General features: G+C 42.4%; 5 protein-coding genes across 7 annotated transcripts; all 5 read left to right on the top strand.

Moving 5' to 3' along the window:
- The first annotated feature begins 457 nt into the window (after positions 1 to 457).
- On the top strand, positions 458 to 2,933 carry LOC306788094 (histone H3.3A). 2 transcript variants are annotated; one of them, XM_079283438.1, is made up of 4 exons: positions 458 to 620; positions 1,868 to 2,011; positions 2,413 to 2,566; positions 2,649 to 2,932. In XM_079283438.1, exons 2-4 carry the CDS (start codon positions 1,884 to 1,886, stop codon positions 2,775 to 2,777), a joined length of 411 nt encoding a protein of 136 aa, XP_079139564.1. In that variant the 5' UTR covers positions 458 to 620; positions 1,868 to 1,883; the 3' UTR covers positions 2,778 to 2,932. The 2 variants fall into 2 exon arrangements, with proteins under 2 accessions (XP_079139564.1, XP_079139565.1); XM_079283439.1 differs by lacking the exon at positions 458 to 620 and having other exon boundaries at positions 718 to 2,011; positions 2,649 to 2,933.
- A 2,175-nt stretch (positions 2,934 to 5,108) lies between these two features.
- Positions 5,109 to 7,404, top strand: LOC306788629 (histone H3.3A). The gene is made up of 3 exons (XM_079284216.1): positions 5,109 to 6,479; positions 6,881 to 7,034; positions 7,117 to 7,404. Exons 1-3 carry the CDS (start codon positions 6,352 to 6,354, stop codon positions 7,243 to 7,245), a joined length of 411 nt encoding a protein of 136 aa, XP_079140342.1. The 5' UTR covers positions 5,109 to 6,351; the 3' UTR covers positions 7,246 to 7,404.
- Positions 7,405 to 37,418: 30,014 nt separating this feature from the next.
- LOC306788328 (histone H3.3A) lies at positions 37,419 to 40,897 on the top strand. Of its 2 annotated transcripts, XM_079283809.1 has the most exons (4): positions 37,419 to 37,569; positions 38,814 to 38,957; positions 39,359 to 39,512; positions 39,597 to 40,897. In XM_079283809.1, exons 2-4 carry the CDS (start codon positions 38,830 to 38,832, stop codon positions 39,723 to 39,725), a joined length of 411 nt encoding a protein of 136 aa, XP_079139935.1. In that variant the 5' UTR covers positions 37,419 to 37,569; positions 38,814 to 38,829; the 3' UTR covers positions 39,726 to 40,897. The 2 variants fall into 2 exon arrangements, with proteins under 2 accessions (XP_079139935.1, XP_079139936.1); XM_079283810.1 differs by lacking the exon at positions 37,419 to 37,569 and having other exon boundaries at positions 37,683 to 38,957.
- Positions 40,898 to 43,108: 2,211 nt separating this feature from the next.
- On the top strand, positions 43,109 to 50,847 carry acat1 (acetyl-CoA acetyltransferase 1). Its single transcript, XM_079283216.1, has 12 exons — positions 43,109 to 43,228; positions 43,831 to 43,878; positions 43,966 to 44,083; positions 44,309 to 44,404; positions 45,107 to 45,207; positions 45,480 to 45,623; positions 46,812 to 46,962; positions 47,048 to 47,143; positions 47,406 to 47,519; positions 47,708 to 47,772; positions 49,842 to 49,999; positions 50,449 to 50,847. Exons 1-12 carry the CDS (start codon positions 43,178 to 43,180, stop codon positions 50,567 to 50,569), a joined length of 1,263 nt encoding a protein of 420 aa, XP_079139342.1. The 5' UTR covers positions 43,109 to 43,177; the 3' UTR covers positions 50,570 to 50,847.
- Positions 50,848 to 52,935: 2,088 nt separating this feature from the next.
- Positions 52,936 to 58,496, top strand: tmprss2 (transmembrane serine protease 2; the record flags this gene model as incomplete). Its single annotated transcript, XM_079283386.1, has 13 exons — positions 52,936 to 52,950; positions 53,155 to 53,347; positions 54,739 to 54,831; positions 54,947 to 55,063; positions 55,158 to 55,287; positions 55,895 to 56,011; positions 56,160 to 56,200; positions 56,388 to 56,556; positions 56,695 to 56,867; positions 56,962 to 57,057; positions 57,239 to 57,381; positions 57,455 to 57,607; positions 58,395 to 58,496. 13 exons carry the CDS (start codon positions 52,936 to 52,938, stop codon positions 58,401 to 58,403), a joined length of 1,449 nt encoding a protein of 482 aa, XP_079139512.1. The 3' UTR covers positions 58,404 to 58,496.
- Between the last annotated feature and the right edge of the window lie 12,382 nt (positions 58,497 to 70,878).

Genomic DNA, 70,878 nt, shown 5'->3' with positions numbered 1-70,878 from the left:
AATATAATAAGTGTAAGTATAATAACGTATAATATGTTATGTATGGTTGCTGTTTTACATCAAAATAAGGTAAGAATCTTTCTAACTTGATCAACATTTGTCGAATTGATTATCAAATTGATATCGGCCATCAAACAAAAACATTATAAATCAGTGGTGGAAGAAGTACTCTAATTACTTAAGTACAAGATGCAATACCACAGTCTAGAAATAGTTACAAGGTAATGCATTCAAAATAATCGAAAAAGCCCAGTACCTGAGTATGGGCATAATTATGCTCATATATTGTGCCCGATTTCTGGACCCATTTTGTTCTGTGATTTGTATTGCGCAATATTGGGCTAAATACTTAGGTGAAAGAATAATAGTTGTTGCGTTTCTAGTATCATTGTATTAAAAACAACGTTTGGGACAAAAAGTTACTGTTGAGGACATTAAGTCGGCTACAATGTTTACAAATGTTGGCAGTTGCATTGTGGGAGACAGATGATTGACACGGCCGCCATTTTGCTCCTGCTCTCTCTGCTTCCATTGTGTGAGAGATAGTAAATATCTGACACTGCCAGACAACCACAACTCACTTGTGTTCTCGCGAAGAAAAATCGCTAAATTCAGCCTCGGTAAGTCACATTTCTGTCATACTTTTTAAATCGTAGAATAGTATTCACCTTTTTGTAAAGAAAATTAGACGGATAAAGTTGTTTTTGTGCTGAAATGGCGTGTTATTTCGACGCGGTAGAGAGGAGAAAAAGCAGCTACCCAGATGCCAGGCTGAGAGAAACACGGCTCAGTACTTCCACCGAGAGAGCAGCTCCACTTTCATGAGCGGTTTACACTTCGCTGTTCTGCTTTAATACACCATTGACTCTCACGCGGTGACGCTTATTTGATAGCTGCACTTGTCTCCTACGTTTTGTCGGTAGTCTCGTGTGCACACGTTGTTTGATTTTGAGGTAAAATATCAAAGTTTCCGTCCCGCTCATTGCCTGTGTATTGGTAGGTTAATTTGGGTCTGCGGCCATAATCTTGCGGCTTTATGGCTGCTCGTCCCGCCCTAAAACCCAGAGGACTGACACGCCATTGGTCCTAAATTGCGACACAGCTACGGCGGATTGGTGTATGTGAGAATATGACCAGTTTAGCAGTGTGATTGGTGTGGTCTTTATCCAAAACTGTTTGTATTGGCTCGGGACGGTGTGTCTGCAGCTGACAAACCGGTGAAAAGTTTTCCCAGGAGGTCAAATATGATTGACCATCAAAGTCCCAATCCTGTCCCCCTAAGCCTCAAACCCGGAACCCTCAGGGACTGGCTGACTCGACCAGCTAAATGGTTGAGTGTGAGAGAGATAGGGCTTGAAATGGTGTCAGCACTTTGCTGCAACATATCAAGTTACCATGATAACGTCAAACAACATGGCATACAGTTGTGGGTATTTATTTTATACTTTTTACTCCCGAATTCGTGAGATTGGGATCGGGACTCTGAGCTAGATCCTTTGCTACCTGGTACTGCAGGAAAACTAAAAAATAAGATTTTATGCAGATATTTGGGTGAAAATAGTGATGATATTAAAACAGCTCACAAAGTTCTCTAAATTCACGCTACACTAAAATGTTGATGATAATTATTTTATCCATATATTTTCGCAGCTTTTTGTGAGTTTTAGGGCTCCAAACATAAGCATTCACATTTAGGCTAAATATTCAGTACAGCGTTATCAGAGGCTGGCTTAGAAACCATCAGTGGACAACATGATTGTCAATAGGGTGTCCAAATAGCGGCTCTGAAACATGTCGGAGAGAAAAAGTATGAAGTATAGAGTGAACAACACTAATCATCCTGTTATATATTTGCGATTCCTTACAGGTGATACTTCGTCGTAATGGCTCGTACCAAGCAGACCGCTCGTAAATCCACTGGAGGAAAGGCTCCTCGCAAGCAGCTGGCCACCAAGGCTGCCCGCAAGAGTGCCCCCTCTACTGGAGGCGTCAAGAAGCCCCATCGTTACAGGTAATGCCACACACACACACACACACACACAGCCATTTCTGGGACAAATCTTAACATCACTGAGACCGTCTTTATCAAGATGAGATGGAGGGAAGAAGGATGTTGTAGTTTTATGTTTTAAAACTTTTTTTTAAACTGGATTTTTAACTGGAAAATCTTAAATCCAGCTTTATGTTTTTATACTTTTATTTACTAAAACCTCTTGGTTGCACAGAGTGACGACACTAGTACATTGGCAGCATTAAAACTTGATTTCACATTCACTGTACTGATCAGAAACTGAAATGGGGCTTTCTTTTTTTTCTTTAAGTGACAAAATGTCATTATTTGTACAGAAGATGAATCCTGATGAGCTTGTAGCGGGTTAAATTAACCTGCTCGAGCTTTGTTGTGTGTTTCAGGCCCGGCACCGTGGCTCTGAGAGAGATCCGTCGGTACCAGAAGTCCACCGAGCTGCTGATCCGCAAGCTGCCCTTCCAGCGCCTGGTGAGGGAGATCGCTCAGGACTTCAAGACCGACCTGCGTTTCCAGAGCGCCGCCATTGGAGCCCTGCAGGTGTGTGTTTGTGTGTGTGCACAAAATGTATTGATAAAGCTACATCAGTGTAATCTGTAAACCTCCCCCCCCCCCCCTGCAGGAGGCGAGCGAGGCGTATCTGGTGGGTCTGTTCGAGGACACCAACCTGTGTGCCATCCATGCCAAGCGTGTCACCATCATGCCCAAAGACATCCAGCTGGCACGCCGCATTCGTGGGGAGCGCGCTTAGACGGCCCTCCCTAATGTTTCACCTTACCAGTACTGTTCACTGTAACACTACAGGGAAATGTGTGACCATTACATTGTGTTTTCACTATCTAAAGCTACTTCCCCACTGACAGTCATGCGGTGACACTTGCCTATTTGACCATATTTATCTCCGCCACCACAGCATCCACTGTATCGGCTCGGGGGCCGAGGCTTCACCTCAAGACCAGCTTTTAGCTTGGCCTTGTTGTCGACGGTCAGTCTCCTCAGACTCGCCACAAGTTCGGGGTGGTCCCGCTTGAAGTTCGGGTGGTAGTAATAGCGATACTGCACGTCGTTGTATGTATTGGACACCTTGAAACCGTACAAATTGAGATTACGGAGAAAGCTCGAAAAGTTGGCCGTTTTGAAGGTGGCGGTGTTGTTCGAGGCGCTGCTGCTGTTTCTGGGAGACAGGACCTGTTGCTCGACGAGGGTCTGATCAATGACGACTACCAGTCCATCTTTGTCCCAGCAGATGGCTTCATTTAACGGGTTGTTCACCAGACGCCATAGCTTGGCAGGAAAGTTGTTAGTGTTGATGCTCTCGGTGACGCAATCTTCCACCACATCCATGCTTGTGCCTGTAGAATTGGATAAAAAGAGGTAAAGTTAGTGAAGCCTCGTCTGAATAACAGGCCAAGCGTCATCAGTTTACGTTAAATAGGTTGAGGTCAATCTTAGTTAGAAAGCTAAGTTGCTTCATGACAATATAATTAACTGATAACGTTAGTAAAGTAGCATTAAATTCCTAATTAAAAATGACATGTATTCAACACACAAATTAGTATATTTCAGTATGTTACAAGTATATTGTAGCTGAAAAAAGGAATCTACTCGTAAAGTGATGTAAATAGTGTGGTTTATAACTGTTCCACCCAAACTCCTAACAGGTTAACTCATGTCATGCTCACATGGAATGTTGTAGCCAGGTTGCATAGCGCTGGAGCTGGAGGCCGCTTCGGCGTAGTGCTGGCTCAAAGTCACGGGTATCCCTTTGTCTGTAGTGAAGACAGTAGGCAGTGGGACTGGGGTTCCATTGTGAGCCGTCACAGGTGGAGCTTTGTTTGGACAGTAAGGATCAGCCGACTTCCGATGAGGGGTGCTCGGCAGTGAATGATTGCCTGCAAGCAACAGGAAGAAGCAAAGCATGACAACAACCTGTTAGACGGCCACACGATGAAACGTGAAAAACACTGGATTGTGGAGTTAAAATGGCAATTTAGATGTTCGTATCATAGTTATTCATAGTGATTTTCAATGTTGGGGTTTATGGACCCTTTCCAATTAGATTTTTGCAGTACTGTTCACTGTAACACTACAGGGAAATGTGTGACCATTACATTGTGTTTTCACTATCTAAAGCTACTTCCCCACTGACAGTCATGCGGTGACACTTGCCTATTTGACCATATTTATCTCCGCCACCACAGCATCCACTGTATCGGCTCGGGGGCCGAGGCTTCACCTCAAGACCAGCTTTTAGCTTGGCCTTGTTGTCGACGGTCAGTCTCCTCAGACTCGCCACAAGTTCGGGGTGGTCCCGCTTGAAGTTCGGGTGGTAGTAATAGCGATACTGCACGTCGTTGTATGTATTGGACACCTTGAAACCGTACAAATTGAGATTACGGAGAAAGCTCGAAAAGTTGGCCGTTTTGAAGGTGGCGGTGTTGTTCGAGGCGCTGCTGCTGTTTCTGGGAGACAGGACCTGTTGCTCGACGAGGGTCTGATCAATGACGACTACCAGTCCATCTTTGTCCCAGCAGATGGCTTCATTTAACGGGTTGTTCACCAGACGCCATAGCTTGGCAGGAAAGTTGTTAGTGTTGATGCTCTCGGTGACGCAATCTTCGACCACATCCATGCTTGTGCCTGTAGAATTGGATAAAAAGAGGTAAAGTTAGTGAAGCCTCGTCTGAATAACAGGCCAAGCGTCATCAGTTTACGTTAAATAGGTTGAGGTCAATCTTAGTTAGAAAGCTAAGTTGCTTCATGACAATATAATTAACTGATAACGTTAGTAAAGTAGCATTAAATTCCTAATTAAAAATGACATGTATTCAACACACAAATTAGTATATTTCAGTATGTTACAAGTATATTGTAGCTGAAAAAAGGAATCTACTCGTAAAGTGATGTAAATAGTGTGGTTTATAACTGTTCCACCCAAACTCCTAACAGGTTAACTCATGTCATGCTCACATGGAATGTCGTAGCCAGGTTGATTTTCACCAGTGTTGATGCTCTCGGTGACGCAATCTTCCACCACATCCATGCTTGTGCCTGTAGAATTGGATAAAAAGAGGTAAAGTTAGTGAAGCCTCGTCTGAATAACAGGCCAAGCGTCATCAGTTTACGTTAAATAGGTTGAGGTCAATCTTAGTTAGAAAGCTAAGTTGCTTCATGACAATATAATTAACTGATAACGTTAGTAAAGTAGCATTAAAAGGAGCTTATGGTCTAACTAACAGAATGTCCCGGTTCCGACACTTTTCGTTAATGCTGACGATACATATGTCCCAGGTACGACCAGTTAAGCTAACGTTACACTTATGAAGTTAATTAACTTAACTTTAATTGGACTTTCGTAACATTCATGTTTCAAACTCCCCATACTGACACACTTAACTTTAAAATAACTTGGCTTCTAACGTCATTAATAATGTCAACTTTAAAAAAATACATAAAATGCTGTACACAAGACCTGAAAATGCTAACTTTTAGTGTTAACGTTACTGGTAAGCTAAGTTAGCATTAGCTAACGTTAGCTCCCCAACTAACAGTAATTGGTGTATGTGAGAATATGACCAGTTTAGCAGTGTGATTGGTGTGGTCTTTATCCAAAACTGTTTGTATTGGCTCGGGACGGTGTGTCTGCAGCTGACAAACCGGTGAAAAGTTTTCCCAGGAGGTCAAATATGATTGACCATCAAAGTCCCAATCCTGTCCCCCTAAGCCTCAAACCCGGAACCCTCAGGGACTGGCTGACTCGACCAGCTAAATGGTTGAGTGTGAGAGAGATAGGGCTTGAAATGGTGTCAGCACTTTGCTGCAACATATCAAGTTACCATGATAACGTCAAACAACATGGCATACAGTTGTGGGTATTTATTTTATACTTTTTACTCCCGAATTCGTGAGATTGGGATCGGGACTCTGAGCTAGATCCTTTGCTACCTGGTACTGCAGGAAAACTAAAAAATAAGATTTTATGCAGATATTTGGGTGAAAATAGTGATGATATTAAAACAGCTCACAAAGTTCTCTAAATTCACGCTACACTAAAATGTTGATGATAATTATTTTATCCATATATTTTCGCAGCTTTTTGTGAGTTTTAGGGCTCCAAACATAAGCATTCACATTTAGGCTAAATATTCAGTACAGCGTTATCAGAGGCTGGCTTAGAAACCATCAGTGGACAACATGATTGTCAATAGGGTGTCCAAATAGCGGCTCTGAAACATGTCGGAGAGAAAAAGTATGAAGTATAGAGTGAACAACACTAATCATCCTGTTATATATTTGCGATTCCTTACAGGTGATACTTCGTCGTAATGGCTCGTACCAAGCAGACCGCTCGTAAATCCACTGGAGGAAAGGCTCCTCGCAAGCAGCTGGCCACCAAGGCTGCCCGCAAGAGTGCCCCCTCTACTGGAGGCGTCAAGAAGCCCCATCGTTACAGGTAATGCCACACACACACACACACACACACAGCCATTTCTGGGACAAATCTTAACATCACTGAGACCGTCTTTATCAAGATGAGATGGAGGGAAGAAGGATGTTGTAGTTTTATGTTTTAAAACTTTTTTTTAAACTGGATTTTTAACTGGAAAATCTTAAATCCAGCTTTATGTTTTTATACTTTTATTTACTAAAACCTCTTGGTTGCACAGAGTGACGACACTAGTACATTGGCAGCATTAAAACTTGATTTCACATTCACTGTACTGATCAGAAACTGAAATGGGGCTTTCTTTTTTTTCTTTAAGTGACAAAATGTCATTATTTGTACAGAAGATGAATCCTGATGAGCTTGTAGCGGGTTAAATTAACCTGCTCGAGCTTTGTTGTGTGTTTCAGGCCCGGCACCGTGGCTCTGAGAGAGATCCGTCGGTACCAGAAGTCCACCGAGCTGCTGATCCGCAAGCTGCCCTTCCAGCGCCTGGTGAGGGAGATCGCTCAGGACTTCAAGACCGACCTGCGTTTCCAGAGCGCCGCCATTGGAGCCCTGCAGGTGTGTGTTTGTGTGTGTGCACAAAATGTATTGATAAAGCTACATCAGTGTAATCTGTAAACCTCCCCCCCCCCCCCTGCAGGAGGCGAGCGAGGCGTATCTGGTGGGTCTGTTCGAGGACACCAACCTGTGTGCCATCCATGCCAAGCGTGTCACCATCATGCCCAAAGACATCCAGCTGGCACGCCGCATTCGTGGGGAGCGCGCTTAGACGGCCCTCCCTAATGTTTCACCTTACCAGTACTGTTCACTGTAACACTACAGGGAAATGTGTGACCATTACATTGTGTTTTCACTATCTAAAGCTACTTCCCCACTGACAGTCATGCGGTGACACTTGCCTATTTGACCATATTTATCTCCGCCACCACAGCATCCACTGTATCGGCTCGGGGGCCGAGGCTTCACCTCAAGACCAGCTTTTAGCTTGGCCTTGTTGTCGACGGTCAGTCTCCTCAGACTCGCCACAAGTTCGGGGTGGTCCCGCTTGAAGTTCGGGTGGTAGTAATAGCGATACTGCACGTCGTTGTATGTATTGGACACCTTGAAACCGTACAAATTGAGATTACGGAGAAAGCTCGAAAAGTTGGCCGTTTTGAAGGTGGCGGTGTTGTTCGAGGCGCTGCTGCTGTTTCTGGGAGACAGGACCTGTTGCTCGACGAGGGTCTGATCAATGACGACTACCAGTCCATCTTTGTCCCAGCAGATGGCTTCATTTAACGGGTTGTTCACCAGACGCCATAGCTTGGCAGGAAAGTTGTTAGTGTTGATGCTCTCGGTGACGCAATCTTCCACCACATCCATGCTTGTGCCTGTAGAATTGGATAAAAAGAGGTAAAGTTAGTGAAGCCTCGTCTGAATAACAGGCCAAGCGTCATCAGTTTACGTTAAATAGGTTGAGGTCAATCTTAGTTAGAAAGCTAAGTTGCTTCATGACAATATAATTAACTGATAACGTTAGTAAAGTAGCATTAAATTCCTAATTAAAAATGACATGTATTCAACACACAAATTAGTATATTTCAGTATGTTACAAGTATATTGTAGCTGAAAAAAGGAATCTACTCGTAAAGTGATGTAAATAGTGTGGTTTATAACTGTTCCACCCAAACTCCTAACAGGTTAACTCATGTCATGCTCACATGGAATGTCGTAGCCAGGTTGATTTTCACCAGTGTTGATGCTCTCGGTGACGCAATCTTTTGACCCGTTTATTATGCTGCTAATACTTCTCAAAGTTCAAAGTTCAAAGTAGCTTTTATTGTCAATTCTTGCATGTCAGGACATATAAGGAATCGAAATAACGTTTCCCACTCTCCCACGGTGGAACATAAAGTGCAGCACAACACATAAAACATAAAACACTTCCTAGGCTAAGTGAAGACTGATATCCTAGTTAAAACATATACTATACTACAATAAAACATTCAATACACATAAAAACGGGAAAAGTGGGCAATTAATATAATAAATAATTAATAATGTAGGGGCAGGTGGGCAATTGATATAATAATGATGGGAAAATGGGCAATTAATATAATACTGTGTGTGTATGTGTGTGTGTGAAAAGTGGGCAATAAATATAATATAAATATAAATATGAGTACATATTTACAGTACTTCTGTACTTTCAGCTTCAGCTTCCCTCAGGCTGGAGGATATGATTGGGGGGAGTGAGGGGAGAGAGTTCAGTGTCCTGACAGCTTGGTGGGTAAAACTGTTCTTTAGTCTGGTGGTGCGGCAGCGGAGGCTCCTGTACCTTCTTCCAGAGGGTAGGAGGCTGAACAGACTATGTGCAGGGTGACTGGTGTCGCTTGCAATTTGAATGGCTTTCCGGGTGAGGCGGGTGGTGTATATTTCCTGTAACGAGGAGAGTGGGGCACCGATGATCTGTCCGGCTGTCTTTACAATGCGTTGGAGTGCTTTCCTGCTGTGTTGGGTGCAGCTACTGTACACCTAAGTAATATTCGGAATGCAGGACTTTAACTTATCCTGGAGTATTTTTAAATGGTAGCAGTGGACTTGAATACCTCCCCCCAAAAAGACGTGTATGTTTACCAGTACTGTTCACTGTAACACTACAGGGAAATGTGTGACCATTACATTGTGTTTTCACTATCTAAAGCTACTTCCCCACTGACAGTCATGCGGTGACACTTGCCTATTTGACCATATTTATCTCCGCCACCACAGCATCCACTGTATCGGCTCGGGGGCCGAGGCTTCACCTCAAGACCAGCTTTTAGCTTGGCCTTGTTGTCGACGGTCAGTCTCCTCAGACTCGCCACAAGTTCGGGGTGGTCCCGCTTGAAGTTCGGGTGGTAGTAATAGCGATACTGCACGTCGTTGTATGTATTGGACACCTTGAAACCGTACAAATTGAGATTACGGAGAAAGCTCGAAAAGTTGGCCGTTTTGAAGGTGGCGGTGTTGTTCGAGGCGCTGCTGCTGTTTCTGGGAGACAGGACCTGTTGCTCGACGAGGGTCTGATCAATGACGACTACCAGTCCATCTTTGTCCCAGCAGATGGCTTCATTTAACGGGTTGTTCACCAGACGCCATAGCTTGGCAGGAAAGTTGTTAGTGTTGATGCTCTCGGTGACGCAATCTTCCACCACATCCATGCTTGTGCCTGTAGAATTGGATAAAAAGAGGTAAAGTTAGTGAAGCCTCGTCTGAATAACAGGCCAAGCGTCATCAGTTTACGTTAAATAGGTTGAGGTCAATCTTAGTTAGAAAGCTAAGTTGCTTCATGACAATATAATTAACTGATAACGTTAGTAAAGTAGCATTAAATTCCTAATTAAAAATGACATGTATTCAACACACAAATTAGTATATTTCAGTATGTTACAAGTATATTGTAGCTGAAAAAAGGAATCTACTCGTAAAGTGATGTAAATAGTGTGGTTTATAACTGTTCCACCCAAACTCCTAACAGGTTAACTCATGTCATGCTCACATGGAATGTCGTAGCCAGGTTGATTTTCACCAGTGTTGATGCTCTCGGTGACGCAATCTTTTGACCCGTTTATTATGCTGCTAATACTTCTGTACACCTAAGTAATATTCGGAATGCAGGACTTTAACTTATCCTGGAGTATTTTTAAATGGTAGCAGTGGACTTGAATACCTCCCCCCAAAAAGACGTGTATGTTTACCAGTACTGTTCACTGTAACACTACAGGGAAATGTGTGACCATTACATTGTGTTTTCACTATCTAAAGCTACTTCCCCACTGACAGTCATGCGGTGACACTTGCCTATTTGACCATATTTATCTCCGCCACCACAGCATCCACTGTATCGGCTCGGGGGCCGAGGCTTCACCTCAAGACCAGCTTTTAGCTTGGCCTTGTTGTCGACGGTCAGTCTCCTCAGACTCGCCACAAGTTCGGGGTGGTCCCGCTTGAAGTTCGGGTGGTAGTAATAGCGATACTGCACGTCGTTGTATGTATTGGACACCTTGAAACCGTACAAATTGAGATTACGGAGAAAGCTCGAAAAGTTGGCCGTTTTGAAGGTGGCGGTGTTGTTCGAGGCGCTGCTGCTGTTTCTGGGAGACAGGACCTGTTGCTCGACGAGGGTCTGATCAATGACGACTACCAGTCCATCTTTGTCCCAGCAGATGGCTTCATTTAACGGGTTGTTCACCAGACGCCATAGCTTGGCAGGAAAGTTGTTAGTGTTGATGCTCTCGGTGACGCAATCTTCCACCACATCCATGCTTGTGCCTGTAGAATTGGATAAAAAGAGGTAAAGTTAGTGAAGCCTCGTCTGAATAACAGGCCAAGCGTCATCAGTTTACGTTAAATAGGTTGAGGTCAATCTTAGTTAGAAAGCTAAGTTGCTTCATGACAATATAATTAACTGATAACGTTAGTAAAGTAGCATTAAATTCCTAATTAAAAATGACATGTATTCAACACACAAATTAGTATATTTCAGTATGTTACAAGTATATTGTAGCTGAAAAAAGGAATCTACTCGTAAAGTGATGTAAATAGTGTGGTTTATAACTGTTCCACCCAAACTCCTAACAGGTTAACTCATGTCATGCTCACATGGAATGTCGTAGCCAGGTTGATTTTCACCAGTGTTGATGCTCTCGGTGACGCAATCTTTTGACCCGTTTATTATGCTGCTAATACTTCTCAAAGTTCAAAGTAGCTTTTATTGTCAATTCTTGCATGTCAGGACATATAAGGAATCGAAATAACGTTTCCCACTCTCCCACGGTGGAACATAAAGTGCAGCACAACACATAAAACATAAAACACTTCCTAGGCTAAGTGAAGACTGATATCCTAGTTAAAACATATACTATACTACAATAAAACATTCAATACACATAAAAACGGGAAAAGTGGGCAATTAATATAATAAATAATTAATAATGTAGGGGCAGGTGGGCAATTGATATAATAATGATGGGAAAATGGGCAATTAATATAATACTGTGTGTGTATGTGTGTGTGTGAAAAGTGGGCAATAAATATAATATAAATATAAATATGAGTACATATTTACAGTACTTCTGTACTTTCAGCTTCAGCTTCCCTCAGGCTGGAGGATATGATTGGGGGGAGTGAGGGGAGAGAGTTCAGTGTCCTGACAGCTTGGTGGGTAAAACTGTTCTTTAGTCTGGTGGTGCGGCAGCGGAGGCTCCTGTACCTTCTTCCAGAGGGTAGGAGGCTGAACAGACTATGTGCAGGGTGACTGGTGTCGCTTGCAATTTGAATGGCTTTCCGGGTGAGGCGGGTGGTGTATATTTCCTGTAACGAGGAGAGTGGGGCACCGATGATCTGTCCGGCTGTCTTTACAATGCGTTGGAGTGCTTTCCTGCTGTGTTGGGTGCAGCTACTGTACACCTAAGTAATATTCGGAATGCAGGACTTTAACTTATCCTGGAGTATTTTTAAATGGTAGCAGTGGACTTGAATACCTCCCCCCAAAAAGACGTGTATGTTTACCAGTACTGTTCACTGTAACACTACAGGGAAATGTGTGACCATTACATTGTGTTTTCACTATCTAAAGCTACTTCCCCACTGACAGTCATGCGGTGACACTTGCCTATTTGACCATATTTATCTCCGCCACCACAGCATCCACTGTATCGGCTCGGGGGCCGAGGCTTCACCTCAAGACCAGCTTTTAGCTTGGCCTTGTTGTCGACGGTCAGTCTCCTCAGACTCGCCACAAGTTCGGGGTGGTCCCGCTTGAAGTTCGGGTGGTAGTAATAGCGATACTGCACGTCGTTGTATGTATTGGACACCTTGAAACCGTACAAATTGAGATTACGGAGAAAGCTCGAAAAGTTGGCCGTTTTGAAGGTGGCGGTGTTGTTCGAGGCGCTGCTGCTGTTTCTGGGAGACAGGACCTGTTGCTCGACGAGGGTCTGATCAATGACGACTACCAGTCCATCTTTGTCCCAGCAGATGGCTTCATTTAACGGGTTGTTCACCAGACGCCATAGCTTGGCAGGAAAGTTGTTAGTGTTGATGCTCTCGGTGACGCAATCTTCCACCACATCCATGCTTGTGCCTGTAGAATTGGATAAAAAGAGGTAAAGTTAGTGAAGCCTCGTCTGAATAACAGGCCAAGCGTCATCAGTTTACGTTAAATAGGTTGAGGTCAATCTTAGTTAGAAAGCTAAGTTGCTTCATGACAATATAATTAACTGATAACGTTAGTAAAGTAGCATTAAATTCCTAATTAAAAATGACATGTATTCAACACACAAATTAGTATATTTCAGTATGTTACAAGTATATTGTAGCTGAAAAAAGGAATCTACTCGTAAAGTGATGTAAATAGTGTGGTTTATAACTGTTCCACCCAAACTCCTAACAGGTTAACTCATGTCATGCTCACATGGAATGTTGTAGCCAGGTTGCATAGCGCTGGAGCTGGAGGCCGCTTCGGCGTAGTGCTGGCTCAAAGTCACGGGTATCCCTTTGTCTGTAGTGAAGACAGTAGGCAGTGGGACTGGGGTTCCATTGTGAGCCGTCACAGGTGGAGCTTTGTTTGGACAGTAAGGATCAGCCGACTTCCGATGAGGGGTGCTCGGCAGTGAATGATTGCCTGCAAGCAACAGGAAGAAGCAAAGCATGACAACAACCTGTTAGACGGCCACACGATGAAACGTGAAAAACACTGGATTGTGGAGTTAAAATGGCAATTTAGATGTTCGTATCATAGTTATTCATAGTGATTTTCAATGTTGGGGTTTATGGACCCTTTCCAATTAGATTTTTGCAGTACTGTTCACTGTAACACTACAGGGAAATGTGTGACCATTACATTGTGTTTTCACTATCTAAAGCTACTTCCCCACTGACAGTCATGCGGTGACACTTGCCTATTTGACCATATTTATCTCCGCCACCACAGCATCCACTGTATCGGCTCGGGGGCCGAGGCTTCACCTCAAGACCAGCTTTTAGCTTGGCCTTGTTGTCGACGGTCAGTCTCCTCAGACTCGCCACAAGTTCGGGGTGGTCCCGCTTGAAGTTCGGGTGGTAGTAATAGCGATACTGCACGTCGTTGTATGTATTGGACACCTTGAAACCGTACAAATTGAGATTACGGAGAAAGCTCGAAAAGTTGGCCGTTTTGAAGGTGGCGGTGTTGTTCGAGGCGCTGCTGCTGTTTCTGGGAGACAGGACCTGTTGCTCGACGAGGGTCTGATCAATGACGACTACCAGTCCATCTTTGTCCCAGCAGATGGCTTCATTTAACGGGTTGTTCACCAGACGCCATAGCTTGGCAGGAAAGTTGTTAGTGTTGATGCTCTCGGTGACGCAATCTTCCACCACATCCATGCTTGTGCCTGTAGAATTGGATAAAAAGAGGTAAAGTTAGTGAAGCCTCGTCTGAATAACAGGCCAAGCGTCATCAGTTTACGTTAAATAGGTTGAGGTCAATCTTAGTTAGAAAGCTAAGTTGCTTCATGACAATATAATTAACTGATAACGTTAGTAAAGTAGCATTAAATTCCTAATTAAAAATGACATGTATTCAACACACAAATTAGTATATTTCAGTATGTTACAAGTATATTGTAGCTGAAAAAAGGAATCTACTCGTAAAGTGATGTAAATAGTGTGGTTTATAACTGTTCCACCCAAACTCCTAACAGGTTAACTCATGTCATGCTCACATGGAATGTCGTAGCCAGGTTGATTTTCACCAGTGTTGATGCTCTCGGTGACGCAATCTTTTGACCCGTTTATTATGCTGCTAATACTTCTCAAAGTTCAAAGTTCAAAGTAGCTTTTATTGTCAATTCTTGCATGTCAGGACATATAAGGAATCGAAATAACGTTTCCCACTCTCCCACGGTGGAACATAAAGTGCAGCACAACACATAAAACATAAAACACTTCCTAGGCTAAGTGAAGACTGATATCCTAGTTAAAACATATACTATACTACAATAAAACATTCAATACACATAAAAACGGGAAAAGTGGGCAATTAATATAATAAATAATTAATAATGTAGGGGCAGGTGGGCAATTGATATAATAATGATGGGAAAATGGGCAATTAATATAATACTGTGTGTGTATGTGTGTGTGTGAAAAGTGGGCAATAAATATAATATAAATATAAATATGAGTACATATTTACAGTACTTCTGTACTTTCAGCTTCAGCTTCCCTCAGGCTGGAGGATATGATTGGGGGGAGTGAGGGGAGAGAGTTCAGTGTCCTGACAGCTTGGTGGGTAAAACTGTTCTTTAGTCTGGTGGTGCGGCAGCGGAGGCTCCTGTACCTTCTTCCAGAGGGTAGGAGGCTGAACAGACTATGTGCAGGGTGACTGGTGTCGCTTGCAATTTGAATGGCTTTCCGGGTGAGGCGGGTGGTGTATATTTCCTGTAACGAGGAGAGTGGGGCACCGATGATCTGTCCGGCTGTCTTTACAATGCGTTGGAGTGCTTTCCTGCTGTGTTGGGTGCAGCTACTGTACACCTAAGTAATATTCGGAATGCAGGACTTTAACTTATCCTGGAGTATTTTTAAATGGTAGCAGTGGACTTGAATACCTCCCCCCAAAAAGACGTGTATGTTTACCAGTACTGTTCACTGTAACACTACAGGGAAATGTGTGACCATTACATTGTGTTTTCACTATCTAAAGCTACTTCCCCACTGACAGTCATGCGGTGACACTTGCCTATTTGACCATATTTATCTCCGCCACCACAGCATCCACTGTATCGGCTCGGGGGCCGAGGCTTCACCTCAAGACCAGCTTTTAGCTTGGCCTTGTTGTCGACGGTCAGTCTCCTCAGACTCGCCACAAGTTCGGGGTGGTCCCGCTTGAAGTTCGGGTGGTAGTAATAGCGATACTGCACGTCGTTGTATGTATTGGACACCTTGAAACCGTACAAATTGAGATTACGGAGAAAGCTCGAAAAGTTGGCCGTTTTGAAGGTGGCGGTGTTGTTCGAGGCGCTGCTGCTGTTTCTGGGAGACAGGACCTGTTGCTCGACGAGGGTCTGATCAATGACGACTACCAGTCCATCTTTGTCCCAGCAGATGGCTTCATTTAACGGGTTGTTCACCAGACGCCATAGCTTGGCAGGAAAGTTGTTAGTGTTGATGCTCTCGGTGACGCAATCTTCCACCACATCCATGCTTGTGCCTGTAGAATTGGATAAAAAGAGGTAAAGTTAGTGAAGCCTCGTCTGAATAACAGGCCAAGCGTCATCAGTTTACGTTAAATAGGTTGAGGTCAATCTTAGTTAGAAAGCTAAGTTGCTTCATGACAATATAATTAACTGATAACGTTAGTAAAGTAGCATTAAATTCCTAATTAAAAATGACATGTATTCAACACACAAATTAGTATATTTCAGTATGTTACAAGTATATTGTAGCTGAAAAAAGGAATCTACTCGTAAAGTGATGTAAATAGTGTGGTTTATAACTGTTCCACCCAAACTCCTAACAGGTTAACTCATGTCATGCTCACATGGAATGTCGTAGCCAGGTTGATTTTCACCAGTGTTGATGCTCTCGGTGACGCAATCTTTTGACCCGTTTATTATGCTGCTAATACTTCTGTACACCTAAGTAATATTCGGAATGCAGGACTTTAACTTATCCTGGAGTATTTTTAAATGGTAGCAGTGGACTTGAATACCTCCCCCCAAAAAGACGTGTATGTTTACCAGTACTGTTCACTGTAACACTACAGGGAAATGTGTGACCATTACATTGTGTTTTCACTATCTAAAGCTACTTCCCCACTGACAGTCATGCGGTGACACTTGCCTATTTGACCATATTTATCTCCGCCACCACAGCATCCACTGTATCGGCTCGGGGGCCGAGGCTTCACCTCAAGACCAGCTTTTAGCTTGGCCTTGTTGTCGACGGTCAGTCTCCTCAGACTCGCCACAAGTTCGGGGTGGTCCCGCTTGAAGTTCGGGTGGTAGTAATAGCGATACTGCACGTCGTTGTATGTATTGGACACCTTGAAACCGTACAAATTGAGATTACGGAGAAAGCTCGAAAAGTTGGCCGTTTTGAAGGTGGCGGTGTTGTTCGAGGCGCTGCTGCTGTTTCTGGGAGACAGGACCTGTTGCTCGACGAGGGTCTGATCAATGACGACTACCAGTCCATCTTTGTCCCAGCAGATGGCTTCATTTAACGGGTTGTTCACCAGACGCCATAGCTTGGCAGGAAAGTTGTTAGTGTTGATGCTCTCGGTGACGCAATCTTCCACCACATCCATGCTTGTGCCTGTAGAATTGGATAAAAAGAGGTAAAGTTAGTGAAGCCTCGTCTGAATAACAGGCCAAGCGTCATCAGTTTACGTTAAATAGGTTGAGGTCAATCTTAGTTAGAAAGCTAAGTTGCTTCATGACAATATAATTAACTGATAACGTTAGTAAAGTAGCATTAAATTCCTAATTAAAAATGACATGTATTCAACACACAAATTAGTATATTTCAGTATGTTACAAGTATATTGTAGCTGAAAAAAGGAATCTACTCGTAAAGTGATGTAAATAGTGTGGTTTATAACTGTTCCACCCAAACTCCTAACAGGTTAACTCATGTCATGCTCACATGGAATGTCGTAGCCAGGTTGATTTTCACCAGTGTTGATGCTCTCGGTGACGCAATCTTTTGACCCGTTTATTATGCTGCTAATACTTCTCAAAGTTCAAAGTAGCTTTTATTGTCAATTCTTGCATGTCAGGACATATAAGGAATCGAAATAACGTTTCCCACTCTCCCACGGTGGAACATAAAGTGCAGCACAACACATAAAACATAAAACACTTCCTAGGCTAAGTGAAGACTGATATCCTAGTTAAAACATATACTATACTACAATAAAACATTCAATACACATAAAAACGGGAAAAGTGGGCAATTAATATAATAAATAATTAATAATGTAGGGGCAGGTGGGCAATTGATATAATAATGATGGGAAAATGGGCAATTAATATAATACTGTGTGTGTATGTGTGTGTGTGAAAAGTGGGCAATAAATATAATATAAATATAAATATGAGTACATATTTACAGTACTTCTGTACTTTCAGCTTCAGCTTCCCTCAGGCTGGAGGATATGATTGGGGGGAGTGAGGGGAGAGAGTTCAGTGTCCTGACAGCTTGGTGGGTAAAACTGTTCTTTAGTCTGGTGGTGCGGCAGCGGAGGCTCCTGTACCTTCTTCCAGAGGGTAGGAGGCTGAACAGACTATGTGCAGGGTGACTGGTGTCGCTTGCAATTTGAATGGCTTTCCGGGTGAGGCGGGTGGTGTATATTTCCTGTAACGAGGAGAGTGGGGCACCGATGATCTGTCCGGCTGTCTTTACAATGCGTTGGAGTGCTTTCCTGCTGTGTTGGGTGCAGCTACTGTACACCTAAGTAATATTCGGAATGCAGGACTTTAACTTATCCTGGAGTATTTTTAAATGGTAGCAGTGGACTTGAATACCTCCCCCCAAAAAGACGTGTATGTTTACCAGTACTGTTCACTGTAACACTACAGGGAAATGTGTGACCATTACATTGTGTTTTCACTATCTAAAGCTACTTCCCCACTGACAGTCATGCGGTGACACTTGCCTATTTGACCATATTTATCTCCGCCACCACAGCATCCACTGTATCGGCTCGGGGGCCGAGGCTTCACCTCAAGACCAGCTTTTAGCTTGGCCTTGTTGTCGACGGTCAGTCTCCTCAGACTCGCCACAAGTTCGGGGTGGTCCCGCTTGAAGTTCGGGTGGTAGTAATAGCGATACTGCACGTCGTTGTATGTATTGGACACCTTGAAACCGTACAAATTGAGATTACGGAGAAAGCTCGAAAAGTTGGCCGTTTTGAAGGTGGCGGTGTTGTTCGAGGCGCTGCTGCTGTTTCTGGGAGACAGGACCTGTTGCTCGACGAGGGTCTGATCAATGACGACTACCAGTCCATCTTTGTCCCAGCAGATGGCTTCATTTAACGGGTTGTTCACCAGACGCCATAGCTTGGCAGGAAAGTTGTTAGTGTTGATGCTCTCGGTGACGCAATCTTCCACCACATCCATGCTTGTGCCTGTAGAATTGGATAAAAAGAGGTAAAGTTAGTGAAGCCTCGTCTGAATAACAGGCCAAGCGTCATCAGTTTACGTTAAATAGGTTGAGGTCAATCTTAGTTAGAAAGCTAAGTTGCTTCATGACAATATAATTAACTGATAACGTTAGTAAAGTAGCATTAAATTCCTAATTAAAAATGACATGTATTCAACACACAAATTAGTATATTTCAGTATGTTACAAGTATATTGTAGCTGAAAAAAGGAATCTACTCGTAAAGTGATGTAAATAGTGTGGTTTATAACTGTTCCACCCAAACTCCTAACAGGTTAACTCATGTCATGCTCACATGGAATGTTGTAGCCAGGTTGCATAGCGCTGGAGCTGGAGGCCGCTTCGGCGTAGTGCTGGCTCAAAGTCACGGGTATCCCTTTGTCTGTAGTGAAGACAGTAGGCAGTGGGACTGGGGTTCCATTGTGAGCCGTCACAGGTGGAGCTTTGTTTGGACAGTAAGGATCAGCCGACTTCCGATGAGGGGTGCTCGGCAGTGAATGATTGCCTGCAAGCAACAGGAAGAAGCAAAGCATGACAACAACCTGTTAGACGGCCACACGATGAAACGTGAAAAACACTGGATTGTGGAGTTAAAATGGCAATTTAGATGTTCGTATCATAGTTATTCATAGTGATTTTCAATGTTGGGGTTTATGGACCCTTTCCAATTAGATTTTTGCAGTACTGTTCACTGTAACACTACAGGGAAATGTGTGACCATTACATTGTGTTTTCACTATCTAAAGCTACTTCCCCACTGACAGTCATGCGGTGACACTTGCCTATTTGACCATATTTATCTCCGCCACCACAGCATCCACTGTATCGGCTCGGGGGCCGAGGCTTCACCTCAAGACCAGCTTTTAGCTTGGCCTTGTTGTCGACGGTCAGTCTCCTCAGACTCGCCACAAGTTCGGGGTGGTCCCGCTTGAAGTTCGGGTGGTAGTAATAGCGATACTGCACGTCGTTGTATGTATTGGACACCTTGAAACCGTACAAATTGAGATTACGGAGAAAGCTCGAAAAGTTGGCCGTTTTGAAGGTGGCGGTGTTGTTCGAGGCGCTGCTGCTGTTTCTGGGAGACAGGACCTGTTGCTCGACGAGGGTCTGATCAATGACGACTACCAGTCCATCTTTGTCCCAGCAGATGGCTTCATTTAACGGGTTGTTCACCAGACGCCATAGCTTGGCAGGAAAGTTGTTAGTGTTGATGCTCTCGGTGACGCAATCTTCCACCACATCCATGCTTGTGCCTGTAGAATTGGATAAAAAGAGGTAAAGTTAGTGAAGCCTCGTCTGAATAACAGGCCAAGCGTCATCAGTTTACGTTAAATAGGTTGAGGTCAATCTTAGTTAGAAAGCTAAGTTGCTTCATGACAATATAATTAACTGATAACGTTAGTAAAGTAGCATTCAATTCCTAATTAAAAATGACATGTATTCAACACACAAATTAGTATATTTCAGTATGTTACAAGTATATTGTAGCTGAAAAAAGGAATCTACTCGTAAAGTGATGTAAATAGTGTGGTTTATAACTGTTCCACCCAAACTCCTAACAGGTTAACTCATGTCATGCTCACATGGAATGTCGTAGCCAGGTTGATTTTCACCAGTGTTGATGCTCTCGGTGACGCAATCTTTTGACCCGTTTATTATGCTGCTAATACTTCTCAAAGTTCAAAGTTCAAAGTAGCTTTTATTGTCAATTCTTGCATGTCAGGACATATAAGGAATCGAAATAACGTTTCCCACTCTCCCACGGTGGAACATAAAGTGCAGCACAACACATAAAACATAAAACACTTCCTAGGCTAAGTGAAGACTGATATCCTAGTTAAAACATATACTATACTACAATAAAACATTCAATACACATAAAAACGGGAAAAGTGGGCAATTAATATAATAAATAATTAATAATGTAGGGGCAGGTGGGCAATTGATATAATAATGATGGGAAAATGGGCAATTAATATAATACTGTGTGTGTATGTGTGTGTGTGAAAAGTGGGCAATAAATATAATATAAATATAAATATGAGTACATATTTACAGTACTTCTGTACTTTCAGCTTCAGCTTCCCTCAGGCTGGAGGATATGATTGGGGGGAGTGAGGGGAGAGAGTTCAGTGTCCTGACAGCTTGGTGGGTAAAACTGTTCTTTAGTCTGGTGGTGCGGCAGCGGAGGCTCCTGTACCTTCTTCCAGAGGGTAGGAGGCTGAACAGACTATGTGCAGGGTGACTGGTGTCGCTTGCAATTTGAATGGCTTTCCGGGTGAGGCGGGTGGTGTATATTTCCTGTAACGAGGAGAGTGGGGCACCGATGATCTGTCCGGCTGTCTTTACAATGCGTTGGAGTGCTTTCCTGCTGTGTTGGGTGCAGCTACTGTACACCTAAGTAATATTCGGAATGCAGGACTTTAACTTATCCTGGAGTATTTTTAAATGGTAGCAGTGGACTTGAATACCTCCCCCCAAAAAGACGTGTATGTTTACCAGTACTGTTCACTGTAACACTACAGGGAAATGTGTGACCATTACATTGTGTTTTCACTATCTAAAGCTACTTCCCCACTGACAGTCATGCGGTGACACTTGCCTATTTGACCATATTTATCTCCGCCACCACAGCATCCACTGTATCGGCTCGGGGGCCGAGGCTTCACCTCAAGACCAGCTTTTAGCTTGGCCTTGTTGTCGACGGTCAGTCTCCTCAGACTCGCCACAAGTTCGGGGTGGTCCCGCTTGAAGTTCGGGTGGTAGTAATAGCGATACTGCACGTCGTTGTATGTATTGGACACCTTGAAACCGTACAAATTGAGATTACGGAGAAAGCTCGAAAAGTTGGCCGTTTTGAAGGTGGCGGTGTTGTTCGAGGCGCTGCTGCTGTTTCTGGGAGACAGGACCTGTTGCTCGACGAGGGTCTGATCAATGACGACTACCAGTCCATCTTTGTCCCAGCAGATGGCTTCATTTAACGGGTTGTTCACCAGACGCCATAGCTTGGCAGGAAAGTTGTTAGTGTTGATGCTCTCGGTGACGCAATCTTCCACCACATCCATGCTTGTGCCTGTAGAATTGGATAAAAAGAGGTAAAGTTAGTGAAGCCTCGTCTGAATAACAGGCCAAGCGTCATCAGTTTACGTTAAATAGGTTGAGGTCAATCTTAGTTAGAAAGCTAAGTTGCTTCATGACAATATAATTAACTGATAACGTTAGTAAAGTAGCATTAAATTCCTAATTAAAAATGACATGTATTCAACACACAAATTAGTATATTTCAGTATGTTACAAGTATATTGTAGCTGAAAAAAGGAATCTACTCGTAAAGTGATGTAAATAGTGTGGTTTATAACTGTTCCACCCAAACTCCTAACAGGTTAACTCATGTCATGCTCACATGGAATGTCGTAGCCAGGTTGATTTTCACCAGTGTTGATGCTCTCGGTGACGCAATCTTTTGACCCGTTTATTATGCTGCTAATACTTCTGTACACCTAAGTAATATTCGGAATGCAGGACTTTAACTTATCCTGGAGTATTTTTAAATGGTAGCAGTGGACTTGAATACCTCCCCCCAAAAAGACGTGTATGTTTACCAGTACTGTTCACTGTAACACTACAGGGAAATGTGTGACCATTACATTGTGTTTTCACTATCTAAAGCTACTTCCCCACTGACAGTCATGCGGTGACACTTGCCTATTTGACCATATTTATCTCCGCCACCACAGCATCCACTGTATCGGCTCGGGGGCCGAGGCTTCACCTCAAGACCAGCTTTTAGCTTGGCCTTGTTGTCGACGGTCAGTCTCCTCAGACTCGCCACAAGTTCGGGGTGGTCCCGCTTGAAGTTCGGGTGGTAGTAATAGCGATACTGCACGTCGTTGTATGTATTGGACACCTTGAAACCGTACAAATTGAGATTACGGAGAAAGCTCGAAAAGTTGGCCGTTTTGAAGGTGGCGGTGTTGTTCGAGGCGCTGCTGCTGTTTCTGGGAGACAGGACCTGTTGCTCGACGAGGGTCTGATCAATGACGACTACCAGTCCATCTTTGTCCCAGCAGATGGCTTCATTTAACGGGTTGTTCACCAGACGCCATAGCTTGGCAGGAAAGTTGTTAGTGTTGATGCTCTCGGTGACGCAATCTTCCACCACATCCATGCTTGTGCCTGTAGAATTGGATAAAAAGAGGTAAAGTTAGTGAAGCCTCGTCTGAATAACAGGCCAAGCGTCATCAGTTTACGTTAAATAGGTTGAGGTCAATCTTAGTTAGAAAGCTAAGTTGCTTCATGACAATATAATTAACTGATAACGTTAGTAAAGTAGCATTAAATTCCTAATTAAAAATGACATGTATTCAACACACAAATTAGTATATTTCAGTATGTTACAAGTATATTGTAGCTGAAAAAAGGAATCTACTCGTAAAGTGATGTAAATAGTGTGGTTTATAACTGTTCCACCCAAACTCCTAACAGGTTAACTCATGTCATGCTCACATGGAATGTTGTAGCCAGGTTGCATAGCGCTGGAGCTGGAGGCCGCTTCGGCGTAGTGCTGGCTCAAAGTCACGGGTATCCCTTTGTCTGTAGTGAAGACAGTAGGCAGTGGGACTGGGGTTCCATTGTGAGCCGTCACAGGTGGAGCTTTGTTTGGACAGTAAGGATCAGCCGACTTCCGATGAGGGGTGCTCGGCAGTGAATGATTGCCTGCAAGCAACAGGAAGAAGCAAAGCATGACAACAACCTGTTAGACGGCCACACGATGAAACGTGAAAAACACTGGATTGTGGAGTTAAAATGGCAATTTAGATGTTCGTATCATAGTTATTCATAGTGATTTTCAATGTTGGGGTTTATGGACCCTTTCCAATTAGATTTTTGCAGTACTGTTCACTGTAACACTACAGGGAAATGTGTGACCATTACATTGTGTTTTCACTATCTAAAGCTACTTCCCCACTGACAGTCATGCGGTGACACTTGCCTATTTGACCATATTTATCTCCGCCACCACAGCATCCACTGTATCGGCTCGGGGGCCGAGGCTTCACCTCAAGACCAGCTTTTAGCTTGGCCTTGTTGTCGACGGTCAGTCTCCTCAGACTCGCCACAAGTTCGGGGTGGTCCCGCTTGAAGTTCGGGTGGTAGTAATAGCGATACTGCACGTCGTTGTATGTATTGGACACCTTGAAACCGTACAAATTGAGATTACGGAGAAAGCTCGAAAAGTTGGCCGTTTTGAAGGTGGCGGTGTTGTTCGAGGCGCTGCTGCTGTTTCTGGGAGACAGGACCTGTTGCTCGACGAGGGTCTGATCAATGACGACTACCAGTCCATCTTTGTCCCAGCAGATGGCTTCATTTAACGGGTTGTTCACCAGACGCCATAGCTTGGCAGGAAAGTTGTTAGTGTTGATGCTCTCGGTGACGCAATCTTCCACCACATCCATGCTTGTGCCTGTAGAATTGGATAAAAAGAGGTAAAGTTAGTGAAGCCTCGTCTGAATAACAGGCCAAGCGTCATCAGTTTACGTTAAATAGGTTGAGGTCAATCTTAGTTAGAAAGCTAAGTTGCTTCATGACAATATAATTAACTGATAACGTTAGTAAAGTAGCATTCAATTCCTAATTAAAAATGACATGTATTCAACACACAAATTAGTATATTTCAGTATGTTACAAGTATATTGTAGCTGAAAAAAGGAATCTACTCGTAAAGTGATGTAAATAGTGTGGTTTATAACTGTTCCACCCAAACTCCTAACAGGTTAACTCATGTCATGCTCACATGGAATGTCGTAGCCAGGTTGATTTTCACCAGTGTTGATGCTCTCGGTGACGCAATCTTTTGACCCGTTTATTATGCTGCTAATACTTCTCAAAGTTCAAAGTTCAAAGTAGCTTTTATTGTCAATTCTTGCATGTCAGGACATATAAGGAATCGAAATAACGTTTCCCACTCTCCCACGGTGGAACATAAAGTGCAGCACAACACATAAAACATAAAACACTTCCTAGGCTAAGTGAAGACTGATATCCTAGTTAAAACATATACTATACTACAATAAAACATTCAATACACATAAAAACGGGAAAAGTGGGCAATTAATATAATAAATAATTAATAATGTAGGGGCAGGTGGGCAATTGATATAATAATGATGGGAAAATGGGCAATTAATATAATACTGTGTGTGTATGTGTGTGTGTGAAAAGTGGGCAATAAATATAATATAAATATAAATATGAGTACATATTTACAGTACTTCTGTACTTTCAGCTTCAGCTTCCCTCAGGCTGGAGGATATGATTGGGGGGAGTGAGGGGAGAGAGTTCAGTGTCCTGACAGCTTGGTGGGTAAAACTGTTCTTTAGTCTGGTGGTGCGGCAGCGGAGGCTCCTGTACCTTCTTCCAGAGGGTAGGAGGCTGAACAGACTATGTGCAGGGTGACTGGTGTCGCTTGCAATTTGAATGGCTTTCCGGGTGAGGCGGGTGGTGTATATTTCCTGTAACGAGGAGAGTGGGGCACCGATGATCTGTCCGGCTGTCTTTACAATGCGTTGGAGTGCTTTCCTGCTGTGTTGGGTGCAGCTACTGTACACCTAAGTAATATTCGGAATGCAGGACTTTAACTTATCCTGGAGTATTTTTAAATGGTAGCAGTGGACTTGAATACCTCCCCCCAAAAAGACGTGTATGTTTACCAGTACTGTTCACTGTAACACTACAGGGAAATGTGTGACCATTACATTGTGTTTTCACTATCTAAAGCTACTTCCCCACTGACAGTCATGCGGTGACACTTGCCTATTTGACCATATTTATCTCCGCCACCACAGCATCCACTGTATCGGCTCGGGGGCCGAGGCTTCACCTCAAGACCAGCTTTTAGCTTGGCCTTGTTGTCGACGGTCAGTCTCCTCAGACTCGCCACAAGTTCGGGGTGGTCCCGCTTGAAGTTCGGGTGGTAGTAATAGCGATACTGCACGTCGTTGTATGTATTGGACACCTTGAAACCGTACAAATTGAGATTACGGAGAAAGCTCGAAAAGTTGGCCGTTTTGAAGGTGGCGGTGTTGTTCGAGGCGCTGCTGCTGTTTCTGGGAGACAGGACCTGTTGCTCGACGAGGGTCTGATCAATGACGACTACCAGTCCATCTTTGTCCCAGCAGATGGCTTCATTTAACGGGTTGTTCACCAGACGCCATAGCTTGGCAGGAAAGTTGTTAGTGTTGATGCTCTCGGTGACGCAATCTTCCACCACATCCATGCTTGTGCCTGTAGAATTGGATAAAAAGAGGTAAAGTTAGTGAAGCCTCGTCTGAATAACAGGCCAAGCGTCATCAGTTTACGTTAAATAGGTTGAGGTCAATCTTAGTTAGAAAGCTAAGTTGCTTCATGACAATATAATTAACTGATAACGTTAGTAAAGTAGCATTAAATTCCTAATTAAAAATGACATGTATTCAACACACAAATTAGTATATTTCAGTATGTTACAAGTATATTGTAGCTGAAAAAAGGAATCTACTCGTAAAGTGATGTAAATAGTGTGGTTTATAACTGTTCCACCCAAACTCCTAACAGGTTAACTCATGTCATGCTCACATGGAATGTCGTAGCCAGGTTGATTTTCACCAGTGTTGATGCTCTCGGTGACGCAATCTTTTGACCCGTTTATTATGCTGCTAATACTTCTGTACACCTAAGTAATATTCGGAATGCAGGACTTTAACTTATCCTGGAGTATTTTTAAATGGTAGCAGTGGACTTGAATACCTCCCCCCAAAAAGACGTGTATGTTTACCAGTACTGTTCACTGTAACACTACAGGGAAATGTGTGACCATTACATTGTGTTTTCACTATCTAAAGCTACTTCCCCACTGACAGTCATGCGGTGACACTTGCCTATTTGACCATATTTATCTCCGCCACCACAGCATCCACTGTATCGGCTCGGGGGCCGAGGCTTCACCTCAAGACCAGCTTTTAGCTTGGCCTTGTTGTCGACGGTCAGTCTCCTCAGACTCGCCACAAGTTCGGGGTGGTCCCGCTTGAAGTTCGGGTGGTAGTAATAGCGATACTGCACGTCGTTGTATGTATTGGACACCTTGAAACCGTACAAATTGAGATTACGGAGAAAGCTCGAAAAGTTGGCCGTTTTGAAGGTGGCGGTGTTGTTCGAGGCGCTGCTGCTGTTTCTGGGAGACAGGACCTGTTGCTCGACGAGGGTCTGATCAATGACGACTACCAGTCCATCTTTGTCCCAGCAGATGGCTTCATTTAACGGGTTGTTCACCAGACGCCATAGCTTGGCAGGAAAGTTGTTAGTGTTGATGCTCTCGGTGACGCAATCTTCCACCACATCCATGCTTGTGCCTGTAGAATTGGATAAAAAGAGGTAAAGTTAGTGAAGCCTCGTCTGAATAACAGGCCAAGCGTCATCAGTTTACGTTAAATAGGTTGAGGTCAATCTTAGTTAGAAAGCTAAGTTGCTTCATGACAATATAATTAACTGATAACGTTAGTAAAGTAGCATTAAATTCCTAATTAAAAATGACATGTATTCAACACACAAATTAGTATATTTCAGTATGTTACAAGTATATTGTAGCTGAAAAAAGGAATCTACTCGTAAAGTGATGTAAATAGTGTGGTTTATAACTGTTCCACCCAAACTCCTAACAGGTTAACTCATGTCATGCTCACATGGAATGTCGTAGCCAGGTTGATTTTCACCAGTGTTGATGCTCTCGGTGACGCAATCTTTTGACCCGTTTATTATGCTGCTAATACTTCTCAAAGTTCAAAGTTCAAAGTAGCTTTTATTGTCAATTCTTGCATGTCAGGACATATAAGGAATCGAAATAACGTTTCCCACTCTCCCACGGTGGAACATAAAGTGCAGCACAACACATAAAACATAAAACACTTCCTAGGCTAAGTGAAGACTGATATCCTAGTTAAAACATATACTATACTACAATAAAACATTCAATACACATAAAAACGGGAAAAGTGGGCAATTAATATAATAAATAATTAATAATGTAGGGGCAGGTGGGCAATTGATATAATAATGATGGGAAAATGGGCAATTAATATAATACTGTGTGTGTATGTGTGTGTGTGAAAAGTGGGCAATAAATATAATATAAATATAAATATGAGTACATATTTACAGTACTTCTGTACTTTCAGCTTCAGCTTCCCTCAGGCTGGAGGATATGATTGGGGGGAGTGAGGGGAGAGAGTTCAGTGTCCTGACAGCTTGGTGGGTAAAACTGTTCTTTAGTCTGGTGGTGCGGCAGCGGAGGCTCCTGTACCTTCTTCCAGAGGGTAGGAGGCTGAACAGACTATGTGCAGGGTGACTGGTGTCGCTTGCAATTTGAATGGCTTTCCGGGTGAGGCGGGTGGTGTATATTTCCTGTAACGAGGAGAGTGGGGCACCGATGATCTGTCCGGCTGTCTTTACAATGCGTTGGAGTGCTTTCCTGCTGTGTTGGGTGCAGCTACTGTACACCTAAGTAATATTCGGAATGCAGGACTTTAACTTATCCTGGAGTATTTTTAAATGGTAGCAGTGGACTTGAATACCTCCCCCCAAAAAGACGTGTATGTTTACCAGTACTGTTCACTGTAACACTACAGGGAAATGTGTGACCATTACATTGTGTTTTCACTATCTAAAGCTACTTCCCCACTGACAGTCATGCGGTGACACTTGCCTATTTGACCATATTTATCTCCGCCACCACAGCATCCACTGTATCGGCTCGGGGGCCGAGGCTTCACCTCAAGACCAGCTTTTAGCTTGGCCTTGTTGTCGACGGTCAGTCTCCTCAGACTCGCCACAAGTTCGGGGTGGTCCCGCTTGAAGTTCGGGTGGTAGTAATAGCGATACTGCACGTCGTTGTATGTATTGGACACCTTGAAACCGTACAAATTGAGATTACGGAGAAAGCTCGAAAAGTTGGCCGTTTTGAAGGTGGCGGTGTTGTTCGAGGCGCTGCTGCTGTTTCTGGGAGACAGGACCTGTTGCTCGACGAGGGTCTGATCAATGACGACTACCAGTCCATCTTTGTCCCAGCAGATGGCTTCATTTAACGGGTTGTTCACCAGACGCCATAGCTTGGCAGGAAAGTTGTTAGTGTTGATGCTCTCGGTGACGCAATCTTCCACCACATCCATGCTTGTGCCTGTAGAATTGGATAAAAAGAGGTAAAGTTAGTGAAGCCTCGTCTGAATAACAGGCCAAGCGTCATCAGTTTACGTTAAATAGGTTGAGGTCAATCTTAGTTAGAAAGCTAAGTTGCTTCATGACAATATAATTAACTGATAACGTTAGTAAAGTAGCATTAAATTCCTAATTAAAAATGACATGTATTCAACACACAAATTAGTATATTTCAGTATGTTACAAGTATATTGTAGCTGAAAAAAGGAATCTACTCGTAAAGTGATGTAAATAGTGTGGTTTATAACTGTTCCACTGTGAGGGTTTTAAGTTTTATTTCATGCATTCAGTGTCTGTGAGATGGGGTTTGAGGAATGTGCAGGAGTGGGGGTGGTGTGAAGGTGGCAGGGAGAGGTGTGAAGTTTAGGACAATGGGGCATAGGCCCAGGTGGGGCTTGTTGGACTTCAGCCAATCAGTGAGCTGATCGATGAGCTGAGGAATGCAACTTTGAGGGGACAGAGGGTTTGAAGCGCTGGGGGATTTCAGATCTTCTGCTGGCCACCGAGGAGGCAGACCAGCCTTCTGGGTGGCTCGGATTGGATCTCACATTTGATTTTATATATATAGGTTTGTTTTGTTAATAATTGTGTGATTCGGTTTGTAACTGTTTGTATCTGTTTTTATGCTTCTTGGATAATAAATCCATTTGATTTTTACTTTAACCTGCTGTTGTGTTTTGGAGGCGACTGAGACAGCATGGCTGCAAGGGGGGGGGGGGGGCGATTTCTCCCTGTGTCCAGAAGTTGTGGCCTTAACAAATTTGGCGACCCAGATGGGACTTGACGAACTCTAAGACGGGGATGTGGGACCGCGGATACTTTCGGAGTGTACACGAATAAAAGGTGAGCAGAGCCATTTTAATAAAAATCTGTTTTGGTAATCTTAGCCGAAAGTGTTCACGGACCGCATAGACCCTTGGGGCCGCATCTGGGCACAGAGAAAGACCGCAGAGTAACCTGTAGCTGGAAAAGTGCATTCTCCTGACATTTACGCTAAATAAGACCTCAGAGAGGCCGGGTTAGAGTCCCGCAATGTGCTAAATAAGACCTCAGAGAGGCCGGGTTGGAGTCCCGCAATGTGTTAAATAAGACCTCAGAGAGGCCGGGTTAGAGTCCCGCAATGTGATACGCTAAATAAGACCTCAGGGAGGCCGGGTTGGAGTCCCGCAATGTGATACGCTAAATAAGACCTCAGAGAGGCCGGGTTAGAGTCCCGCAATGTGATACGCTAAATAAGACCTCAGAGAGGCCGGGTTGGAGTCCCGCAATGTGCTAAATAAGACCTCAGAGAGGCCGGGTTGGAGTCCCGCAATGTGCTAAATAAGACCTCAGAGAGGCCGGGTTGGAGTCCCGCAATGTGCTAAATAAGACCTCAGAGAGGCCGGGTTGGAGTCCCGCAATGTGCTAAATAAGACCTCAGAGAGGCCGGGTTGGAGTCCCGCAATGTGCTAAATAAGACCTCAGAGAGGCCGGGTTAGAGTCCCGAGGCGGGGTTGGAGTCCCACGCTAAATAAGACCTCAGAGAGGCCGGGTTAGAGTCCCGCAATGTGATATGGAGAATACAGCGAAAAAATAAAATAAAAATCACCACATTGGATTAATAAACGGTTGTTTGCTTGGCGGACTGGCGTGCATAGGCTGGGAGACGCTCTGGCTTAGTTTGTGCATTGCTGGGTCAGCAAGATAACTTGTTTAAAAGCAGTGTTTTGTAGCTTGGCGGACTGGATACTTGTGGCTGAAGGGGCTTAAAGCGGCGTTTTTTTGTAACTCTTTGGGGCATGTTGTTCGGGTCGAGCTCAGCTTACTGTTTAGAAGCAATCGTGTGGGTGATTCGGAGAAGTAGGATAACAGGCATTTGGTGGAGTCGGGCGGACTGGAGAAATATCTTCGGGTCTGATAAAGCTAAATAGCCTGTTAAACCAGAGGCAAATATAAGGGTGGACTAAATTGGGGTTCCTTGAAAAAGGCAGTTTTTGCCAATTAAAATGTGATCAACTTGGAGTGTGCTTAGAGAAGAGAGAGAAGTGAAATGTATAATGAGTTTGTTGGACAAAATATACTGCTGTCTCTGTTTCTCTGTCTCCCACACAATCTGAGTTGTAAAAGGTGGAGATTGCACATGTGTTCTGGTACGAGGACCAGGAATGGTGTGAAAGGACATGTCTGACTGGCAGCAAGTCAGACTCAATTCACTGACTTAAAAAACACCGATGATCCTGGCAGCGGAGCTGGTTACACCCACTGAGACAGCGGCTGCATTAACCCCCCTTCCCCCAAACAACTCCACAACCCCCAACCGGAAAGGACAAAGGCACTGGCAAGCTGAGCGGTGTCATGGACAGTTCTCTTCACCACCCACACGAGAACGAGCTCCCTGCACAGTCACTGCACTCACAGACTCAACTGAAGTGAAAAGCAAATTCCCCACCATTGGACGACGAAGAAACACCCAGAACTATGTGACCTTAGAGGCACAATGTGTTGTCTGCTGTTTTTAGCATGTAATTTGTAACACCTATTCTGCTTACACATCATGATGACACCTATGTGTAAAGAATAATCATTTTCCCTCAACAGCTTGTACTTACTTTAGCAATGCCACACGAGAACTGTTATAAATGCTTTTAATATACAGGGCAACCAGTTATGAGTGGATGATGCATTGATGGATACAACTGTTTCATGTACTCACTCTGAAGAGTGAGTAAAGGGGGAATTGTGAGGGTTTTAAGTTTTATTTCATGCATTCAGTGTCTGTGAGATGGGGTTTGAGGAATGTGCAGGAGTGGGGGTGGTGTGAAGGTGGCAGGGAGAGGTGTGAAGTTTAGGACAATGGGGCATAGGCCCAGGTGGGGCTTGTTGGACTTCAGCCAATCAGTGAGCTGATCGATGAGCTGAGGAATGCAACTTTGAGGGGACAGAGGGTTTGAAGCGCTGGGGGATTTCAGATCTTCTGCTGGCCACCGAGGAGGCAGACCAGCCTTCTGGGTGGCTCGGATTGGATCTCACATTTGATTTTATATATATAGGTTTGTTTTGTTAATAATTGTGTGATTCGGTTTGTAACTGTTTGTATCTGTTTTTATGCTTCTTGGATAATAAATCCATTTGATTTTTACTTTAACCTGCTGTTGTGTTTTGGAGGCGACTGAGACAGCATGGCTGCAAGGGGGGGGGGCGATTTCTCCCTGTGTCCAGAAGTTGTGGCCTTAACACCACCCAAACTCCTAACAGGTTAACTCATGTCATGCTCACATGGAATGTTGTAGCCAGGTTGCATAGCGCTGGAGCTGGAGGCCGCTTCGGCGTAGTGCTGGCTCAAAGTCACGGGTATCCCTTTGTCTGTAGTGAAGACAGTAGGCAGTGGGACTGGGGTTCCATTGTGAGCCGTCACAGGTGGAGCTTTGTTTGGACAGTAAGGATCAGCCGACTTCCGATGAGGGGTGCTCGGCAGTGAATGATTGCCTGCAAGCAACAGGAAGAAGCAAAGCATGACAACAACCTGTTAGACGGCCACACGATGAAACGTGAAAAACACTGGATTGTGGAGTTAAAATGGCAATTTAGATGTTCGTATCATAGTTATTCATAGTGATTTTCAATGTTGGGGTTTATGGACCCTTTCCAATTAGATTTTTGCAGTACTGTTCACTGTAACACTACAGGGAAATGTGTGACCATTACATTGTGTTTTCACTATCTAAAGCTACTTCCCCACTGACAGTCATGCGGTGACACTTGCCTATTTGACCATATTTATCTCCGCCACCACAGCATCCACTGTATCGGCTCGGGGGCCGAGGCTTCACCTCAAGACCAGCTTTTAGCTTGGCCTTGTTGTCGACGGTCAGTCTCCTCAGACTCGCCACAAGTTCGGGGTGGTCCCGCTTGAAGTTCGGGTGGTAGTAATAGCGATACTGCACGTCGTTGTATGTATTGGACACCTTGAAACCGTACAAATTGAGATTACGGAGAAAGCTCGAAAAGTTGGCCGTTTTGAAGGTGGCGGTGTTGTTCGAGGCGCTGCTGCTGTTTCTGGGAGACAGGACCTGTTGCTCGACGAGGGTCTGATCAATGACGACTACCAGTCCATCTTTGTCCCAGCAGATGGCTTCATTTAACGGGTTGTTCACCAGACGCCATAGCTTGGCAGGAAAGTTGTTAGTGTTGATGCTCTCGGTGACGCAATCTTCCACCACATCCATGCTTGTGCCTGTAGAATTGGATAAAAAGAGGTAAAGTTAGTGAAGCCTCGTCTGAATAACAGGCCAAGCGTCATCAGTTTACGTTAAATAGGTTGAGGTCAATCTTAGTTAGAAAGCTAAGTTGCTTCATGACAATATAATTAACTGATAACGTTAGTAAAGTAGCATTAAATTCCTAATTAAAAATGACATGTATTCAACACACAAATTAGTATATTTCAGTATGTTACAAGTATATTGTAGCTGAAAAAAGGAATCTACTCGTAAAGTGATGTAAATAGTGTGGTTTATAACTGTTCCACCCAAACTCCTAACAGGTTAACTCATGTCATGCTCACATGGAATGTCGTAGCCAGGTTGATTTTCACCAGTGTTGATGCTCTCGGTGACGCAATCTTCCACCACATCCATGCTTGTGCCTGTAGAATTGGATAAAAAGAGGTAAAGTTAGTGAAGCCTCGTCTGAATAACAGGCCAAGCGTCATCAGTTTACGTTAAATAGGTTGAGGTCAATCTTAGTTAGAAAGCTAAGTTGCTTCATGACAATATAATTAACTGATAACGTTAGTAAAGTAGCATTCAATTCCTAATTAAAAATGACATGTATTCAACACACAAATTAGTATATTTCAGTATGTTACAAGTATATTGTAGCTGAAAAAAGGAATCTACTCGTAAAGTGATGTAAATAGTGTGGTTTATAACTGTTCCACCCAAACTCCTAACAGGTTAACTCATGTCATGCTCACATGGAATGTCGTAGCCAGGTTGATTTTCACCAGTGTTGATGCTCTCGGTGACGCAATCTTCCACCACATCCATGCTTGTGCCTGTAGAATTGGATAAAAAGAGGTAAAGTTAGTGAAGCCTCGTCTGAATAACAGGCCAAGCGTCATCAGTTTACGTTAAATAGGTTGAGGTCAATCTTAGTTAGAAAGCTAAGTTGCTTCATGACAATATAATTAACTGATAACGTTAGTAAAGTAGCATTAAAAGGAGCTTATGGTCTAACTAACAGAATGTCCCGGTTCCGACACTTTTCGTTAATGCTGACGATACATATGTCCCAGGTACGACCAGTTAAGCTAACGTTACACTTATGAAGTTAATTAACTTAACTTTAATTGGACTTTCGTAACATTCATGTTTCAAACTCCCCATACTGACACACTTAACTTTAAAATAACTTGGCTTCTAACGTCATTAATAATGTCAACTTTAAAAAAATACATAAAATGCTGTACACAAGACCTGAAAATGCTAACTTTTAGTGTTAACGTTACTGGTAAGCTAAGTTAGCATTAGCTAACGTTAGCTCCCCAACTAACAGTAACTACTCTGAATTGTAATGATCTTTTGCGCAGTCAGGTTTGAGTAAAGTCGCATAGAATTATGTCGACATAGCGTTGTATTTTTTGGGGGTCATAACACACCAAGAAAAACCGCCATGAGAGGTGAACTGTGACTTTACCTGGGTCTGCAAACTCACTCCGGATCTCACAACCGTTGAAAGTTCCCGAACCGTTGAAGCTGTTGGAGTTGTAACGTTCTTCGGTAATAAAGCGCTCGAGAGGACAGTTTATGACATGCATCGTCTGACGCAGGTGTGTTCATTAGAACACGTCTTTTTGGGGGGAGGTATTCAAGTCCACTGCTACCATTTAAAAATACTCCAGGATAAGTTAAAGTCCTGCATTCCGAATATTACTTAGGTGTACAGAAGTATTAGCAGCATAATAAACGGGTCAAAAGTAAACGCGACCCTTTTGCAGACTTTTCCCTTCTGTTTATTATATATTTTACATAAAATCATTGGCCTGTACTCATAACAGAATATGGAAGTGCTTTTCACAAATAACGTCGTGCTTTTCAAAGATATAAGACGCTTTGGATGAACATTTTTTATTTCATAAAGTCGTATCAATCGCTGTCAAACCAATGCAGTCGAGTAAAAGTAGTGTTTCACTCTGAAACCTAGAATTAAAATAACAAGGTAGCAAAACCTTCTCATATTGATAATTAACGTGGATGGATAGATGGATATTCATGTGCCAAAATGTAGTAAAAGTAAACTGTGCGCCATTGAATTTTTATTTGGCATCGTTGAATTGTATTACAAATCTCAGTATTGATCCAACATTTTCCATAAAAAATAATAGCTAATGCTAATGATAGGTGATATAACAGTAGTATTGACAATAATGATAATAAAGAAAACTATAAATGAAAACAGACAGTGTCACAGTTCATTTTAAAAGCATGTAGTTATAGTAAAATAAACTAAAAAGAAAAACCGACAGAGGGAGACATTTTGTGAATGTTGGTCGTGGACTAACTATTTAATGTAACAGAGAAGATTAGTACGGAATGTCTGATCCAGAGGAAAACGTTTTTGTTCATAAATTGTGAGTGTGAATCAAAGGGCTATATCATGGAGATAATCACTGCAGCATTATCAACAGTCAAGGGAATACACAGGATCTTAAAATGTACCCCATGACACACAGGAGCCAGTGAGTCCAAATGCTAGAATCTGTTTGGATTAAAGTTAGGCATGTGATTTTTTTTGTTTCTTAAGTATCCATATGGTCTTCATTTAGAGATACAAAAAAGTAATTATTCTCCACTTCTCGGTTTATCCATCCATAATAAGTAGTTGCTTTTGCATTGAAACATCTATTATTTTAGTATAATCAAAACGTTTTCACTGTTCTGGATCCCGATGGTTGGAATGGTTGAATTACAAGTATGCATGACCAAATACATCAGTCAACGTTTAGTATTTGCATGCTACGTTTCAGGACATAGTGGAACTAATATACTGTATGTGACTATGTATAACAACTCAAACATAATCCCTGTAACTGAAATAATTGTTTTAAATAATGGAGGTATAACTATTTTTAAACAGGCGCACAATATGGACCCCTCTGCTGGGTCAACAAGGCCCTCGCGGCTCGCAGTCGGTGACGTAATTCCCCGGCGACTGGAATGATTGAAAACATTAATCCGGTTGATATTTCAGTATTACACCAGTGTTTTGTCCGGGAGCTGGACATAATGGCTTTGGAAATGGTCCCCAAAGACCTTCGCCATCTGCGAGCCTGTCTTCTTTGTTCTTTAGTGAAGGTAAACGCTCAAACTAGCGTCCCTGCTAACGTGTAGCCGCTTCCTGCGCGCTGTATTTGTCTTCTGTTGTCAAACAAATGAATGTAAGCTCTAAAGTAATGCTTTTACTGTTACCTTTATTTACTTAACAATACCAATACACATACTGAACCCGTTCCATGGTCTAGTTTGTTCGTCTACTTACTAAATTCAAACGTATCCTGTCTGTTGGTACGTGAAGTAGCTTGTGTGCTACTTCACATGTTTGTATCCATTCTTGGCTCCCTGGAATGACAGTGACCCACAAAACAGAATGGTACCATCATTCAAAACCATAAAAAAACACCTGTGTTTACCCTACTATAACATGTCAAAATGGCTGCTGTGAAAAGGGTCTATAACATAATTAATCCTGGCCTCTTCTCATCCTGGCGACTGAAGTCCTTCAGTCATGGGCTTTCTTTCCTCTTCATACTTCCTGCATGGAATCAGGATGTCTCCTTTTCTTGAGACTGATTATAGTTTGTTTTCCGATGACAAATAGTGTAGCATTCAAGTGACCAAGTGTTAATCTGCTCATGATTACTGTTATAGTCTGTTGATTCCACCAGTCTTATTCGTACCCCACCTACTGTATTTACCTATTTTATGCGTCTTCTTTTTGTCACACTATCCGATACTGTTGCCACCGTTTGCTTATTTACCTCCAAATATCAACTGAAAATAGTTGCTACAAAGGTAAAGTATAAAAATATAATAAGTGTAAGTATAATAACGTATAATATGTTATGTATGGTTGCTGTTTTACATCAAAATAAGGTAAGAATCTTTCTAACTTGATCAACATTTGTCGAATTGATTATCAAATTGATATCGGCCATCAAACAAAAACATTATAAATCAGTGGTGGAAGAAGTACTCTAATTACTTAAGTACAAGATGCAATACCACAGTCTAGAAATAGTTACAAGGTAATGCATTCAAAATAATCGAAAAAGCCCAGTACCTGAGTATGGGCATAATTATGCTCATATATTGTGCCCGATTTCTGGACCCATTTTGTTCTGTGATTTGTATTGCGCAATATTGGGCTAAATACTTAGGTGAAAGAATAATAGTTGTTGCGTTTCTAGTATCATTGTATTAAAAACAACGTTTGGGACAAAAAGTTACTGTTGAGGACATTAAGTCGGCTACAATGTTTACAAATGTTGGCAGTTGCATTGTGGGAGACAGATGATTGACACGGCCGCCATTTTGCTCCTGCTCTCTCTGCTTCCATTGTGTGAGAGATAGTAAATATCTGACACTGCCAGACAACCACAACTCACTTGTGTTCTCGCGAAGAAAAATCGCTAAATTCAGCCTCGGTAAGTCACATTTCTGTCATACTTTTTAAATCGTAGAATAGTATTCACCTTTTTGTAAAGAAAATTAGACGGATAAAGTTGTTTTTGTGCTGAAATGGCGTGTTATTTCGACGCGGTAGAGAGGAGAAAAAGCAGCTACCCAGATGCCAGGCTGAGAGAAACACGGCTCAGTACTTCCACCGAGAGAGCAGCTCCACTTTCATGAGCGGTTTACACTTCGCTGTTCTGCTTTAATACACCATTGACTCTCACGCGGTGACGCTTATTTGATAGCTGCACTTGTCTCCTACGTTTTGTCGGTAGTCTCGTGTGCACACGTTGTTTGATTTTGAGGTAAAATATCAAAGTTTCCGTCCCGCTCATTGCCTGTGTATTGGTAGGTTAATTTGGGTCTGCGGCCATAATCTTGCGGCTTTATGGCTGCTCGTCCCGCCCTAAAACCCAGAGGACTGACACGCCATTGGTCCTAAATTGCGACACAGCTACGGCGGATTGGTGTATGTGAGAATATGACCAGTTTAGCAGTGTGATTGGTGTGGTCTTTATCCAAAACTGTTTGTATTGGCTCGGGACGGTGTGTCTGCAGCTGACAAACCGGTGAAAAGTTTTCCCAGGAGGTCAAATATGATTGACCATCAAAGTCCCAATCCTGTCCCCCTAAGCCTCAAACCCGGAACCCTCAGGGACTGGCTGACTCGACCAGCTAAATGGTTGAGTGTGAGAGAGATAGGGCTTGAAATGGTGTCAGCACTTTGCTGCAACATATCAAGTTACCATGATAACGTCAAACAACATGGCATACAGTTGTGGGTATTTATTTTATACTTTTTACTCCCGAATTCGTGAGATTGGGATCGGGACTCTGAGCTAGATCCTTTGCTACCTGGTACTGCAGGAAAACTAAAAAATAAGATTTTATGCAGATATTTGGGTGAAAATAGTGATGATATTAAAACAGCTCACAAAGTTCTCTAAATTCACGCTACACTAAAATGTTGATAATTATTTTATCCATATATTTTCGCAGCTTTTTGTGAGTTTTAGGGCTCCAAACATAAGCATTCACATTTAGGCTAAATATTCAGTACAGCGTTATCAGAGGCTGGCTTAGAAACCATCAGTGGACAACATGATTGTCAATAGGGTGTCCAAATAGCGGCTCTGAAACATGTCGGAGAGAAAAAGTATGAAGTATAGAGTGAACAACACTAATCATCCTGTTATATATTTGCGATTCCTTACAGGTGATACTTCGTCGTAATGGCTCGTACCAAGCAGACCGCTCGTAAATCCACTGGAGGAAAGGCTCCTCGCAAGCAGCTGGCCACCAAGGCTGCCCGCAAGAGTGCCCCCTCTACTGGAGGCGTCAAGAAGCCCCATCGTTACAGGTAATGCCACACACACACACACACACACACAGCCATTTCTGGGACAAATCTTAACATCACTGAGACCGTCTTTATCAAGATGAGATGGAGGGAAGAAGGATGTTGTAGTTTTATGTTTTAAAACTTTTTTTTAAACTGGATTTTTAACTGGAAAATCTTAAATCCAGCTTTATGTTTTTATACTTTTATTTACTAAAACCTCTTGGTTGCACAGAGTGACGACACTAGTACATTGGCAGCATTAAAACTTGATTTCACATTCACTGTACTGATCAGAAACTGAAATGGGGCTTTCTTTTTTTTCTTTAAGTGACAAAATGTCATTATTTGTACAGAAGATGAATCCTGATGAGCTTGTAGCGGGTTAAATTAACCTGCTCGAGCTTTGTTGTGTGTTTCAGGCCCGGCACCGTGGCTCTGAGAGAGATCCGTCGGTACCAGAAGTCCACCGAGCTGCTGATCCGCAAGCTGCCCTTCCAGCGCCTGGTGAGGGAGATCGCTCAGGACTTCAAGACCGACCTGCGTTTCCAGAGCGCCGCCATTGGAGCCCTGCAGGTGTGTGTTTGTGTGTGTGCACAAAATGTATTGATAAAGCTACATCAGTGTAATCTGTAAACCTCCCCCCCCCCCCCCCTGCAGGAGGCGAGCGAGGCGTATCTGGTGGGTCTGTTCGAGGACACCAACCTGTGTGCCATCCATGCCAAGCGTGTCACCATCATGCCCAAAGACATCCAGCTGGCACGCCGCATTCGTGGGGAGCGCGCTTAGACGGCCCTCCCTAATGTTTCACCTGTGTCCTGTTTTTTCTTAACCTGTCCCCACCCCCACTCCTTTATTCCACCCGCCTTCACCCCTCCCTGTCACCCTCCCGCCTGCCCAGCTTCTCAGTAGACTTTAGAGTAATCCTGATTCTGAAGAGATAGAAATATGTTGAAGTCTGGTCTCATAGGTTTTCTTTGTCTTCACCAAATGTTTTTTTAGGGTACCTTTTCTGTGCATGTAAAAGGTTTTGCAGATCAGACACACGTGCACACATAACTCAAACGTGCGTCACTGAGTGTGGGAAGTCCTTTGAGCTCTCCTGGATTCTTCCGTGGTGGGAGGCCAGCAGGTGCGGTCAGTGTGGCAAAACCGAGCTGAGGCAGAGGGACGTGGCCGAGGGGCTAGTCTGCTTAAGGGGAGCTGCAACTTCCACAGCAGGGTGCTATTAAAGCTAGTCCTGAGGCCCCCCCCCCCCCCTCTGCAGCCAGACGGCTCTCTGTACCTCTTCAGACCACCTCTTCCCCTCTGTAAGTCGCACTGGAAGGGGATGATGCTCTGTTGGTGTGGATGTGTGAGCGCTGATCTTTTAAACCACTTGTACTCAACAAACAAGTTGTTTTGTTTTGGTTGCTTAAGAATATTGATTATCGTTGTGAATATGGTGTCTATTTTTTTTATGCATATAACTCACGGATGAGCATCTCTTCTCTTTACCACTTCCAAAATCAGCAAATTAAGAGAGAAAAAACAATTAATATTGCCTCTGTGGTTATCTTTTTTGTTTGTTTGCAGTGATCTGATCTGCTATAGAAGAGCAGGAAGGGCTTCTCTATTTTCAAAGGCAACTTCTATTCTAATTGCAGTCACACGGGGGCGATGGTCTACTGTCTCTATTCAGTTCACACATGCTTCTGTCTATCTTTATCTCCACAGATAGACTTGTCACAATAGTATGAATTAACATTATCGTGCAAGTTACACTCTGTTTGTCTGCTGCTCTCTGTTGATCTGAACACATAATCTGTCCCTTTCTCAAAATTTGTGATACACAATATAACCTCATATTTGTTTTCTTTTATATTTTTCTTATTCCTCGAGATTTTCAGACGTATAAATAAGCCGATCTTTGTATTTTCCAAATTTCTCATATGGTGGTAATAAATAGGTGTTAAAACGAACTGATGTCCAGTTGGTGTGATTTATTTGCTTTACAGTGTTTCACTGTAAAGGTGACTTATTGTGACTTATTGGTCATTCAAAAGAAAGGTTGGATATGAGTAAGTCAGTTTTTGTCGTCTTTTTTTATCATTGTTGAAAACAAACTGTCTGATGTAATCCAGCAATCATCTTTCAATGTAATAAATACCTGATAATATGGCAATTTGCAAGTATACTTTATACTGCACTGTGTGTTGCTTCATGGTGAACTGATGAGAGAAGTACACCACACGCTGTCTCAACAGGAGTTTCCTTTAGTCAGCATATATCTGAAGCTGGAATAACGTATAGTGAAACCTTAAACGGGCAGTTTTCTGTTCGTCAAAGTTACACTTGGTTTACCTAAAGTGAATTTAACAGCACAGCTCACAGATGACTATGCATTGAAAAGGTCATTATATTGTCAATAATAATTCTTGCTCTAGAGTTCAGTTTGGATCAGAATGATCTGGAACTGTGAATCGTTTTTTAAAAGAATCAAACCTGACTCGTACTACAAATATAATTCGTATTAAACCATACATCTCTGCAACCATCGGACAGCATGCCCACACGTTAGACGTATTTTTAATGCTCGGACTGTGTGACGCTGGAAATGATGTGCAAATATTCCACCAGTTCCTGTATCCACTATGTGGCGCTAGAGAACACTCGCAGGCATGCATTATGTTGCTCTACTTAGAGCACAGACCACATCATGTAAATCGAATTCAGTTTGTCACATAACGCTGTCTTCCTGTTGCCGAGTCCCTGAAAACGTGAGAAAAGAAGATGTTTGTTTTAACATGTTTAAAGTGTATCTACCGTGGACTAAGTTAAATATATCCATTACCAATTGAAGAGTGGATTCTATTAATTAGGAACAATAAGTCATGTTTTATTGTTGCGGTAGGTGTGCTTAGCCCTGAGATAGGGAAACAATAAATGTCATATTTTGGATGGAGTCTGGTGTGAATACTGCAGGCTTGAAGAGCAAAAGCATGTTACCATAAAATACAAAATGTGAACATTAAACTTCCCTCAAGAATAACCTAACACTGCCACATATATGTGTAAATATTATTGTGATGTTTCTAAAATGATCTAAATAAATACCTTTTAGGTACAAAGATCTTCATGTGTATCAGCTGGAACATCCCACCCAGGTGTGGAGTGGACGTCAGGGAAGAGTGAGTTCATACTTTACATTTTAGCAACACTCATTATCTGAAAATATTACATTTCAAATTGGTCTGCATGCAAATTTGAAACACAGAATAAGCGTTAATTGCGTTTAAAGTCAAACGGAACCTTTTATCTTTGTGTTTCCAGCCGTGTGCGTCGCAGGATTCAGTCCGTCTACAAATGAAATCCTGGAGCTGCATTTGCCTCTGAAACTGTTCGCTGATGACAATAAGGTGAGAGATTATTCCAAACTTTGGGTTTTTACGTTTTTACAAACATCCACACGTCACTTTATGCATCTGCTGTGTGTGTGTGTGCGCGTGCGTGCGTGCGTGCGTTGTGTTCAGGGTCTTTGTGCAGCGGGACTTTAAAGTTGTCCACGGTGGATTCACAGACGGTCCTGTCCGCGTCCTCAGACACGTCCCATGAACGAGGTGAGAGGGAAACATTTATTCAGGAAGCTTCATTCCTGAGCTTTGCTTTATGGAAGTGAAGATAAAACACAGATAGAGAAACGTAAAGCCAATTCAACACCTTCGAAGAAGAAGAAAACCTAAGTTATTATTCCTCAATTAAACATTTAGTCTGTGAAATGCCCAAAATCATCTCAAATCTCAATCACAGTTTACCAAAAGACAAAGAACACAACAGTCAAAAAGTCAGAGTAATAATTTTAATATGATTCGAGATTAATCGTACCGATGTGTCGTTTCCTTTAAGTCAGATTTAACTGTTTGCATTTTGGGGACATCCGTCTCTCCAAAAAACACGAGGAAAAAAAGTGAAGAAACGAGATTAAAATATAAAAAAATACAACATATAGACAAATAAGCACACACATATAATATATATATATATTCAAAACGTACACGGACCGTTAATGCTGAAATAATGTAATCAATTACTCCACATCATGTATTGTGGGATGTCATTGTGAAAAACTACATCAACCACAATGCCTAGCAAACGATGACGTCGGGGAAACACACCTACTGTGATTGGCTAAAGCGGTTTAACCCTCCTGCTGTATGCTTGAAGGTGAAGTAGGTGCAAGTGTGTGAATCTCACGGTCCAGAATGTCATCCAGTGGACTTTTAACCATGCGTACGCAATTTTGTAAACGCCTGGTAAGTGAAAGCGTGTAAAAATGATTCGTTTGGGTTCGTCTGTTATACTGCAGAGGAATGCTGTAATGACCGTCTGTCTGGAAACACGAGGCCCTGGTGGTTCACTTACAACAGCTCAGCTAACCTTTTTGTGTCGTCCTTGACCAAAGTAATTAAACAGCTTGAACACACCTGAGAACTCAAAGTGGCTCGAGCGCTTTAGTGTTCTAATGTCACAGTTTTTCTCAACGGTGTTACAAAGTCTGCTTCTCTACAAACTAAAGATATCAACAAGTAAAGCACCAATAGTAGCTAGCTTAACTGACAATATAAAAAGCCCAAACGAGGTCTTTTTAACGGGTACAGGTTTGACCGACACGACACCTAACGTTACCTTAAATAACACTTTTACTGTGTTTACTCTGCTAACGCCAGCTGTTTGTGTGCGCCCTTGTTATTAGCATAGCTAACCTATTTCTGACGCTTCTCACGTTACTAGCTTGAGTTAAAACTGAATTTGGCCCAGAATGATATCAAGGCGCTTCAGGTTGAACAGCAGACTTTACTGGAACGTGTGACGATGAGATAGATGCTTTATCCCCATCTTTGTCCTGCCATTGTAGGCTCACAGGTACCTCTCAAGAACCTACACGTCTCGCCCTTCGCTCAATGTGAGTACGGTAACTGTTATAACCTCATCACAATTAAATGTTAGGACTGCACACTTATAGTGCAGACTTAATAATGCCTGGTTTCAGGAAGTTTTCATCGTCAGTGCAGTCCGCACTCCAATGGGGTCCTTCAGAGGCAGCCTGGCAGCGGTTCCAGCCACCAGACTGGGCTCCATCGCCATTAAGGGAGCCATAGACAAAGCAGGTGTGTTGGTTGCTTGGTTCACTTTGTTCTGAGAAAACTGCTTTCATTTAGGCCTTGATGTAACATCAGCTGATCGTGTTCAGTGATATGTGTGTGCATGCATGGCTGAGCTAATACACCAGATGTAGCAGACCACCTGTATACATGAGTAGGTGGAGTGCTGCATCAAAGAGAAGATAGCTCTGTGTATATTTAGTGAGTTGACTTTATGTTCCTGGTGTGTAGGAATCGCTCCTGAGGAGGTAAAGGAAGTCTACATGGGCAACGTGCTTCAGGCAGGAGAAGGCCAGGCCCCCACAAGACAAGCCTTGCTTGGAGCAGGTATGACTCTACCAGTGTATTGTCACCTTCATTCCAAAGATTCTCATCGTGATGTATATCGTTGTCTAGATATGAAATTACCTATATCGGGAAAGAAGATTGTGACCATATCTCCCAGCCTTATCTGTGAGCAGCTAATTTACATTCATAACCTGAAAGCTGCACTTCATTCATGCATGACCGAGGCTGTGACCTATGAAAACACAAAGCGTGCAGCTCCAAGGTGACACAAGGTCTATCTCCAGCAGCTTAGAGAGACCATATGAGAGGTTACAGGAAGGTTGGTAGCTAACGTGAGCTACATATTAGAAACATTACAGCTATGATTGACGGTTTACTCTGAAATATTATAACACCGTTGTCAAATATGCAGTTCCCCTGTGCACTGAGTGAAGGTCAAGATAATATAAGTTGTATCTATTTAGAAGAAAGAAGAAACTATTTTTATTGTCATATACATTTTACACATACATGAAATTTGACAACTGCATTTGACCCATCCCTGTATGTAGGGAGCAGTGGGCTGCCATTGATCGGGGAGCCGGGGGTTCAGTGTATTGCTCAGCTACACGTGACACGTCCCAGTCGGGGATCAAACCGTTGACCTTCCGGTTCCCAGACGACCCTCTTAACCCAGTGCACCACGGTCGCCCCAATTCATTTGTTTTTTGCAGATTCAAATATGTCTGGTTGTATCTTTAGGCTTGACCCTCGGCACTCCAGCAACCACCATCAACAAAGTCTGTGCCTCCGGGATGAAGTCCATCATGATGGCAGCTCAGAGTCTAATGTGTGGACACCAGGTAGCATTAGCATTGAATACGCTCTCTCTTCTGCACGCTCGAGTGCAAATAAAAACACAAATCTGATCCCTGGCAAGATCCAGGAAAACTTTGTTGTGACCAAAAACAAGTTGTGTTCGCATGTTGTTACAGTATGGTCATCATAGACTACACATCTTTCAGTTCTTTGACAGACTTTCTGTAATTAACAAATCCTGTGGAAGTGAACTTCTAATACCAATAGACTGTAGATGCTGCTGCATATAAGCGTGTGGCTGTCTGTGTGATTTAAGGACGTGATGGTGGCAGGAGGCATGGAGAGCATGTCCAACGTACCTTATGTGATGTCCAGAGATACCCCGACATACGGAGGAGTGAGGATGGAAGACCTCATTGTCAAGGATGGACTCACTGACGTGTACAACAAATTCCACATGGTAACTATCAAGCTAATATCACCATGTCATATATTTAAATTTTTGGTTTAGACCCGATGCAGGAAGTGACATGGAATCCAATTCAAAGATTGTGTATAAGTAAAGGAGGACGGATTTATTTGATTTATTTCATTGGGAAGCTTTGTTCAAAACTCTGAAATATTGGTACAATTTATTTAAAAAGGGGGGGGGGGGGATTCACCTTTTTTCCCTATATTTTTGCTTTTACTTGTATTTAAAAAAAAAAAAAAAAATTATTTTCTTGTATATTTACATGAGACATTTGTGAAAGATGAAAATTAGTCTTAATTAATTATCAGTTGTATATTTTTAAATGTAAATTGATATAGCCAGCGGGTAAAATAAGTATTGAACACGTCACCATTTGTCTCAGTAAATATATTTCTAAAGGTGCTATTGACATGAACTTTTCACCAGATGTCGGTAACGACCCAAGTAATCCATACATACAAAGAAAACCAAACAAGTACGTTCAAAAATGAAGTTATGTGCAATAAAATGGATTGACACAGGGAAAAGTATTGAACACGCTGCCTGAAATAGATTTAATACTTCGTACAAAAGCCTTTGCTGGTATTGACGGCTTCAAGACGCCTCCTGTATGGAGAAACTAGGCGCATGCATTGCTCAGGTGTGGTTTTGGCCCAGTCTTCCACACAGTCTTCCAATCTTGAAGGTTCCGTGGGCCTCTTCTATGACCTCTGGTCTTCAGTTCTTTCCATAGATTTTCTATTGGATTCAAGTCAGCTGATCGTCTGGGCCATTCTAGCAGCTTCATTTTCTTTCTCTGAAACCAGTTGAGTTTCCTTGGCTGTGTTTGGGATCAATGTCGTGCTGAAATGTTTCCGACATCTGGTGAAAAGTTCATGTCAATAGCACCTTTAGAAATATATTTGCTGAGAAAAATGGTGATGTGTTCAATACTTATTTTACCCGCTGTATATAATATTTATCCTAACCATACATTAGCATGTAGCTGCCACATAAATGTGTCTGGAGCAAAACCTCTGTAATTTCCTGCAGTGTGTGTTTATAGAGCATGAGGAGGAAGAGGATCTATACATTTATACTTTGGGCATTTCTTTTCATCACTGAACTTGGATGTGTAATTTGGTTGGTTTCATGTTTGATGTGTTGATTTTGCTTTGGCCTCGCTGCCTGTAACAGGGCAACTGTGCAGAGAACACAGCCAAGAAGAGCAGCATCACCAGGGAGGAGCAGGACGCCTACGCCATCGGCTCGTACAGCCGCAGCAAAGCAGCGTACGAGTCCGGCGCGCTAGCCAAGGAGATCGTGCCGGTCAGGATTCCCCAGAGAGGTACAGCGAGATGGTCTAGGGCCCGTGAACGTTGGTAGTTTGCTAAATATAGCCGAGCATATCTGATGTGGATATGGTTCTGCAGGCAAACCTGATGTGGTCGTGTCCGAGGATGAAGAGTGGAGGCGGGTCGACTTCAGCAAAGTTCCCAAACTGAAGACCGTGTTCCAGAGAGAGAATGGTAACGATGCTGTCATTACGTACTTCCATTTTGCACATTTTTAATTGTCGTACTCATTTACAGAACCGTCCATCCTGTAGTGACTCATAATACTACTACGCTTGGTATTCAAGTTGTACTCTCCTGCTGCCAATTCTCTTTGGAATGTAATCTCATGCTCTTGTCAATTTCAACTGCAAAACCATTTTTTGGAGGGAAAAGTAATGATGGTAATCATTACTCTATTTGAATGTACATTTTGTTCTCTTCACCTGCTCCTCAGGCACAGTGACGGCGGCCAATGCCAGCACACTGAACGATGGAGCAGCCGCTCTCGTTTTAATGACAGCGGATGCTGCAAAGAGACTCAACATCACTCCGCTGGCCAGGATCGTCTGTAAGCTTTACACACACACACACACACACACTCTAAGCTGTTGTTGCAGAGCTTAACTGAAAGTGAGGTTTTAAATATGATTGCAATAAAACTTGTGTTTCCCATTACCAAATCATTAAACAGGACCTTTTTATTTGTCATAGTAATTATTACATCGCAAGATTGATATGTAATGTTTCTTTCCATAGCTTTTGCTGATGCTGCTGTTGCGCCCATTGATTTCCCCATTGCTCCTGCATTCGCTGTACCAAAGGTGAGTCCAGGTCAATGTAAGTAGTAGCTTTTAGTAACATCTGGTCTCATGCTTAAATTGACCTAAATGCTGATTGAATATGTTTACTGACTGGCCTGATTCAAAACTGAACTATTGTTCAAAATCAGCTTAAGCAGTTGAGGTGATGTGGATGAAAGTTAATCTGAGAGGATATGACTCTTGAAATTTATGTGACGCGCTCTGCTGAGAGAAATGACGTGTAGGGATCGGACAACATAGGATTTTACTAGGGATCACAATTCAAAACCATCAACAAGTTGATCGTGGTGAATTTCCATTATCAAGATAATCAGAAATATCCTCATGAGTGACATGAAGAAGCTGTCTGGCTCCCTATCACGGTACAGAAGTGATGGAGCTGGATTACAGGAGTTATTATGCAAGAAAGGAAAAACTCGCACTGTTGTTTTTATCCTTATGCGGGAGGACCGTATGATTTATGATTACCTTGTTTACCTTTGTGTTTTTTACTACATATGTTCACTAAAAAAAGATGCATCCTATATGCGATGCAATAACAATGTTTGTTTCCTAACAAAACGGTAAGGTAAAGTGATTCCACTATGTTTTAGTGCCATTTTAAGAGTTTTAAGCATTTTCTAATGATTATCAGGATGAATGACAATTATTTTGGCCAGGATAACAGTGACTTATTGTCCCATGCCCAGTTGAGACTATAGAACACGGGTCTGAGTACAGATAGCGGCTGCCTACAACAGCAGGTTAAATGTTGATGGCTAACGTTATTGACTGCTGATATGATCCGTCACCAGACACGTTTGTCAATTCATCTGGTGACAGTGTCAGCTAAAACTGAGACTGTTTGTTTACTGTTCTTTGCAGATTACAGACTGCTCCGTGTCAGAGTTTAGCCAATCCGTGTATTTGAACAACCCGGGCGTCCCAAACACGATCAGCAAATGACCTTTAACACTCGTACTCGCTGACATGTGGAGTGAATAGCTCCAGTTGTTCAGTAATGAAAGGATCCGATTTTTTTGGGGGAATATTTTAACAATGCAAGAGAACGTGCAGAGCATACAGAACACAGTACATTAAACATTACAAAAAATGACATAAGTTAAAAATGAAAAAATACACATAGATGGAATAAAAGTAGGTAAATAAATAATTCCCCCTACCCAAACAGAACAGAACAGGTGGGTGCATAGAGTGACCAGCACAAAGAGACTGCAGTGGCGCGGTGTATATTGTAACTCTGAGCTCCAAATAGTTACAGTCCTATGGTACTGTTAGTGTTGTACTCATGTACTGCCAGATTTTCAAAAGAGGTACAGTTGATGAAGAAAAGTATAATGAAGGAGTCTGTACCGGGCAAAGGATCGGATTTTGATCAACTGTTTTTCACTGATACATTATGAAATGCCCGGCTCTGCTCCAATATGATCCTGAAGTCCGTCTGTGGACATCTTTAGCAATTCAGCTCTTTTCTGAGCAGTTTCTACGATTGTGTGTTATACATTTAATGAAGTCATCCCAGGAGCTGATGGAACTGTTGGCATGGCAGTTACCCTGGAAGGCTTTATATATTCCTCGTGTATTCTCTTCTTTCACAAATTTATGCCTCAACTCCGGTCACGGCCGTGACCGGAGGCATTCTTCTTTCTGGTTGTCGTCTGTCTGTACCATTCTCGGGAATGTCGTATCTCAGGAACAACTCGAGGGAATTTCTTCATATTTGCCACAAACAGTCACCTGGAATTGCGGAGGCTCTGATTTAGAATTTAACTTAACAATTCATATGGTAATTATGACAATTTCACACAAGTCTGATGGGATAAAATTATGAAGTGATGACATTTTGGACAAACATGGATGTAAAATGCAACTTGACTGGTTGACAGAGACGTACAACCATTGAGCAATACTTCTATGTTAATGCGTGTGTATTGTGGTTGTAAATGCACAAAAGAGAACCTGAATAATCAGATTTTTATAATGCAGGTTAAACTAATATTAATCGCGTTCAAAAATATGTCCCATCCTGAACCACATGCTGTTATTCTGCTACTTCCATTGTGTGTCAGGTCCTGGATGCAGCAGGGCTGAAGAAGGAGGATATCACCATGTGGGAGATCAACGAGGCCTTCAGCGTGGTCGTGCTGGCCAACATCAAGATGTTGGACATCGACCCCGCGAAGGTCAACGTGAACGGGGGAGCCGTGTCACTGGGACACCCCATCGGGTAAGCAGCTGAGAGACTCCCAGTGGCTGATGGGTGTGACCTGGAATGAGGAGAAAAGAACAAAAACACGACCACTTTGCTTCTTTCAGGAAGAACAGAGCTGAAATGAGGAACACGGTGTTTTCCACCGTACATTCCTTCCCTTTGACCTGGAAACAGATTGTTGTTCTGCAATTGTTTTAATCAGATCCAGTCGAGTAAGAGACAAAAGTTCAGACAAATTATCCAAACGGTACCCTTTTCAAAAGGTAAAGGGTATTTCTTTAGTACTTGAACTAAACTCTGATGGCTGTATGATTTCATGCATATTTTATTCGCCTTTAGCCGACAATCCCATTTTTGCTTCAGAATTACCTTCAGCTTACTTTCAGTGTTTTTCAGCAAGATATAAATGTACATAGAGAAAATGTTCTGATCACTGATGCTGTATTTTCTCTTTCTGCTGTCAGGATGTCTGGGGCGAGAATCGTGGGCCACATAGTACACAGCCTGAAGTCGGGCCAGTACGGACTGGCAGGTATCTGCAATGGAGGCGGTGGCGCATCATCTATTCTCATCCAGAAATTGTAGGAAACTTGATGGAGGAACTTCTGTCTCCCTGAAACACTGCGTGTTAAACTGTGTTCACTAGCTGTCTACTCCAAATGGCTCAGGCATCTGTAAACCCTTCTTACTGTGAAGAATGCTTCTGTTCCAGCTTTCGTGCCCGTGGCCTTACCCAAGCAGCAAAGTAGTACTCCATACTCCATACATGACGTCATGACTCAAGTGTCTGAAACACTCCTTTGTTCAATGAAACCTTTATTAATATTTAACCCTGAATTGAAATGGTTAAATAAAAAACTTTTATGAAACCTTTTGTGTTATTGATCTCTGATTAAACGTTTGACCTGCATTAATTGAAGTTTCACAATATTACATTGTTTTGTTTTTAATTAAAACAAGTTATACTACAGTAAAATAATGTTGTCGTTTCAGAGTTGCCCACTAGATGTTGCTATTTCCTCTGTAATGTTGGGTGCACTTGTCCATGTTGCAGTGCGGAACCAGTCGGAGCTGAATTGTTCGTTGCTTATAATCGTGGAGCTTATTTCCTGCCAAAGCTTAAAATAACCACAACCATCGCCGAGGATTCAGAAAAACACACGTGTGGTTTGCAAATACACAACGCCTTCAACAAACGATGCATTTTGTTTATTCAAATACTATACAAAACATACCCATCAAACAAATGCACAATATATTTAAGTCACACTTTCATTTCACAGCTCCGCAAAATTCATGGTAAATATGCGATAATGAGCAAGTAACGCTTTGGAAATTACCTCAAATATTTTTGAAAATTGCTGCAAACATCTAATAATTCAGCTTTTTCATAAAACGCAGGTAGTAAATAGCTGGTCATCTATTTTTAATACATTTACGGGAAAACTATACCAAGTTAATTTATGGGCATCATTACAAACTTCCAGGTCTGCAGTTTCCTCGTACTTGGGTGACTAACTTCCTTAAAAAGGTCTTTAAAGTCCCCCGACATGTATTAAATCTCCCCAACACTCTTTAGTAATTGTTGCTCTGTTTCTGAATGGTACTGTTTAAACTGTATGTGCAAACGAAACCCCTAAAGCCATTCGATTAGCTGCCAACACCTTTTTTCACACACATTACAGATTTGTTGAACCCTTTTTGCAAAAAGTCTGATCTATAAAACATGTTTTTGTGAGCCACATTATACTTGCATCTAATTTAGACCATCTCCTTGGACAGTGAGTGATGGGAGGTAATGATCAATATCTATATGCAGTATGTAAAAGGTATCCTACGTTTGAGGTGATGTCACTCGGGAGGTATTTCTGTTCAGTCTCTTACTGGACGACTGGTCCTTCATTCCTTCCTGTTCCTGTCAGTTAACGCAGTCAAATGTTGAGCTAAATATTAACAGGGTCTGAAAGTCCTTCGGACAAAAGTATTTTTAAGCCCACTTACCCGTTTGTTTGGACGTTACTGATTCAACTCTGACATTTCTTGTTTGGCGGATTGGACAATAGCAGTGTAAGAACAAGTCTTTGTTACTGGTACCGTTGCTTGTTGTCCTGTAGGACCATCTGAATGACGGCTCGTCACCTGTTGACCTTTCCTCTCAGTCACACTGTTAATGTTGTATCTCATACAGAAAGTTACATGTATAACACGTTTACTCGTTTCACTTTGTAAAGAAATTGCACTTCATCGTGGGACTTATGGAACATTTGAATTTCCGTGCAGTTTTAGATTGAACCAACAACATTCTAGTTCTTTTATTGAATGTCTGTAATTTGAATATAAATTCCGCAAGGTTTCCTGCATCAAAATTAGATTTTTCTACAGGCTAATTTCCAACTGTTGGGTAAAATCAGAAGGGTTTCGAGGAGGTAATGTCATTGGTGCAAATCCCAGTATATGCATATCACACAGCATGAGGGGAGGGGGGGGGAGGGGGGAGAGAGAGACACACACACGGACATCAGAGTCAGAGTGCTGAAAGAATTTGTGGAAATTTCAAGGTAGGTGGAAATTTGGTGACCAATATCGATAAATGGGTTTTTGAACTGTTTGGTCAGGTACTCGGGTGGCGTAGGAGCGTTTTTGAAATTGTGTTTTTGACATTTGGAGTTCTTTCTTTAAAACCTGGGAATTATCAGTGTTTTGGAAGAAAATGTGTCTTTCTGCTATATATTTTTTATGTTCTTTCTTGTGACCTTATTTTACTGAGCAAGTTTTTCAATCTAATAGTTTTGTTCTCTGAAAATTGCTGTAAGTTATGCTCCAGTTTAGTCATAAGGTGAGTCATGTCGCATACTGTACTCGTGAGTTCTTCGCTCATTTTGATTAAAATGCTTTGTAACCTTTTGGAGGTTCCACAGTCTCCCTCCCCAGGCAGTGCAAGCAGTTCCATTATGAATGATTATCAGGTAAATTCAGTTTCATAGCAAAAGACAATATTTCCGTTGTTTCCATATATTTTCTCTACTTATTTTGAACAGTTTACTCCTTATTTCACACCACTGATCACCATATATTCTAATGTGAAATTATTGATTTTTTTGAGTAAATCCAGATCACCTTGTGTTATCTATAGAATATGTTTTTATGAAATCTATTTACTGTATCTGCAGGCAAATGGTCCCACCTATGACAACGTAGGTTTCCAGCATGAGGAAAGAAGACCCCCTCCTAGTGCCCCCCAGCAGGGTATATACCCTTACCTCCCACAAGTGACCCCCAGCTACATTGCTGTGTCTCCCCAAACCATCAACACCCACCACACCGTGACACCTGGAGCGCCGCATAACACGGGACGAAAGACAGGTGCAGAACACGGATGACTCATGTTGTGTCATGAGCCTTTTGTAAAGCGATACTGCGTGGAATACAAAGGTGGTTCCAATCAGTCAGAAGGCAAATATCCAGAACAAAAGCACCTCATTTAATGATTAACTTATTTGTATTCATACTTTAGAAACAGAAAGTCTGCCTTCAGCTTGACTATATAACATATTCTTTCTTTTACATATGGAAGGTTGAATTCATGAGCAGAAAAACAAACTGCTGCAGCCTTACGAACGCAGCTACAATAGGTGATGTGAGAAATATCATTGCTATGTAAAGTAAGAGTGACTTTTCTAATTGTATCACTCTTCCCTGATTGTGCTCTATTATTGTGCTGCTGTTTTATAATGGACAGAACTATTATTCCATAACCACAGTGTCTGTGCTTTAGAAAAAGTCACATGGTCCAACATTAAACCAATGGGACTCTAGTTACTGAGATGTACTGTGTATAAAATTAATTACCTCACAAAGATCATTATGTTAGAAAGAAAATAATTGGAGCAATATTTTAAATACCCATTATGGCCATGTTTCAAGCACTTTCTCATCACATTGGTGACAAATATATCGTGCATTTAAATGATTGTGATGGGGAAGGCATCGGAACCTTATGGTTCACTGTTTAAACAAACAAAAAGTTCACTCAATAGAATGCATGTCTCTGCAAGGTGTGTCTTCAGAGCCCCTCCCAAGTCACTGGCGGAGCCTGTCGGCCGGTTAAGAGGGGGGCGGAGTCACCAGTCAATAAAACACACAATAGGTTTTTCAAAAAGTATCAATCACCACAACCACGAGAGATCCTTGAGCAAACAGTCATAAATATGCAACGGAAATATGAGTCTGATCGGTGCAGCAGTAGACGGACAGTAGTAGCCGTGGACGGACAGACAGATACACGCACTCACGGCCGAACGCATGATCTCCCCGCAGGCCTCCCCAGCTTTCAATGGACCCTCTCCTTGACTGGGAAAACAACTCCAACCCCCTATCATGTCTGCTTTATGTAAACGGCCTTTTAATCATCTTTTTATACTCTTTATGAAGGTGTTATAGTTTTGAAACATAAAGACATTTATGGAAAGTTATAGGACAATACAGTAGATTTAAAAGAAAGCAATTTAGCATCAACACAAAGCCCTCTAAGTTGTAGTCATATCATTGATATTCTTCATAAACATTATGCAGCTCAGTTCGTTTTGTGTTCGAGACTTAAACTGTGTTTCAGATCTACAGTACGTTTGGCTTTTGTATCTGCTCAGACCTGTTTGCATGTGTGACATTATTCAAATCTTGTGGAGCATGCAATTGGTATATTCCTTTTACTGAATCAGTGTCATCCCAAAACCTTTGTTTGTCTTGCGTTGCAGGAACAAAGCAATGTCAGGTGAAATATATCCTGTGTGCATCCCTGTCTGTGCTTCTCATCGTGGCAGTCGTCGGCCTCTTGCTCTGGTACTTCTGTAAGTTCATTGGAAGATCTTTGTAGCCGCATACAATGTTTTTTTGTCATCGCATGAGTTTGATTTGCTGTGTGCTGTTGCGTGTGTGCTGTACGCTGTGCACGTGTGTTTGCAGTGTACTACCAGTGTTTCATGGGGAAGTCGTGTGGAACTGGTGGGAAGTGTTTGAGCCCCTCCCAGTGGTGCGACGGTGTAAAGGACTGTCCTCACGGAGAGGATGAATCTCAGTGCTGTGAGGCGTTCACATCAGCACCTACACGCGCATACGTACATTCAGTCAGTGAACGTCATGGCGGCTAAAAAGCGTTGTCCGGTCTGCTTCACAGTTCGCCTCCACGGGACCAGCTTCATGCTGGAGGGTTACTCATCAGACGGGCAGACGTGGATGCCGGTGTGTGCTGACAACTGGAACAATAACTACGGGAGAGCTGTGTGTGAGCAGATGGGGTACAAGAGGTGCTGATGGCCTTCTTCACCACGGTTCACGCCCCCATTCTGCAGAGTCTAGCTGCTGCGCAACACTTTTAACTGCTAGTGGATTCCTTGCAAAATCAGACAAAATCATGAAGGTTCACCAGTAAACTCCTTCAGCTCAGACTCCAGACTCCAGCTCCGGCAGCTCCTTGACCTGTAGTCGGAGCTCCGGCGGGAGGAGGAGAGCTCAGCGGCCGGCAGCAGCGGCTCCTCCTCCGGCGGGAGGAGGAGAGCTCAGCGGCCGGCAGCAGCGGCTCCTCCTCCGGGCAGCAGCAGAGATTCCCCTCAGAGACCCAGGCCGTACCGCTGGGCCGCTGGAGGGAAGGGAGGCACAGCAGACTGCCAGACCCTACTGCATGCAGTGAAATGAGAGATTCTAAATAAAAATTAAAGTTCCTCTGAGTCATTTTAAAGAAAGTGCCTTAACCGATTTAGTAAAAAAATGAAAAACATTGTGCAGATTAACATCTTTTTTATCGCTGCAGTCTGGGAGGAACCTCCGTCATATTAACAACGCATGAGTCGACTGACTGAACTTTTTCACTGTGTTGATCTTCCCTCGCTGATCACACGTTTGTCCATCCCACAGGCAGGATTATGTGTCCTCCACCAAAACCAGTGCAGGTTCTTTGGCCTCCAAGGGATACATGAGGCTGAAGCCTGGAAGTAACCATGGATCACAGATACAGTCCCAGCTCTCACACAGGTACAACACCCCGCTTATCACTGCATATTTACCCTACACAGTATCAACTGAATCAGTCTTACTCCACACGGTGTAAATGTAGAACTCCGAAATAAGTGTTGATTTGTCTTGTCTTGAATATCAATTTCTGTCATCCTTTCCTTTGCAGCCTCCTTTGCTTCGACACAGCAGTCAAGCTTCAATGTATTGGTAAAATATTGCTTCACTTTGGAAATAACTGCAGCACTGAAATATGTAGGAATTTAGGTGACAAGAGCAAAGTTCTGAAAATGGGATTATCCATCCAGACAGTGGTACTTCCTCTGGATAAAGGGACCAAATATCTAAGAGAGCAGCACCGTTTTTTTGTTAAATCAAGCTTCTCTCCCCCCCTCAGAATGCGGAGTAAGTTCAGCGGCCCCCAGTGCTCGTATTGTGGGTGGTACGCAGGCAGCCAAAGGGGCCTGGCCGTGGCAGGTCAGTCTCCAGATCAACAGTCAACACATTTGCGGAGGCTCCATCATCAGCCCTTATTGGATCCTCTCGGCTGCACACTGCTTCCAAAAGTGAGTGCCTCGTCTTTAGTTAAGGTCCCTTTATACTATTTGCATTTCGTTGTCAATATTTTTAATTTTTCACTGTCTTGCGATGGACATTCAGAGAATACTTTTCCCTATCTCTGACTGTTTGTGACCTCTTGGTAGGTACTCTCATCCCGGACTGTGGAGGGTTCAGTCAGGTGATGTGAGCTTGCATCAGATGATCTTCAGCACTGGCAAAACAGTTCACAAAATTATCAGTCATGAAAAGTTTGACACGGAAACTAACGACAATGACATTGCGCTCCTGAAGCTCGATGCGCCTCTTGAAATCACAAGTGAGTATTTGCAAGCCAAAGTTATGTTTCACCATTTGAAAGATAATTTCTTCATTGGTAACGGCAAAAATTGAAGACATGTTTATTGTCTCAGGAACGGTGAAGCCAGTGTGTCTCCCCAACACTGGCATGGACCTCTCTGCTGGACGTCAAGCCTGGATCACAGGATGGGGAGCGCTGCGCTCACATGGTCTCTATATTTTCCAACTTCCCATGAGTAGTTTTCTGAACTTTTCATTCCTCCTCTCTAGATTTGTCCAAAATCTCTCAGGGCCCCCTTTTATTTAAGGCTGAAAGTCCAACGAAGGGGACAGTGCTTTTTCAATTCTTGACTGAGCTAACTGTATGTGGTAATCATTCATATTTCTCAGGACCAACCCCGGACGGACTGAATCAGGCCCAGGTGACCGTCTACAGCAGAGAGACCTGTAACACCGCTCAGGTGTTGAATGGAAAAATCACTGAGACCATGATCTGTGCCGGCAAGCTGCAGGGAGGAGTCGACACGTGCCAGGTTAGTCTGAGTTGGTTCTCTCTGTCACTTCAACGCACACAAACACACTGACCTGAGATGTGGTCTCCTGCAGGGTGACAGTGGAGGGCCCCTGGTGGTCAAGGAGGGAGATGTATGGTGGCTGGCAGGGGACACTAGCTGGGGGATCGGATGTGCTTTGAGGAACAAGCCGGGAGTCTACGGCAATGTCACCTACTTTATCAACTGGATATATGAACAAATGCAGGTACGGTGTGTTCGTGCAATGGAGATGTAATTCTCTGTATTCTGTACAAATGTGATTGGAATTGCTCAAATGCATTGTTGCTGTTGAGGAATTAACTTGACTGAGCACCTCGCAGTTGCTCCGCCCAACCAGTCAAGTGGCATCTTACATCCGCATCCGTCCAAAATCCATTCATCATTTTACACTTTTAGACATGTGCATGAAATCATCACAATCACCGTTATGCATTCGTTCGGGTTTGAAAAGTGAAGCCGATGCAGAAGTGCCTTAAACTTGCATTCTCTCTACTGGCCAAGTCTTCTTCAACACAGCATGATGTTCATTTAGTACATTATGGTCCATTTAGAGTCAAATAGACCATAAAGCAGAGTATGCTTTAGGGCGGGGCTTACTGTGATTGACAGGTCACTGCCATGGCGTTGTCCGGTCTGGGAGTTAGCTGTGTTTTGCGTCTTAGAAGTTTCACAGAGTATTTTTAATGAGAGTAACTTAATTGTAACCTTTCGGTCACCGAAGAATGTCTTATCACGCGTACAGTTGAACTTCACCCTCTCATGTCACTTCTGGTTGTAAAAAAGCAAGAAATAAACAAGATGGCGACGGCAAAAACGCTGAACTAGAAGCTTCAAAACTGTAGACCACAAACTAAGATAGATAACCCTTTCACATGAATGGACCGGACGGACAACCCAAACACTTATTATGCCTCTCAAGAGACGAATAATGACTAATTATTCTTGTCAACAAGTTCACATTTTTAATCCTATATATTTTTTTATCTACACAGAATGATTGAGCGAGTTCTCGGTGAACCCGAAGAGGAACCTCTTTCATTAATCAGCGGTACCTCCTCTGTCACACACCTTGCACTTTAAATCTGAAGCTCCGAGGGAACTTATTGATCAGGAAGATTTTCATAAAAGAAAATCAAAAGGCTGTACAAACAAAATTGTATCATTTCATTATTTTTATATACTTGTTATTAGTACAGATTGAATGTTTGTATTTGAATAAAAATCAAGCTATTTATTTGTTGTAATAAAAGCAAGTTTGCACAAAGGGCAGAGTTTCTATGTGACATAGTGTGACAAAGTGTCGACAGAGAGAGTTGAACACACTCAACACTACTCTACACACACATCCACATCTCCCTCTGGTTCAAAACATACTTCCCCTTTGACACGAATATTTGTATTTCATCGTGTGTTACCTTGAGCTCATGAAGAATTGTTTTCTCCCACGCCTCCACAGTCAACGGAGAATCCAAAAACAGAGTAAATCTTTGATGAATTGAAGTCAATTTAACAGCAGCAAAACTATAAAAACAAATGCACATGAGTTGTCACCATTATAGTCACGTCCCCCATTACCATGCTCGAGAAAGTGTTTCAAATAGTAAGATTGTGGCAAGATTGGTCCTCCGGCAACCGCGAGGTCGGCGGTTCGATCCTTGGCTGTGCCGAAGTGTCCCTGAGCAAGAAGCTGAACCCCAACCGCTGCTCAGCAGCCCACTGCTCCCAATAAGCTAGGGATGGGTTCAATGCAGAGGTTTCATTTCATGTATATGTACAATGTATAAGACGACGATGATAACATGTCATTTCATGTTTTTTACTGTGCGTCTGCATGAAGAGGACTGCTGAGGAAGAACAAACTCAGTCTTTGAACAGAGTCACGGCCGGATGTAATTGACTTGTTGTCTGCGTCATATTCACAACTTAAAGACACGGGTGTGCCTTGTGCTTCACTACAACAATACTCGCAGATACAGTCGGTCACTGAGGCATGCATGAGTCTGCACTATCACTGTCCATGTGACGCTTCATTAAAAGTTATCTGCGGACAACCGACAGTCGTCAGACAGGATTATCCTCAAACTGTTTCCTCATTCTGTTTGAAGTAAAGCCCTATATGTCAACTATGTCTTTTTTATTTTGTGTGACAACTGTAGGTCGTACCGAGCTCGAAAACCAAACCTTTGAGTTCAGCCACAGTTCGTGGCTCCTAAATATTTTGCATTAATTCTTAAAAAAGCAGCTGAAGATGTGCTTTCAGACCTTTGCTTACTTTATTTCCCATGTTTTCAATCATGCTGTGTTTCTTTTTCTATCTCATTGCTCTTTATCTCGTTATTATTGTGAAACCCGGTCGTGACGTCGTTTCTAGAGAGGTTCTATTTGAGTCTGGTTATACTTTACTAGAGAATGTGATTTACGGCATGTTTACGATCAGTTCCAGGAACCTTGGAGGAATAAAGGTCATATAAATGTACCCACAGAAATCAAACAGAGGAAGGTTCTGGCATCTTGCCACATCCTGTTTAACTATGAGCTTTAAATGCTGTCTCTGCCTGGCTGAAAATAAGCCCGACATCCTATCATTTAGATCGAGTTCAGTAAATAAATGAAAGTTCAATTTGATCAAGACAGATAGTTAACATTTAGGCCACTTCATTTATTTCATACATCCTTTGCCGATAGTGATGATGGCATATCTTTTTCATCTCACTGTCCTCCCTCCATGCCTCCAGTGACGGTAACATGTGTCTTATATTTGTAACTATGAATGTTATCTGCAAACAGGAAGCTTTATGTTCACCCAGTAGCACAGAGGGTTAAAATATCTCACAAAACACAGCATCATTATTGATGTCCGGTGTTTTTGTTTGTTGAACTCAACACCAAACCATTCAAGTTGTAAAAGCGGTGTTCAGATGGTGACAGCTTCATGAGTGTGTGATAAGCTTCCAAACCCACCGGCACGGAGGAAGCAGAGAATAACGGCTTCTCGAGTGGAGAAGAAGGCCAGCAGGAATAGGAGGCAGATGGCACGCTGACATCCACAGCCGAATTTCGGTGAGTCAGACCAGGGATGGACTGACCTCTGTCGTCCTACGCTCATTGTTGACCCGCTGGCTCTTCATAAAGGGTTTGGAGTCTTGATGCAAGAGGGGCACTGACGGTGGTTCAGTGGTCTGCTGTGATGCTGGAGCTTCCTGGGATTGATTTGCACTCGCAGATGCCCCCAAAATGCCAAAGACACAGCAAGAAACCTGCCCAATGGAACAGAGAAACATGTGATGGATCATTTTGGACAAACAATGTTTTCATTGATGCACTTATATATTAATTATGAACTTACTTTTGTCTCTTATAGCCATCTACACCGTAAGAATGATGTGTTGTATACATAAAAGTAGAACTGAGTATGTAAGATGAACACTCTTAATAATCATGTTTGTTAATGCATAAAATATAACTATTAAATAAGATAAATAACTTACCTCTGCTTTCTACACATTAAAAAAGAAAAAAGTTTAATCTTTGAATGAATGAATAAATAAGCAAATAAGCTTTAAACAGAAGAACATAATAGTAGACAATTAGAAGAATGACAAAAGAGCCAAGGGTATATTGCGTAATAGAAATTGGAAGTAGTTTCAACAATTGCTCAACATCCCTCAGAAAATAGCAAAATATGGTTTTATATTGTTAAATTTATATTTACGAATCTTTTTTCATCGTCATTTACTATGAAAAGAACATTTGTCTTCTTTTCTTGGGTTTACATCATAGACTATGATTTACATGCAGTTGGTTGAGCTCTCAGGGCCACCGTAGTCTCCAACGGTAGTACCAGTAAATCGCCAGCAGACGTCGCTGTCGCTATGTGGCTTCAGGATGTAAACAGGGTGGACTGCCTGACTGACTTCAAGGAGTGAGAAAGCTTTGGTGCGCGAGATCTAATCAAACTGAAGACGTGAGCAGGTGAGGAATGACCGGAAATGCCGCTATGGTCAAACTAAAACACCACGTTTACACTTGTAGGTGAGCTTGCTGCTGACTTTAATTGTCTGCTGTGTTATACAAATGCTTCTTGCTTTACCTCTGTTGCTGTATGTCATTGTCATGTGCTTTTTTGGCAAACGTATTGAGCATGAATAATAAGCTAGTAAACCAGCACGAGCCTGTCCTCGCAGGTGTTGTGGTAATGTTAGTCTGCCATTGTGGAGGAAACCTAGCTGGCTGTTATAAGCAGTTTATTCATTGAAAAACTATAATGTGGTGGTGGAGCATAACGTTAACTAAGTAGTTACATTGACTTCAGTACAGTAATTTTCAGGGACTTGTGCTGTAGGCTACTTGAGTATTTTTATGCTACTTTATACTTTTACTCCAGCACATTTTGGAGGCAAATACTTTACGTTTTACCTCGTAACATTTATTTGACAGGTTAGTTAATTACTAGTTAACTTGCAGATTTACAGTAGGTTAATAATACAAAGTGATAATCAATTAGTTATGATGTATTATTATTGGTTAACCAGCAGTCAATTAGGTAAGCAAAAATGGTCTTTACCAACTGCAACATGAACGCATTAATGCATCAATAATTACAATACAGTGATTTCATATATGATTCTGAAATCGGCCATTCTGCATAACAAGTGCTTTTACTTTCAGTACCTTCTTACAATGTTTTGATAATGACTTTTTACTTAAGATCAGTGAGCATACAGACATGACAAATACTCAACTATGCGGCCTTTAGTTGAATTGGGAGCAGCATTGTAGTGTGTGCATTATTGACGACTATAATTCCAAAAGTCTTGGATCGGTTTGTCCTCTCAGACGAGCTCGGTGCCGACACAGCAGAAGGAGCTCAGGGTGTCTCCAGGGTCACAGCACAGTCTGTTTAAATGCAAGACTTTTACTTGTAATAGAGTATTTTCACACTGCAGTAGTGCTGCTTCTACTGAAGTAACAGATCTGAGTACTTCTCCCACTGCGAGCTGATTGGACCTCTGCTCGGGGGAGTCACTGAGCTCCCCAATGTCAACATATCACTTGCTTGATTTACTAACTAGGACACCTACTGTAAATGGAACTGGGCCAAAGCTCTGTAGTAGTGATGAATGTTACTCCACCTCAAGAGGTGCAGCTGGAGAGTGAGGGCGATGTCAGTAAAGCACATTCTGTACATGCCTCCATTGTCCTGAGACATGGTGAAATCAAGCAATTTGGTGAAAACACCTCAAGCTGTGCATGAGACAGACACAGAAAAAGCATCAACTATCAAACTGAAACTTGGTTTTCACATTTTGCATCAATTTAACTCATGGCACAAAATGAAAGCTGTATGACTTGAATCTGTGCATCTCGACATGTTTAGACGAGCCGGCCAAGAGGAAGATCCAGGCAGTGGTCCATCCAGAGGAGACAGACCCAAGATCAGCGTCAGTGACCGAAAGGATCTTGGAGCGGTTGCAGGATGAAGCAAGGGGTGAGCTAGGTACCTGTATTTTATGTATCGTTGAAGTGGATTATATTCTTTTGTCCAGCCACAAGTATTGAGCAAATACTGTCGACTAATATCTTTATTGTGATTAGCAAGGAGCTAACAACAGTCAGAAGCCAATGTTTTCATCCGTTTTATTGAGTTCAGTTTCAAATAACCAGACAACTTGGATTGCTAAGTAAATTATGATTTAAAAACCCACAAAAGGATTACAAACAAAAGAAGACGCTTGGTCTCCAGACAAACTTCAAACACATCCTAAACCAAAAGGGATCCGCAGAATAGAGGAGCATCATGCACACATGCATGCTGCGAGCTCAGATAACTTTAGTGGTGAGGATGGATAGAACTGTAAGCTTTAACCCAGAGCTGGAGCCATTCAAACTAGACATGGACCACTCCATGAGGAGGGCCAAGCACTGTGTCCTGAACCACCCAGTACACACATGCAGAGGGAGAGACATAGATTTGATATAGATGGGATAAAAATCAGGTATAGTACGGTAGAGTCAATTCCTAATGATTTGTCACACTCGAGTGCAGATCAGGACGGACTTGAGTTTCTGTAACTGACAATTTATGGCTTGTATATACAGTACATTCTAACTCAGTGGTTCCCAACCCGGGGTCCGGGACCCCAGTAAGAAATAGTGGGAACCACAGTTCTAACTGGTAGCGTACACCTTCATTTATAGGACGCCATTCCAACTTTTACAAATGCAAAAAAGTAGCCAGTGTCATGTGGACATGAAGTGCCGTTTAGAAGTAATACCATCTGTAAAGTCTGTATGTGAAGTTTTACAGGCAGAGTTTCTGCGTTTCTATCTCGTTTCCATGCGTTTATTGAGAGAGCGTGATCACGTGTTGTTATTTATTGGACAGGTTGTCAGTTGGTACCAGTTGTCAGCAGGTGTCAGTGTTGCTCTGCATACAGCATGTTTGCGTGGGGAGAAAGAGGAAAGTCTCGCTCTGTCTAATGAGACAATGATAATGTCAGCATCCGAAGTGAACACGGAGGGATCTACTTTGTGGCAGTGCTGCGACCTGCACGAGCTGCACTCCAGCGCTTTGGTATTTGTCTGATCTTGAAGTCCGGCTTCTCTGTCTGTCTGCTCATTATGTGCTGGAGCAAAGGTGGGAGGAGCATCAATTAATTGAGTAGTAGAATAAAAAATACTTTTCCTGAGTAAGGAGCATTAGTAAGAAAATAATACAAAACAACTCATCGGTTTCCTTTTTAGAAAAATCTTGATTTGCATATAATAACATTATCCATTAAAAAACTGAACCAATGGAGTGCATTTCATTTTATTACATTCTGTGTTTCAATGCTCCATTCAAATCACAAGGAAATAGATACTTGTATTTTTATATAAATATTTGCTTTCACTAAAACACATTTTGTCATGAGTAGTTTCATTATATATTATAAGCTGCGTGGTGTTGGGGAGTGAAACAGGTCATAGTTACCCTTCTAATCTATAAAACATCTCCTTCAAACAACTGAATTTATCCAGATTTCTCACCAACAAGATGACATTTGCAGACATCGTGATCAGGTATTAGTGAGTTTCTGGAGGGCGTTCCTGCCCTAGCTGAGAGCAGACGCTGTGTCTCTTTGTGGTGCATCGTCACTGGTTGGTAATTTGCTGATTCGGTCGATGAGGGTGCACTAAATACTTGGAGGAAATTCCAACGATTAAAGAATATTGATTGCGTGCCATCTTTCTGTATTCTTTTAGATCAACATGTACAGCCGTACTGATGGTTGCTGTTTTATCATAGTTCTTACATTAGTGTTATTATTATGCACATGTGAATGAAGCCTATAGATACAAGTTATTGATTGTCTTCAATCAGATAATAAAACATACAGTTATCAGCTCAATGATGATATATCAGGCAATGTGTCATGGTAGATGTTTAATTGCTGGATGCCATGTTGAGAGAATTCCACAGTAAAATATGAGCTTTTCAAGTCTGCATATTGTTGTTAGTTATATGAATAACTATCTCACTGAGCCAGTGCAATGTAAGATGATAACTAATGCACATCTGGCACCATGTGCTGGTGAGAAGTTAGCATGACCGGTTCAGTTACAAACTTTATGATGCCAATGATGAGGGGCCATCAGCGTCACAGTGTGACAACCAGTTTACTAGTGTTGTTATTTATTTATATTTCTTTGTAATGTCACTGTCCTAGCCTGGTGCAATTGATTGGGGTTGTCACCTGTTTTCAAGAGCTATATTGTACGGGCTTCGTTTCATCAAATGTATTGATGGTTATTAATAACTCAAGACGATGTTGTGACTATGTTAATGTTTCCCATGTGAATACATGACCCTAAAAGCATCTCAATTGTTAATTAATCATATAACTTTTATTCTAGAATGTTTTGAATTATTATTATCACTTAAATTTTTGTTCTATGATTCCGTAACCAATTAATCAATAAGTCCACAATTGATAAACAAAAATAAATCTATAAATTACTTTTGCAAAAATACACTGAGTACTACTTCATGGATGATGTATTCGGCTGTTTGTCTTTCTCTTATGCTAGGCTTTCTCTCTTTCAAATGTTCCGTCCTTTCTCAGCTCCTCTCCTCTAGTCTCCTCTCCTTGTCCTCTCCTCTCCTCTCGCCCCCTCCCCTCCCCTCCTCTTTGATCTCTCTCCATCAGCTTGCCTGTCTAATCGCTGCTCATGGAGGTTGGCTCACTAATGGCAGATGCTCAAACCCAAAGCCTGCATCTGCTACCTGTTTGTACCAATTAACAGGCCTGTGATACCGCACTGACACCTCTTCAATGGGTTAACAGATGCCACAATTAGCCACTCATTTGAATAGCTGCCTGCTTAGCGAGAGGACCCTTGGTGCATCATCTCCAACTGTGGGGACCGCCTTTCATCTATTTGCCTTTTTCTTGCTGCCTCGCAAATGAGGCACGGGGAGGCCGGGGAACCCCGGTGTGTTGAGCAAACAGTCTTTTCACCAATCCTCAAATTAGTGCTCCAGACTCATTGTTGCAGCTAAAGGGGTAGCTTCAGAGTTGCATGGCAAAACGCACCGCAGACATGAAAGGGCAGGTGCCTGTGGTCCTGCATGTGATCACATTTGGCTCTCATCAGGCGTGCTGGGATTCTGTATGTGAGAACAGGTTCTGTATGTTGTTCTTGGTACCCTCTTTTTATGACCTCATGTCATGCTTACTAAAGAGCAATACCTTCTAAAGAACAAGAGCAGGTCTTCTCAAGCATTGCTTGCTTCTGACACACTTCTCACTGAAACCTTTGTGGTTTTTCATATACAGTGGTTTGTGAAAAAGAAGCAAACTCAAAGCCTGCGCAGATGCTTGATGGTTTAAGATGTACCGGTTGTTGTTTTGTTTGTTTACAGTTGCAGACTGGTTGATTGGTAGCAGTGAGCAGGGTGTCAGTCATGTGGGCGGCAACATAGACATGAAACGAATAAAGAAGCTGAGAGTGGTCCAGTGATAATGACATCCATTATGGCGACGCCCTTTTAGAACCATAGATGTAGAAATGATGAAACTAAAACACGATGAGGCTGAATTTCTCCCCGACAGATAAAAGTGAGCCTTTTGATACTGTAGGCCAAGTCTGGCTGCTGCCTCATGTGTATCTGAGCATCATGAAACACCTTGAGCCTGGCACAGAAAACGGTAGATTTGGGAAAAAACCACAACTTAATAATCACAACTGTCATTAATGATATTTTATAGTTATATATATTTTGTCTGCATATTGTGATTTGTAAGTGATTTAATCATTTTTAGATTGGTTAAAGATCATCTCTAGAAATGTTTTAAGCTTTCCCACTTCAGCAGATAAACGTGAAATCAGTGAAAGAATGAAGCGTACGACAACATCAAGTAACATGATGAGCATTAAAGTGAAAAGTTTAAAATAACTTTAGCTCGATTAATATTTTATTGGATCAGTGTCTCAAGTTTTGTCAACGCCATGAGAGGCTTTAATAAGAATATCAGGAAGTGATGTGGTCAGCTAAAACTCAGAGGACCCCCTCATGCCCTGTGTCTAGATTCTGTAAAACATTGTCTGTAAAACAAATATGAGTATCTTCACATGTGATCTCAACAGTCACACTTCTCAAAATGAATGATATATATATATATATATATATATATATATATATATATATATATATATAGTCTTTGAGGTAAAATGATGAGGGATTACTTAAAATACAGAGATAATGAATGTCTTTGGGTTTTGGACTCTTAGTCTAATAAAACAAAACATTTTAAGAAGCCACCATGGGCTCTGGGAAGTTGCAATTATTCTATTATTTATACATTTGATATAATAACAGTAACAATGTCCATGTTATTTGAATTTTCAGCCTCAATAAATGTCCTTAGTTAAAAGCATCCGTGCTGTTGTAAAAAAGCAGCCAATTATTGAGGAGGAAACAGTGTTGACATTAAGTATGAAGTATCTTTTTTTTGCACAATAATCAAAGTCAATAATAAGTCTAATTTCTAAATTCTGATTTGACTTGAGGAATACAATTTCTTCACTTTTGTGGAAAGTCATCATATCATATATATCATGTGTCAATAACTATGTTTCATCAGTGTATAATCACCTGAACTGTACATAAGGTCCACCGTGTTGCACCACCATGTTTCTACAGTAGCCCAGAACGGACAAACCAAAGACTGGCTAAAGCGAGAGCCTTTTGCATATTTATGTTCCCTGAAGGCCACCGTAGTTCTCCGTCACGCTTGTGAAACTGCAGTAACATGAGCCAGAGAGTGCAAACCTGTGATATTGCCGTGTACAGCAGCATGTAGTTGAGTAAAAAGAACGGAAGGATAAAATAGCATAAGATATAATTACACCAGTAAAGGACAAGTACCTCAAAATTGCACTGAAGTATACTTGATTAGGTGTACTCCGTTACCTTACAGACTGCAATATGCAGTGGTGAAAAGTAATTAACAAGAGCGTAACAGACTCCCAGCCAATGTCATGCCCTTCAGTTAGTCAGTTCAGTTCAATTGTCAAATAAGACGGACGCAAAACGGAAACAAAGTGACCAAACTGAAGTAACATATGATGATTCTACTGACTGCTTGCATCAATCCTTGAATCAGCAGCGCTGCATTTTGATATACAATTGTTAAGAAAAATCCAAAGTACTTAATGCAAAACATATTTTATGTTACAAGAACACAATACATTCACAGTTTTGTCTATTCATTTAGAGAAGATTGACAATTTACAGAAACCCACCTAATAATATTGCAGTTCTACTGCAAATGACCCAATGTAAAGAAACTAACAACAACAAACATGCAGCTTGACTTCCACTCTTATATTGTGTTCCCCCCCTGACCACATGATGGCATCTGTCCTCACTGACTCCATGACTTCAGCACCACTGATGAGCTGAATGGAGAGAAATCCTCTTTACTGGAAGGGTTAAACTATAATCTTAACAATCTCTCTGCACCCTTTATGTGAAAACCATATGTCAATAACAATAAGGCAAAAACATCTGTCTGAACCCCTCAGACAAGTAAACAAGAGGAATAACAAAGGATTTCCAAATAAGCCAGCTAGTGTATAATAACCTGATCTCCGTGCACATTGACACCATGTTCTTTGCTGAACGTAAATACATGTTGTCCACATAAAGCATCAGTTGTACTTTGTGGACTGCAGTGGGACACCACAATGGTGGTGAATGTGTCCTGTGGAATATTGAAGAAAGCCTTTAATTCTCAGGTGAGGTATTGTGGGACACCACAATGGTGGTGAATGTGTCCTGTGGAATATTGAAGAAAGCCTTTAATTCTCAGGTGAGGTATTTGCAGAGTTAAATGTCTGTGTCCCCAGTGTTCGCTCCTGGTTGGTCAGTGTAGGATTGCTGTTGACAATTTTGTATTTAGGTCAGTGTGGCCCCCTTAGGGTCTGACAAACCACTTTCTCCCTGAGTCCCCATGATTGACACATTTTCTTATGGAAAATGAAGTCCTGCTCCTCCGGTTTTAAATTCTTGATGAGTAACATGTTATAAAATAAAACACTAAACGCTGCTGTTGGTGCACTCTCATTTAGATACCCCTGAATACCATTTAGTTATCCCTTGGATAGTGTTGCTAGTATTACTAATACTAATAACAATTATACTATACTTAACACTCTGTCTGTCTATGTGTATTGCATATATCTCTTTATTCCCTGAATGTTAATCCCATCACTCCGTCATATACCACAAACAGACATATGTCCCCTCTGGGTCTTGAAGATGTTGTTTTGCATAGACTGCAGCACCACGTGACCCAGCCAGCAGAGATGGCTACCTGTTGTCCTCTATGCTGCCTCTCATCATCACCACTCCTAGACAGTGTGGTAATAATCAGCAGCCTGGCAACAACCAGAATTACCAGGACATCCTCGAAGAACATAATGCCTGTCTTAGACACTGGGCATCTGTTGGCATTTCCTCGCGATATGCTGGATACGGAGGGGAGGGGAGGGGGAGGTGAGGATGAGGAAGGGAGGGAGGGCGCTTCAGGCCGGGATTAAGGGGGAGCTGTGAAGGGGGTGAAGAGAAGGAGAAGAGATGACCTGACCACATGCTCCATCCGTAAAGCGCTTTTCTTCTGTGCTGGCCCCAAGCCCTGGACAGCAAGTCCAGGTCAAACCCTGAGCCCCAACGGGACGATGCCCCATGCTGCCATGATGCCCCATGCTGCCATTGTGATCTGCAGGTCTGCCCAATCGGCCTCTCTAGTCTGATTGATTCAGTTTGGGGAGGGTCTTGGGAAGTCTGCAGCTTAATTCTAAAGAGCTAAAAGGTCTTGCATTTGAAAACACGAGGGTCGCAGATTAACCCAAAAGCACAAAACATACTTTAATTACAGACTAAACTAACGTACAGCAATTTTAGGATTCTGTACATTGTATTCTTATTTGATCATTTTCAGATACGTTGCCCTTAACATTGACTTTCTTTATTAGAGCACATGTTCTTTGACCACATCTTAGTTTAATTCTACACAGAAAAATACACATTACATCTGTTTGGGCTCTTAGAGACCCCAGTTGTAAAACATGGTCAAATAAAACAGTATATCTATCATTTGTGGTGACGGTACACTACTGGTTCTCCTCTCTGGGTGAATACAGCATGAGGCAAGCCCTGCTCTCCCTTCCTGGGTCATGTAGCGGTTAGCCAGAACTTACTTAATGCCTCCTCCATAGCCTCCCTAAAATCCTCCCACACCCGACTTTTGCTTTGGTAACCACCAAAGCCACAGCTCCTCTTGCCTCCCAGTACCTGTCTGCTTCTTCTGCTTGACGGCCTTGTTCAACAGGGGGTTCTCATGTAGCATCCGCCTCCTCAATAGAGCGTGGATAACCGACCGGGTTTGGATAACTATATACAAATGATGCCAAGGTTGGTTTTGTCGACATATATGTGGACTTGACATGCTGCTTGAAGTTGTTTTTAGTAAAAGTACAGTGTAAAGATAAATAACAATGATGGACCTTTGGATATGTGCGCTTATCAGCTGTTGCTTCAGCTTAATCTTATGTCAACTGTGTCTAGTTCGGGTTGGTCCAAACTGGTCGTCAAGTTCAGTTCGGGCTCGGTTACTACTCTCTCGGACTCTGGCTTGGTTCGGACCGAAATAGACAATAAGGGCTTTGAACGTGACCCATTGAGATTCCACATCCCCATCCTTCCCCCCGATGCATGAGAAATTCTTCTGGAAGTGGGAGTCCTGCAAACTCCCCACACCGTCTGAATCAACTAACCACAAGGTGGTGATCAGTTGACAGGTCTGCTCCATTCTTCCTCAGTGTTCTGGACATAGGGCTGCAGATCTGATGACATGACCGTAAAGTTGATCCGGCAATTTTTGGCATAAGGTACTCTGGTACCAAGTACACTTATGAATCACAATATGC

Source organism: Melanostigma gelatinosum (assembly GCF_949748355.1).
Source record: "Melanostigma gelatinosum genome assembly, chromosome: 14".
NCBI classification, from domain to species: Eukaryota; Metazoa; Chordata; class Actinopteri; order Perciformes; family Zoarcidae; genus Melanostigma; species Melanostigma gelatinosum.
The sequence above is the reverse complement of the archived record's forward strand: the minus strand, read 5'-3'. Positions and strand labels throughout refer to the sequence as shown.

Coding starts and splice junctions, on each gene's coding strand:
- LOC306788629 (XM_079284216.1), top strand. CDS start 6,352: ATGGCTCGTACCAAGCAGACCGCTCGTAAATCCACTGGAGGAAAGGCT. Junction 6,480..6,880: donor AAGAAGCCCCATCGTTACAG/GTAATGCCACAC, acceptor TGTGTGTTTCAG/GCCCGGCACCGTGGCTCTGA. Junction 7,035..7,116: donor CCGCCATTGGAGCCCTGCAG/GTGTGTGTTTGT, acceptor CCCCCCCTGCAG/GAGGCGAGCGAGGCGTATCT.
- LOC306788328 (XM_079283809.1), top strand. CDS start 38,830: ATGGCTCGTACCAAGCAGACCGCTCGTAAATCCACTGGAGGAAAGGCT. Junction 38,958..39,358: donor AAGAAGCCCCATCGTTACAG/GTAATGCCACAC, acceptor TGTGTGTTTCAG/GCCCGGCACCGTGGCTCTGA. Junction 39,513..39,596: donor CCGCCATTGGAGCCCTGCAG/GTGTGTGTTTGT, acceptor CCCCCCCTGCAG/GAGGCGAGCGAGGCGTATCT.
- acat1 (XM_079283216.1), top strand. CDS start 43,178: ATGTCATCCAGTGGACTTTTAACCATGCGTACGCAATTTTGTAAACGC. Junction 46,963..47,047: donor GGTCAGGATTCCCCAGAGAG/GTACAGCGAGAT, acceptor ATGGTTCTGCAG/GCAAACCTGATGTGGTCGTG. Junction 47,520..47,707: donor TCCGCTGGCCAGGATCGTCT/GTAAGCTTTACA, acceptor TTCTTTCCATAG/CTTTTGCTGATGCTGCTGTT.
- LOC306788094 (XM_079283439.1), top strand. CDS start 1,884: ATGGCTCGTACCAAGCAGACCGCTCGTAAATCCACTGGAGGAAAGGCT. Junction 2,012..2,412: donor AAGAAGCCCCATCGTTACAG/GTAATGCCACAC, acceptor TGTGTGTTTCAG/GCCCGGCACCGTGGCTCTGA. Junction 2,567..2,648: donor CCGCCATTGGAGCCCTGCAG/GTGTGTGTTTGT, acceptor CCCCCCCTGCAG/GAGGCGAGCGAGGCGTATCT.